Source organism: Vicia villosa, linkage group LG6 (assembly GCF_029867415.1).
Source record: "Vicia villosa cultivar HV-30 ecotype Madison, WI linkage group LG6, Vvil1.0, whole genome shotgun sequence".
Lineage (NCBI taxonomy): Eukaryota > Viridiplantae > Streptophyta > Magnoliopsida > Fabales > Fabaceae > Vicia > Vicia villosa.
The window spans coordinates 121,218,484-121,290,572 of NC_081185.1; the positions used below are offsets into that span (position 1 = coordinate 121,218,484).

General features: G+C 34.0%; 2 protein-coding genes across 3 annotated transcripts; both read right to left on the reverse strand.

Moving 5' to 3' along the window:
- Nucleotides 1-8,555: 8,555 nt before the first annotated feature.
- LOC131614548 (uncharacterized) lies at nucleotides 8,556-9,215 on the reverse strand. The gene has a single exon (XM_058886120.1). The coding sequence runs from the start codon at nucleotides 9,213-9,215 to the stop codon at nucleotides 8,556-8,558; it is 660 nt and encodes a 219-aa protein (XP_058742103.1).
- Nucleotides 9,216-29,340: 20,125 nt separating this feature from the next.
- On the reverse strand, nucleotides 29,341-34,832 carry LOC131609795 (protein IQ-DOMAIN 5-like). 2 transcript variants are annotated; one of them, XM_058881589.1, is made up of 7 exons: nucleotides 34,676-34,832; nucleotides 33,917-34,045; nucleotides 32,444-32,689; nucleotides 32,077-32,304; nucleotides 31,818-31,931; nucleotides 30,126-30,615; nucleotides 29,341-29,901 (listed from the first exon to the last, which is right to left on the reverse strand). In XM_058881589.1, the coding sequence occupies exons 2-7, from the start codon at nucleotides 33,998-34,000 to the stop codon at nucleotides 29,747-29,749; spliced, it is 1,317 nt and encodes a 438-aa protein (XP_058737572.1). In that variant the 5' UTR covers nucleotides 34,001-34,045; nucleotides 34,676-34,832; the 3' UTR covers nucleotides 29,341-29,746. The 2 variants fall into 2 exon arrangements, with proteins under 2 accessions (XP_058737572.1, XP_058737571.1); XM_058881588.1 differs by having other exon boundaries at nucleotides 29,341-29,904.
- Nucleotides 34,833-72,089: the final 37,257 nt, after the last annotated feature.

A 72,089-nucleotide genomic window follows, 5' to 3' on the forward strand; every position in this document is an offset into this window, starting at 1 on the left:
GACACGATAAATTCCAGGATAAATACTTCCAAAACTTTTGTTGCTTTCCGCTTTACTGCTCCAACAGTGCAATGCAAGAAAATAAATAGATATTAAAAGTGAAGATAAAAGCAACAGGTTCGAATGTAATTCACGTATATCAGACAACCTTCTAGTTACACATGGATAGAATTACTTATGGGGAAATATTTTCTACTTATAGAAAGGAATAATTTAACGGTAACTTGTCGCTTTCGCGTACTAATAACCGAGTTTAATCTTTAAGTCTACCCACTCATTTGTCACATATGAACAGTGTGCATTGCGTTAAAGTAATCAACCCATTTTTAAGAAATCAATTACTTGTCTTAGTAGAAAAGTGGTTTTAACTTGGAAATTTTAACTTAAAGAGATTCTTGGCTTTTGGCAAAGAATCAGACTTCAAACCCATAAACGCGTCCGAAAATAGTTTCAAAATTGTTTTTTCTAAAAATATGTCAAAGATTCCTAATTAACCAAACAAACGCTTTCGCCCATTTTGTTTAGTTAAAAACTAATCAAGTTTAATTTTAAGTATGGACGGCTTTCGATCTTACCCATAGAAATTTAAACATAGAAAACTTGAATTAAAGGTTAAAACATCCCCCAATAGTATTTCTATTAATATAACATTTGGAACATGATCGTGACAACGATCCTTACATTCTAACCTTTATAAAATTAGCTAGACATGGAAATAATTGTGAGCCTATAAAACGTGTAGGCTATGATAAGAGCGAGAAATAAATAAAATAAAAGCGATTAAAGAAGAAACCTGCTCCAACGGGAGTCTTTGGTTATGGTACAAGGAAAGTAAATGCGGAAATGAAAATGCGGTATGATGAACCTCAACCAAAGTGCTCCAAACCCCGATTACAAACTTAATCTACACCGCAACAACTCTTCGATGTGAAGGGACTGTCACTTTACAGATGTTGATGGTATATTGCTTAAGTAATAACTAAGCTTGGATGAAAAACGAAAAATGAAATGAAGTTCCTGAAGTTGTGTAAAGATGAACATGCCCCTCAACTCCTTCTGAGCGGGAAACATTTTGTGAAGGTCTCGCCCGCGGAGGGGAGTTCTGCGGCCGCGGAGCTGGCCGATGTGGATGGGAATGTGGCAATTACCCCTCTGGTGGAAACTGGTCATGTTACCGCGCTCCCTTCAGCAGATGCTGAGTTGGACGCCATGTGTACAAAATGACTGAAAATCTCTATTTCTTTGTTATCAGTCGATGTATCCCAGAAAGTGAAATTCAAGTTATAATTTCTCACTGTCATGATGCCCCTTATGGTGGACATGCGAGCACATCAAAGACATGCGCTAAAATTTTACAAGCTGGCCTCTTTTGGCCTAATTTATGGAAAGACGTTCACATCGCTGTTAAAAATTGCGACTGGTGCCAACGCATTGGAAACATATCCAAACGCGATGAGATGCCTCAAAAGGGCATTTTAGAAGAGGAGATCTTTGATGTGTGGAGAATTGATTTTATGGGACCCTTCCCATCTTCTTTTGGAAACAATTACATACTCGTCGCTGTCGATTACGTATCTACATGGATCAAGGTTGTAGCTTCTCTAACAAACGATGCACAAGTAGTAATTAAGTTATTCAAGAACATCATTTTTTCGAGATTCGGTGTACCCAGACTAGTCATTAGTGACGACGGCTCTCACTTCATTTCCAAAATCTTCGAAAAACCTCTAGTGAAGTATGGATTCTGACACCGTGTAGCAACACCCGCAAACAAGTGGGCAAGTAGAAGTCTCAAATTGAAATATTATGCAAATACTCGAGAAAACTGTTGTGTAAAGCAATTTTTTATGTCCGTGTCTACCTAAGAATTTTTTAAATCATCATTATATAAAAGCGGTTAAGATCCTCTTATCCCCTAAATTAAATATAGTCTTAATTTTCTTAATTTTTCATTTAAAAAATATTATAATAATTAATTTTGGAGTATTAGAGCGCTGCATTCAAACTTTTTCATATGATAGTCTTTTTTTTGTTAAACGTTGATATTTAAATTCTAAACATCAGAAAAATCACAAATTAACCTTAGAAAAATCTTACAGATGAGCAAAAATGATTTCCTAAATTTTTAAACATCATGAGGGATGATATCATCAGCATAGTAAGTTTAAATGCTTTTCTAATGAACGTTTGATTCTTCTAAAAGTGTTAAAATGCTTAAAATGTTCGAACTTGACTAATAACATTTTGATCAAGTTTGAACATAACCAAAAGTTTTATGCATGCTAAAAGATATGAATCATGTGTGAGCAATCTATAAGGGAACTTAAAAACTATAAAATTCTAAAGTGATAAGTCAAGCAATCAAAACATAACCGTATTGAGATTTTTCCCCGTAATAAGATGAAGATGTGCAACAAAAACCCACTAGGGATATGCAGCTAAAAAAGTACTTAGGTTTTTGTGAAAGTTCTAAATTTAATTTGGTTTTTGTTTTGATTTTTTCTCTTCATGATAAATATTTGTTAGGTTTTTTTATATTTTAGGATAAAATTTCTAATAGAAGTTTTAATAGTATTTATGAGTTTTATTATATACTCTTCCTTTGAGATATCTTTATTAGACTTATATTGAGAGTTTCAGTGATACTTATTTAGTAGGAGTGTATCATAGCAAATGTGTGATACATTGTCACATAAACCCTCAATATCATCTCCAACCTTTGTTAAAATGGATGTCTATCTCACTTTATTTTTTTCTCTTTTTAATTTAGACTTATTTTCAAATGTAGGGATGATATTCATTGCAATGATATTAAGAAATAAAGTAACAATCTATCACATACTTGAAAATATCATGTTCTACAAGTGTGCCTTGAATGAAATAACGGTCTAAAAAAATGAGGGTTCTTTACCATAGAGATTGCACATAATTTCATGTTGTTACACCAATTGATTTTGGATCAGATATATGAGATATCAATATTGGTTTATCGTTGTAAAACAATCTCAACCATCAATAGACTAAGTCTGTTAAAGTATCCTTCCGTTAAAGAAGGAATTCATATTCAAGGTCTAAACTGACACCAAAAGTCGTGGTCTCTTCAACTATTTTAAGCATTATTTTTGTCATTATGTGGGAAAAGTAAAAAAAAAAAAAAGTAGTGGTCTATTGAAATAGATAATGGCCAAGTACTCTGTGTCTTGAAACCCGTTTCTTAAAGATTTAGGCAAAAAAAAATTAAATTGCACGCCAATATTTTCCATTTTTACTTCAAATAATTTTAGTTATATTGCATTTATGTACATTTGTTATTTTATTTTAAATTTTATTATGAGACAGTGTTATTGATCAAAATACCATAATAGAACTTTTGATTGTATATTATATTAACGTTAACGTTGTATATTAACTTATCACTAGTTCAAAAATGTTAATTTACACCCGTTTTTTATTAAATTTACACCCATTATTTTTAATAAAAATCGGGTGTATATCCACAGGGTGAGAAATGTCTAACGCATTTACACCCGTTTAAAAATCGGGTGTAATTACGTTTTAAATTACACCCTGTTTTAATAAAAATCGGGTGTAATTGGACGTAATTACGTTTTTAATTACACCCTGTTTTAATAAAAATTGGGTGTAATTGGACGTAATTACGTTTTTAATTACACCCTGTTTTAATAAAAATTGGGTGTAATTGGACGTAATTACGTTTTAATTACACCCTGTTTTAATAAAAATCGGGTGTAATTGGACGTAATTACGTTTTAATTACACCCTATTTTAATAAAAATCGGGTGTAATTGGGCGTAATTACGTTTTAATTACACCCTGTTTTAATTGGGCGTAATTGGGCGTAATTTAGTTATATTGCATTTATGTACATTTGTTATTTTATTTTAAATTTTATTATGAGACAGTGTTATTGATCAAAATACCATAATAGAACTTTTGATTGTATATTATATTAACGTTAACGTTGTATATTAACTTATGCATGATAAATATATGGTGTTACATAAAGAACATGCAATATTGTACGAGAAAAATAAGTGATGATAAAACTTACAATTAAGCTTCCTAAAATAAGACAATTGTTTACTAAAGATCATAATTTCCTTGGAATAATTGAAATGAAAAATTATATACAAAATAATAATTATACTCTTGTATATACAGTTCTCGTAGAATCATTTAAAAGTAAAGAATACAAGCAATGAGGTGGCTCGGTAAAAATTCCTAAACAATCCATACTATTTGCTCCTAACTTTGCCATAAAGTCAGCACATTGGTTACCTTCTCTATAAGTATGATAAAATGAAAGAGTCCAGTCTTTTGAAATATACTCTTTTATAGTGTTTACAATATAAGCATATTTCTGAGGTAGAGGTATTGAGTCTTGAATCAAATATAATGCTTTCATGCAGTCTGTTCTACAACTCACGTCTCTGTAACCTGAGTTCCAAGCTACCATCAACCCATTCAGTATGGCTAATAGTTCGGCTTCTAGGCTGTCAGCAAAATCAATATGTCCACTAAATCCTAACAACCACGATCCAGTGTGATCTCTTATTAGACCTCCATAACCGGCCCTACCAGGATTTCCGTAAGAACTTCCATCAACATCTAAGGCAACTTGATGTCCAGAAGGTGGACCCCAAACAACCAACTGCATCACATCAAAATAATAACAATTAATTAAATAAAAAAACATAAATTTTCAATGAGATTAATTTATCCTAAGAGCTAATTTTTACTTGAGTTACCAATCATGCATACCATATATGTTAAAAACTTGGACATGTATACCGGTTCTTATTATAATCATACATTGAATTGAATTTCTTTAATAAAATATCAAAATTTTAAGAGTTTATGACAATTTTCAAATGTGAGAATAAAAATATTTGTTCCATATTTAGTAATAAAGATGCATAAGATAAACTAATTTTACATCCGTCATATGAGAAGGATTTATATTAACATGCAGAACAAAATAAAATTTTGTACTATTATTAACAAAAAAAAATATAAATTCATTTTCATAAACTCAAATAGAATTCTCAAAAGAAAAAAAGAAATGAGAACAGTTTTATAATAAACTAACCATTGTGAATTGTGATAGTGTAAGAAGAAGAAGAAGAAATGAGGTTGAAAGTAGTTCAATGTAGTCTAAAGTCAGTGAGAAATGAATGTATAGTGGATAGAGAGTTATAATAATGTAAGTTATTTATATTGCATAATTGTTGAACGGATATTATGAAATCTTTTGAATATTTTATAAATATTGTATAGAATCTTTATTATTACTAATTAAATATATATTATTAGGTTGACTAGCGAAAGGATCGGAAGCAGTCAACAAATGTGTACTTACTCTGCCTATAATATAGGGACTGCAACAATCATCCCTATTTCATAGAAACATTCCCTCATTATTATCTATCAGCATAAGTGCAACAATGATCCACTTTTCTGTAACTTATCTCAAATATACTTCAATTATGGAACCACTTACCACAATCACTCATTAAATCTCTTTGATTAATGATTCCCACATTTTTCGAGTCAAACAACAATCTTCTCTCAAACAATGTTTGTCATGCATTTACAAAGTCATAATTAATTTTGTTTTAATTAAATCTACAATCTATAATCTTTTATCTTTTTTTTGTGTAACTTTTTTTGAATATTAAATTTTAAAAAATCAGTAAATTTTGAAATTATTTCATATAATTTGTTTATAAATTTATTTTAACGGTATTTTTTTTAATATATTAACTTTTTTAATAATTTATATTTATATAATTTGATGTAAAAATTATTCTTTTAATTTATAAAAATAATTCAAATAACATTTTTTTAAAGTTAAAACTTAAAAAAAAAAGAAAAAACTACAAAATCTTCAATATGTTAGATGAAAGACTATCATCATTAACAAAAAAATTAAACAAAAATATATATAAATTCGAATACATTTTCCATAACTGAAGTTCTTTTGTTTAGACAATTTGGAATATTTGGAATACATTTTCCATAACTGAAGTTCTTTTGTTCTTCGAAAGTTCTTTTGTTTAGACAATTTGGAATATTTGGTTCTCCAACACCTTTAATCTTCAGAAGTATATTGGTAGTTTCTTGGACTGCAAGCATACTATCCTGTTAGATTGGTCCCCTCAAGCCAAGATGGTCATCATAGCGTGTATGATCAACATTTTCCATCAGGTTTGGACTGCCAGAAATCTTTCCAGATTTGAAGGCATGAATGCTCATTGGAACTATTGTATCAACAACGTCTCTTCCAAGTCAAGATTGCAGGGAACCTTAACTCTAATTTGTCTAATTCCTCTATTTCCAATTTCACTATCCTAAAGAAATTTGACATTCAAAATCATCCTAGAAAGCCTTTGAGGACCAAAGAAATTTTATGGCATCCTCTTCCTTAAGGATGGCTTAAATGCAATATTGATGGTATTGCTAGAAGGACTCCTATTTTATGTGCTTGCGGCGGTATACTCAGGAATGATAAGGGTCCTCATGTTGGCAACTTTTGTGGCTCTTTAGGCTTTGGGAATGCTTCGATGGCAGAGCTTTCTGCTGCAATTATTTCTTTGGAGAAAGCTATGGACAGAAAATAATTATTAGAATCTAATAGGTGTTTATGATATAAGCGGTTAATTAAAGTCTTACACCAAACAGAGCCTTAGTTATTAACAATTTCAAATAATTGGTTTGGTTTCGTTTGAGATTATGAATGGAAGGCTCAAACAAGCAACATATGTGTTATGGAGAAGAATATCATAATGTTGTGCACAGATTAGTCCTCTTCTATTGAAAGGAAAACAAGAAAAGATAAAGAAAAAATCACATGAAATGAGTAGAGGGTAATAATTAATTAGTATAAAATTTGTATTGTAATGTTTTACAATTGAAATATATGTATCTATACAAATTTTGATGAAACAAGTATTTTTAATTATCCGCAGATCCTTAAAATTTGGATACTTTTTATTGTAATGTTCAAAAGCTATGAATCACGAACTCCGACACGGACACGGGACACGACACGGACACTCAAACACCGATAATCTAAAATATATAAGACACTGACACGGCTACATATATGATATTATTTGACCTTTATTTATCCATTTATTACTAAAAGAGTTGTAAATATTTTAATCAAAATTAATGTTATCAATTCTTCAAGGATAATATTGCTTCAATACATGGCTTATGTGTACAGGATTTGTTTAAAAATACATAAGGTGTGTGTTGAAGCAAAGAAAATTAATAACATTTTTTTAAAACACCTGTGTGAATTGCCCGATAAATTCTGAATGAGTGTCATATGGATGTCGAACAAAGAAAATAACAATTTTTTTGGTGACACTTGTCAGGCTTTTCCGACACTTGTTTGACTTTTCCGACACGTGTCGTACGGGTGTCATACAAGTGTCAGACAATGACACGTGTCGGACACCGCGACACGCCAGCTCCAAGAGGTGTCCGTGCTTCATAATCAAAAGAGAAACCATTTTCCACCCTTTCAACTACATTCTCCAAAGTCTGCATCTTGGCAACATCAGAAATGATATTTGTCAATATCATTGCTTCATCTTTTTTATCATCATATTCTTTAGAATCTTCAAAACTTTGGAAATACTAAACAACCGATGAGTATTGCGGAACATTTTTGGTTTATCTGCCAAAAACAAGAAGTTAATCTGTACAACAGTTTTGTGTCGTATGTTTGCAGGAGCGTATTCATTATTATGAGAAATGGTTTCTTTGGTTATGATGAATACAAATCAAACAGGTTATATAATCTTGCATTAAGAGAATATCATTTTCAACACATTTTATTCAAAGATGGTGTGAATAATGCCATCAGACTCATATCTAACAAACCTTCAAAATTGTGCCTTCTTTGTATGAATAACTCTAGATAGAGCCTCCACCTCAAACACATTTCTCCTCCATCTTCTGTAATAGTAACCAATAACTTATCTAACTGTAAAACAAAACTCAAATGTTGTCAAATTGTGGCATTGTTACACTATGGCACACGCGAGTAACAGAATTTGAACAAATTCTTATTTCAATTGACAAAACTCTATTCACATAAAGTGTTGTGATCTATCAATGTAGCCTAACAAAATTTGAACGAATTTATTTTCGTGGTCCGTGGTGGACAGCACTGGAATGAACCATTATAGAGTAAAGTAAATTTAATGTAAATAGAGTGCTTGGCTCAAGAAAATCACTAGAGTGAACCATTATAAGTTACCTGCAGCATTGTTTACCATAAAAATTTAATAAACGTGCAGTCAAAATAAACACTAAACATTCAATTCAATTCATTAATAACTAAACAAGACAAGTAATAACATAAAAGAATGCACTCTTTGAAAGTAAACTCACCAGAAGATAGAAATTCTTCCACCAATTTCATACTAATTCAATGTAAATAACCTGTTTATACTTTCACACAAACAAAATTACAATATTAACATACATTCAAACCCTGAAAACATATAAAGTAATATCATTCATGGTAAATGATTAGTTGGGAGCTCATTCAAATCCAAGTCACGAACAACTCTTGGCCCTAATTCTCTTTCAACATCATTCGTCGGAAGCTCATTCAAATCAAGGGTTCGAAAACCTCTTGGACCTAATACTGTTTCACCTTCCTTTAGGTTCTTCTCCTCCTTCGCCACTGTTTCATCAACGCCAGTATTATTAGCGACTCCATGATGAATAAGATATCTCCTGCTCCTTTTCTTTGTAGCATGCGATCTTGGTGGCAGCAAACTCAATAAGTCAACAGCTGGTAATTCTTGTTGGCTAGGTTTGAAGGTTGATGCAGTAGGAGGAAGATGAACGGTAGTCTTGAAAACCCTAGTCCATGAATGTCTCTTCTGTTTGGCATCAACATTATTATTATGATAACTTGGAGAAGAAGATAAAGAGAAAGTGACTTTCATAGTTTTATAAACCTTATTAACATGATGATGATCATCTACTTGTTGTTTGTTGGAGCGATGACAGGTCTTGTGGCCACCGAGTGCTTGGCCTGTGGAGAATACTTTGTGACAATACTCACATTTGTGAACATATCCTTTCTCATCATATTCAGAAGACCATTGTTGTTGGTTGTTGTTGCTGTTTCTGAGTTTATGAAAGGAAGGTGAAGAAGATTTCACCATGATGAAGCAATAGCAGAGTTTATGAGAAACAAGAAAGAAAGTATGTGTAAGCGGTGGAGAGAGTGAGTCAACTAGTGAAGACTAGTTATAGGGTTTTCATAAACAGAAATATAGGGTTTTCAAAAAATCAAATATTTTTCTCTTAAGAATAAAAACAAAAGATTTGATTGAAGTTACATTAAATTAACTGGATCTTATTAAGATTGCTTAAATATATTTTTGTTAAAAATTCCGTTAAACTATTTTGAATGTATTTTTTTAGAAAATTGAGTTTTTTAAGAAATAACATTTTTTTTTATAAATTAAATCATTTTTAACACATCGAATTATTTTTTTAATTCATTTTGAAAATATCAATTTAGAAAAATATATTATTGATTTAATTTTATGTGTACAAATGAGTCATTTTAAAAAGTTAGTAATAAATTTTAAATGGGAGATCTCCTTATTATCTAATGTGTGCTTATGTTCTATTTGGTTTACTTATGTACCTCTAATTTTTAATTCACAATTTTTTTTATAAGCAACTCTTGTATTAAAGGAAAAGGAATATTAGAGGTACTCCAACCTTTATAAGAAAAAAACAATACTGAGCAAGACTTTTGAACCACTCGTAGAAGTTGCACTAAATTATGTCCTTAGAGTCTATGGCTAACCACCACCATGAATACAATAAAATGTTAAAAAACAGTTCATCAATATCGGATTCAGCTCCATTAAAAACTATGTCATTTCTCTGCTTCCATATACTCCAACAAATCGTCAATCACACAACTCCCGCCCTGTTATCTGGCAATTTCCCTTTCAACAAGAACCTGCAACAGTCCGGTTGTACAGGGAGAGTGACATCCAACCATATTTCAATCTTATGCCAAAGTGGTTTCAACTTTGGGAAATGCAATTAAGTGTTCTAAATCTTCCATATTTTGCTTACAAAAATCACATTGATCAGCTTCATCAATTTATGCTATAATGCCTCATTTGAGCAATTGCTTCCTTGAAGGGAGCCTATCCAACAGCAGACGCCATCCGAATATCTTGATTTTTGATGGAACAGAATCCCAAAAGACCTTTAACCCCTCTTTTATTCTTCTCTCAAACCATCCCCATCTCGCTCCTGCATAAGCATTTCCTAACAAGAACACACATAAAACTTACAGATTTTTTCAAATGGCCAAATGACCACATCCCTTTGATTCCTCTTAGGCTAGAACCTGAATAGAACCGCTTCCAACTCATCCATCTCCCTCGAAGCCTCCAAACCCAACACCTATGCACATGGGAAGATCTTCCAACACCATTCACCACTGTGCCAAAATCCCATATCACTAACAACCACTCCTTTTTTTAACATTCCTGGTATATGATCGGAAACTGAACAACTAATGTTCCATATCCCAACTAACTTGCTTCCCAAAACGGCACAATTATCCCATCCCCTAACTTTATGGTGAACTTCTTCAAGAATCCATTAGGCCCATCACATAATTTAATGATATCTCTCCACCAAATAGATTCTTTCGATTGCAAGCACCCTTATTTATTTAGCCACAACTTGTTTCGTAAAACTCTATATCTCTCCTTCATAATACCTTCTCAAATATTACCCTTCTCGTTCAAAAACCTCCAAATCCCTTTAGAAATAAGAGCTTGATTGAATTTTCCAATATCTTTCACCCCCAAATCTCTTTCCTCTCTACTATTACAAATTGTTTCCCAACTCATCCAAAGAATACCTCTCTTGTCCTCCAATCCTTGCCACAGAAAATTTCTTTGAATAGATATGAGTTCCTGAATAATTTTGGCAGGTAATTTAAAAAACGACAATTGTTATATTTGTAAGTTTGATAGAACCGCATTCGGCAAAGTAACTCTTCCTCCAATGGATAACATATTACCCTTCCATGATGATACTTTTGATTTCAGGGAGTTAATTACCGGTCTCCAAAAACTCAGGCTCCTTTGATTACCCCCAACTGTTATTCCCAAAAACTTAAACGAGAACTTGTCCACTTTACTTTCCAGAAAATGGGAAGCAACTTCCATAAATTCCTTATCAATCCCAATCCCATAAATCTTGCTTTTACTCGTGTTTATTTTCAAACCAGATGCCAACTCAAAACCTTTTAGAATCACTTTTATCGCCAAAAGACTTTTCAAAGTAATGGAATCACTTTTCAATTGGCCAAATGGTTTTTCTGTTGTATAATTACTTCGTAACATATTTGACAAGTAATGGAATTCTTCAAGTTAAACACTACTCTGGAAAAGCCATTTTACAACGTTTGGAAAACGGATACCACAACGTCTGACCAACTGTTGTAAGGTAAGGGGTAATTGTATGTATGATGTCTTCCACCACAGTCTACAACCATGATTATAAATCAAGTAGCATGCTACCTATCACAACGGTTATTTCAAACAACCGTTATGATATACACTGAGTTTATTCCAGATGTTGTGGCTTATGTTGATGAAACTCTATTTCACTTATTTTCTTGGGTTATACTTCATTTGTTACTGAATGAGAAAATATCAAACTTCAGTTATTGTTTGAATCCCTAATTTTTACCAATCTTTAAATCTGAATTGTCATCTGTTTTGCTAAAAGTTTAGTTCGCTAAAAGAGTTTGAGTTCTCTCTGTTCTAATTTGGAATTACAACTGAAAAAGAAAAAAATAAATCTTAAGGTTTAACTGAGTCTTAAAATTTTTTTTCTCAAATATGAATATGGCCATGTTTGGTAAAAAAAAAATATTGCTATCTATTTGGTATAGGAAGTACTTGCTTTGATAAATCGAAGGTATATCTTTTGATGACTATTTTAGAGGAAATGGGAAGAATGAATATATTTTCTTTAAAAATAACTTGATTTTTTTTGGAGATTTCAATTTAGAGTTCAAACTTATAAACTTTTCAACAATTTGAAACCTTTCCATCTTTAGAGTTGATTAAATTGGTTCTAATTTTGGTTTCGTTATTTCTACTCTGGTGTAAATTTTGGGACAGCCACTATGCCATTATATTTTACCTGTTGCTAGCCAAGGGACACCTAATACAGGAGAACTACATCTCGATCCATTGTCTTAATATTTAAAGCTTGAGTACCTTTACCTCTATATCTTCCATCATGACGAGATTCGTGAATTCCAATAGAGTCTGCTTCTGACAAATAATTTATGCAAAACTCAATAGCTTCTTTTGTGATGTACCGTTAAACAATCAAAGAATCCACACGGTGATGATTCTTCGTATACCTTTTAAAGATCTTCGTGTATCGCTCTACCGGATACATCCACCTTAAATAAACTAGACCATAAAATCTAATCTCCCTTACAAGATGAACAATTAAGTGAACTATAATGTCAAAAAATAATGTATGGAAATACATTTCTAATTGACACAAGTTAGTTGCAGCCTCATGTTCCAACTCATCAAAATTTCCAGGATCATTGAAGAATAACCACAATCTGGTTATAGTTACCCTTACAATCTTTGGTAAAATACCATAGAGAGCCACTAATTTGACATCTTTCATTGACACAAGTTTCTTCATATTTGATTATTACCTTTGGAGAACTTTGATACCCTGCAAACAATTCCAAAAACTTTTTTTCTTTTTTAGACAGAGTGTGACATGCTGGGGGAAAATATATTTTATCTCCTATTTCTTTTGGGGCTAACTCTTGTCGTATACTCATCACCACTATATCTGAAATTCTGGTACACATATACCAGATGTCGAACCAAATGTCACGACACTGATATCAGACCAGTGACAAAAACAATAACAGTTATGCATGTAGGGTAAATTTCTGAAAGTAAATAACACAGATAATTGTTAACCCAATTCGGTGTAACATCACCTACTCTGAGGACATCCAAGCCAAGGAGGAAATCCACTAAAATATTATTAGTTTGAAGCCTAAGTAAACAACCTCTAGTTTACAATCTTCTCACCAAATCACTATCCGTGCTATTTCTATCTAAGACACTCATAGATATGAGAGTCATCTCACTTTCCTTTAATCACACAACAGTGGTAACAACAATGACACTCAAAAATAGAAAACACACTTCCAAGACACACAATCCACTCTTGCTTGAAAACTTATGAGTAATTGACAAATTACAACTCAAACTCAGTCCAACTCTAATATCAAGGTGATAATGGAGTGACTCACTATGAACAATATAGTTAATAGTTCAACGTCTAGATTGTCAGCAAAATCAATATGTCCACTAAATACTAACAACCACAATCTTGTGTGATCTCATTTTACACCTCCATACCTCCCTCTACCAAGATTTCCGTAAGAACTTCCGTCAACATCGAGAGGAACGATCCCAAGCAACTAAATGCACCATGTCAAATTAATCGTAATTAATTAAAGAGAAAACATAAATTTAGAGAAACCAACTTATTCTAAAAAAAGAAATTATTCAATTACCTTAATGATGATGCATACAAAATATCATAAAAAATAAATATATATAATTATAGGATTTTAAAATCAATAGAGAAAATTTGTAATAAATTATTTAAAATAAGAGTTTTTTTTTAAAGACAAGTCAGTTAGAATAATGCAGCAGAGCATGAATTAAGAAACATTCTTAACACAGTATCTTATTTATCATATCTACTTAACTCAATATATCTATGATTAAATATTAAAAAAAAAGTTATTATTAACCTAAATACTTGAGTTTAATATAGAGATGCATTAAGATAAAATAATTTTACACACATCATCTCAAAAACATATCTTTCGGTCAGTTTTTAAAATAATTACTAGATATTGTGTTTAATTCTTTATTAAAATTGATTAATAATATATAATTAGGTTAATGAGCGATTAGTTAGTAAATATAAACCATCAAATAATGAGAAAGCGAGAGCCTCGGAAGCAGTTGGATGTTACATTTAAGGCAAAATACCATTTTTCGTCTTTTAATTTTATCTGGGGTCCATTTTGATCTCTTAATTTTAAAAACGACCTATTTGATCCTTTAGCTTTTTAAACAAGACCACGTTAGTTCTTTCCGTTAGGTCCATTAGTCAAAGTAAATTTCAAAGCCCAGCTGGCATACACATGGCGCTGACTTGGCAACATGTTCCATATTTTAGAAAACCCAGCAAGATTCATCCATATAAATCGCTTTTCTTTCATGTTATTCTTCTTCTCTGCATCTATTTTGTCTACTTAATTTCCATTTTTCATAAATCTTCGTCTTCAACCTAAAACTAGATCCGCCCCAACTCAAGGTTTGCTACGTTTATGATGATTTGTCAGTTACAGAAACCAGATCTTTGTTTCATTGTGCTTTGGGTACAGGTGCAAATTGTGAGAATACTGGATTCTATCATGGAGAGATTTTATTCTAAATTTCATCATGGAGAGATTTTATAGTACCCATTCCAACAAATAGAAGTGGGATTGTACATTTATGTACACAGGAGATTGGGGCTGCAAAGTATGACAAATTATTTATTCTGTGTGATTCTGTAAAATATGACAAATTATGCTTCTTGGACATAACTTTGTTAAGAATTTGGCTATATTTATTGACCATGCCCTTCAGTTAATTAATTGGTTGATTGATATGTTAACTTGAAAATAAAACATACAAAGGGAGTATGGTTATTACTTTGTGCTTCTAGTTAAGCCTCCATGTGTTTGATAAAATGTTTCACAGACTTTATGGATCTGATTTTTATCCTTGCATTTTATATATGGTTTAAGTGTTAATGTAAAAAAGACCGAATAAATAGAAGCTCATTTTAGTAAACAAAAGTCTTCCCAACCATAACTTTTTGTTTTAGTTTTCATGAAAGTTACATACCAGTTTTTGTTGTTGAATGATAACTCTAAATGTAAGCAGTAGTTTTTACAATGGCTAACTTGCATGATAGTAATTTCTTAATACCATTTTGGCATGTTGTATACAGCAAATTAGGGATTGTGAATGCTCCTACACAAGCAAGCACACATCAGTGTTATAACAGTGTTGTTGTATAACTGCAAAATTTGTTTGTGTCTATGTCTTGTGTAAACTCATTCTTGCAACTATTTTTAGTTGGTCTGTTATTTATATGTGTTTTTCATATATAGGAGCATTTTGTAAAGTTTCACACACAGTTTCTGAGTATAGTTTTTTTTGCATTAAATTTAGAAAATTTCTTCACCCACCTCCTAACCTTCTTGGCCACCTCTGATGAATTTACCACAATACCCCTATTTTCGGAAGTTCATTTCCGAAAACGTACTTTTTTTGAAAAAAAAGGTGTTTTCGGAAATGTATCTCCGAAAAAGTGTTTTTTTTAATATAAAATATTGATTTCGGAGATGCATCTCCGAAATAAAGTTATTTTTCAGAAAATGTGGTGTTTTCAGAAGTTCATCTCCGAATTCACCCCCTTGGAGGAATTCGGATATACACTTCCGAAATATTCCAAGACCAAATTGGTCTTGGAATGTTTCGGATATACACTTCCGAAAGAATTCAATAATTATTAAAAAATTAAAATCAAGGTGAATCAATACAATTAATAGGTATAAAATCAAGGTGAATCAATAAAATGAAGGTGAATCAATACAATCAAGGTGAATCAAAATTTCCTAAACAATTTTAAAATTAAAAATTATTTTACTAACTTATATAAATCAAAAACATCTTAATTTCATAAGTAAATTTTGAATTATTTAAAATTAAATATAATATAATATATAAATATAATATATATATTATAAATTAAAACACTCATTGTTTTAATTTTTATAATTATTATATAAATGTATAAATATATTTATAATTAATATATAATAATTATTATATAAATATATAATAATTTTTATAAATATATAATAATTATTATAATTATTATATAAATATATAAATATATAAATTAAAACACTCATTTTTACAAATATATAAATATATAATAATTATTATAAATATATAAATATATAAATAAAAAATTATAACTCATTTTGTAAGTGAAATTATTTTAATTTTTTAATGAAAATTATTTTAAATTTTAAAATATGAATCAAAATAGAAATATATAATAATTATTATTCATAACTCATAAATTATATCAAAATATATAATTATTATTCATTACTCATAAATTATATCAAATTTATGATATGTCAATTAATTAATATCCTAAAATTAATTTTTGGGATTTTTTTAGATTTTTTTTTTGTTGTTTCGGAGATGCATCTCCGAATTAGTCAAAATCTCAATTTTTGGGGTTTTTTCGGAAATGCACTTCCGAAGTCTGGAAAAATTTAGAAAAAAAAATATTTCGGAAATGCATTTCCGAAGCGGGGTAAAATGGGGTTTTCGCTGGGGGTGACCCCCATAGGGAGGTGGGTAAAGAAAAAATTTAAATTTATCCTTTTAATGATAGTAACATTTTCTGATAATTAATATAATAATAAGTAACATAAAAATGGAAAAATTATGTCACAAACTTTAGAGTGCACTTTACTTACTAAGCATTATATTTCTTATTAATTTGATTTGTTATTAAAATGTAGGTGAAGCAATTTTATAATTATCCGTTAATTAATATATATCATTTGAAACTATAACACAATTGACTAGTAGCTCATTTGGTTAGCTCATTTGGCCCTTTTCCCTTACATGTGTGTTTGAATCCTATGAGTGACAAAATTTTGGTTTATGATATTTTTTAATTTTAATAATTGTTTAGTGGACACGCGTGCAAAAATAGACGTGAGAATTAGACGGAAAGGATTTAAATAACGCTGTTTAAAAAATTAAAGGATCAAATTGACTTTTTTTTTAAATTAAAGGACCAAAATAGAATCCCGAGTTAAAGTTAAAGGAAAAAAAAATATTTTGTCTACAATTAATAACTAATTATGGAATCGGAAATGTCTATTTTGAAAAGCATGAAAATCTTAATATATATAAATCCAAGTTTGTTATGATGGCAACCCTAGCCACATGTCACCTTGGTAGTATCTCTAAATAAAATTTGGCCACATGTCACTTTCATAATAAATCTACACAAAAATCTTAATTTTCACTTTTACTAATTTAACCCTATATTAAAAATAAATGAATATACTAATCATAATAATAATATAATATAATATTCAGCCACGAATATTAATAATAATTATATAAATATGTTTTATATAATATTTATAAGTTTATATTTTATTAATTTGTTAAAAAAATTCAAACTATTGTTATAAATAATTAATAATATTTTATTTAAATTAAAAAATAAAATAAAAGTAATCTGTAACAAAAAATTAAAAGTCCTTATTATTTAGTTTATTTTAGATTTAAAAATAAAAATAAATTTAACATAAGTTTATATTTTATTAATTTAAAAAAATTCAAACTATTGTTATAAATGATTAATAATATTTTATTTAAATTAAAAATAAAATGTAAGTAATTTGTAAAAAAATTAAAATTCCTTATTATTTAATATATTTTAAAGCATTTGTTTTATTAATTTTAAAATTTCTATTATTAATAATAATATATTATCACCCTTTCAATTAGTCATCTATCTTTTTATACTGATTTTAAAATTTTCATTTTTGCTATTTTTTTTATTCTCATATATTTCCTCTTTCATTTTCTAAAATTTATATCATTTGTTTAATATTTCATGATTTTGGAGTTCATATAATTTTTCTTAATTTTATATTTAATTCATAAAATTATTTAAATAATTATAAAAACAAAGATCAAATCTAACAAGACCCCTATTTTTTAAACATATATTTTTTAATTTTTATTATTTTTTATATAAATCTATTAATTTTCACTTTAATATATTTTTTTAAAAAAATTCATTTCTATAAGGTTCTCTATTTAATAAAAATGTAACTATTAAAACGTTTTTCTCTTAATTTTAATAATTCTTTACAATAACAATTAATACATTATCATTATTATGAAACCGTAAAAACCCATCAAAAATTCTATTTAATGTATTTTAAAGTATTTATTTTATTAATTTTATAACTTCCATTCTTATTAATATATTAAGACTAATTTGACCCTATATTAATATTAATAATAATATAATATAAAAAAAGAAAATACTAATACTAATACTAATACTAATAATATAATATCCAACTATCACTATTATAAATAATAATAGTAATAATAATATAATATTTAATTAAAATTAATATATGGGGAAATAAATTAATACAAAAAATTTAAAAATGAGATGTATTTGCGCTCTTCAAAATTAATTTTTTTTATGTAAATTAATTTTTTAATTTTATATTTAAACAAAAAATTGAATAATTATTTATACAAAAATAAGCAAATGTCTCATTTATCTTATTACTCTAATTCTCACATTTTTATATAAAAAGTCTTTGATTCTCAATTTAATAGCTAATAATAATAATAATAATAATAATAATAATAATAATAATAATAATAATAATTATGATTATAATAATAGTAATGATAATTATTATTATAATAATGTAACTTTAAAATATTTTTTTATTAGCTTTTATATTTTATATAATAAATATTATTAATCAATGCATTATTATTATGAAACCATAAAAAATCCTCAAAATTTAAATTTAATATATTTTAAAGCATTTGTTTTATTAATTTTATAACTTCTATTATTATTAATATATTATCAAGCTTTCAATTAGTTATCTATTTTTTTTAACTATACATCTTCAATCGCACAACTATTTTTATACTGATTTTAAATTTTTTACTTTTGCAATTTTTTTTATACTCATATGTTTCCTCTTTCATTTTCTAAAATTTGTATCATTTTTTTAATATTTCATTATTTAGGAGTTCCTATAATTTTTCATAATTTTATACTTAATTCATAAAATTATGTAAGTAATTATAAAAACAAAGATCAAATCTAACAAAATCCCTATTTTTTAACATGTTTTTAAATTTTTATCCATTTTTTATATATAAATCCATTAATTTTCTCTTTGATATCTTTTTTAAAAACTTTTCATTTCTATAAGGTTCTCTATTTAATAACAATGTAACTATTAAAACGTTTTTCTCTTAATTTTAATAATTCTTTATAATAACAATTAATATATAATTTATGAAACTATAAAAACCCATTATAAATTCTATTTAATTTATTTTAAATTATTTATTTTATTAATTTTATAACTTCCACTCTTATTAATATACTATCACCCTTTCAATTATTTTCTATTTTCTTAACTATACATCTTCACTAACATGACTCTTTATATACAGATTTTTCATTTTTCATTTTTGCCATTTCTTTTTCATTCTCATATGTTTCTTCTTTCATTTTCTAATGTGTATCATTTTTTAAAAAATTTTATGTGCAGATTTAGGAGTTCATATGTTTTCTCTTTTATTTTTCAAAATGTGTATTATTTGTTTAAAACTTCATGTGCAGGTTTTGAAGATATATATGAGAACTTTGTTGAAAGATCATTTCTCTTACAAAAAGGTAGACACTATAACTTTTTAATTCTGTTTCTTTTATTTTTCTTTAACATTACACCACTAAATATATATTAAATTATACTAACCACTCTTCTTTCTATTCATTGTCCTTTTTATGTAAGTTTTAAGTTATTACGGTGTATTGTAAAACTTTCATCATAAGCTATATACTTTTTATGTATTTTTAACCTTGAGTGTTAATATTATGAATTGCAGTTGAAATATAGATTATAATATGAAGATCTTTTTTCATTGCATATCAACAACAATGTATAGGGTGAAGATTATTTAACAAGGAGTGTACATTTTCTCACCTTTCTATTAATTTTGGTAACTTTCAATTAGTATTACTATTCATTTTTGTATCATCAATTACTATTACAAGAGTTATGTATACGTTTTTTTTTAATTTTTTGTAATGTAATTTAATTTATATTTTTTATTCCTTACATAAATTCAATATTCTCATATCTATGTGTTAGGATAAAGACTCAACTTACTATATTGTATTAATTAATGAATATTTTAGAAAACTCTTTTATAATAATTTGCTTGAATATCAATATAATTTTTATTTACATGTATAATTATTATTTCATTTTGATATGTATTGCATTCAATATTTGACTCTATTACATAAAAGTGGATTGAATTTTTAATTATTTTACTTACGATTATCAATGTATTTCTTTTTTATTAAAATATATTACAAATCAAAGTTGGAATCTATATATAGTGTTATATGCATATCAAATATCTTGAAGTGTATTTTGTGGATTAAATAATAAAATCAAAGTTAGAATTTACATATGGTGTTATATCCATATCAAATATCTTAAAGTGTACTTTCTGGATTTAATAATATAATCAAATAAAAATAGAAATTTACATTTACATATACAGGCAAAAAGAATCTACATATATTATGATATGACGACTTAGACAACCAAATTTAAGAAACAACTGGAAAATATATTTTATCTTTTTAGCAAATGTTTTTTTTTTTAATTATTTAGTAGTCATTCTTTATTATATCTCATTATTTTTTATTTTACTTTGGTTTTAAAAACTTTTCATTATCTTTACTTTATACAAATTTGCATAGTAAGAGAATTATAATACTATTAACTACATTCATGTTACATAATAAATGAGTTATAAACCTATATATTATGATTATTAATTTTATTAAAAAAATCAATTTGTGGTACACATATATTTATTAAAATATTTTCAAATTTATAATTTATAGAAGAAAACCACGTATGTATATCTTTTAAATAATTATTTTTTATTACAATCTATTAGAATATTAGAACAATAATTATAAACTCAATTTGATATCTAAATTAAAACTCAGAAAATAATTTTTTTTTAATTTAGTTGATACATGAAAAAGTTTTCTTTAATATATGTTAATAAATATTAATAATATAAATAAAATAAAATAAATAGTAGTTAATTTATTCAACAACTATAATTAATTATTTAATTGATTCAAAGAAAATATATTGTTGTATTGAATTGTTTCTTCACAAAATAAAATTTTAATCTAATTTTTTACATTCCTAATAAATTATTATATAGAACTATTATTTGGTCACAATTTTATTAATTCATAATTTTTATTACTTTCAACTAATATTATTGATAATTTTCATAACGGCCCACTAATATTGTTAATAATTTTTTAATTTTATTTACTATTAAATTCATATTAAAAAGTGATATATGAAAGTGTTTTTTGTTGTAACTATAAAAATGAATGATAATGTATATTATTACTTTTATTTATTAAAATTTAACTGATACATGATTTCTAAAATTATAAGCATAAAAATAGTTAATACATAAATTCTTAATTATGCAAACAACCGCGCATCGCGCGGGTCACAGTCTAGTAGAAATAAATATTAGAATGTGATAGGAGGTGTTTATGATATAAGCGGTTAATTAAAGTGTTTAACCAAACAGGGACTAAGTTATTAACAGTTTCAAATTATTGAGATTATGAATGGAAGGCTCAAGCAAGCAACATTTGTTTTGCTTAATTTCTACATAGAACCTCCAGCTCAAACACTTTCTCCTCCATGTCGTATAAAATAAAACTGAAATGCTGTCATTATAGACATATTTCCCTTCCTAACTATGAAATTAGGCATATATAATAAATTCCCTTAAACCACTTAAATCTCTTTGAATAATCATCACAGGCAATAGTTTCCCACAATCTGTCAAACAATGCAAAATAGCACAAAGTTGGAGACACAAGTAGTAGCAACAGCATATGTAAAATTCACCACTGAAACTTCCAAACAGAACTAGTTATTACAATTCAATTACATAGTAACTAAATAGGATAAGTAATAACATGAAAAAGAAAAAAAAAAGCATTCTTTGACAGTAAACTAACCAGTAGATAGACATTCTTCCACCAATTTCATACTCTCATCTCTATCACATTTTCATACTAATTTAGTGCAAATTACCTGTCTATGGTTTCACACAAACAAAATCACAATATTAACACAAAGGAAAAACCTCAAAAATTGTAACCATCATCAAGCTTAAAACTTATATACATCTTGTCATCAAATTACATGACAATAAAATATAATTCACTCTCTTTCAACATAAACATCTAAAAATAAAAAGCAGAATATAATTCATTCTGTTTCAACTTAAACATAAGAAAACAAGAAGCATAATATCATTCAAGGTGAGTGCTTAATTTCATCACCAACATCATTAGTTGGGAGTTCATTCAAATCAAAATTACCAACAACTTTTAGCCCCAATTCTGTTTCAACATCATTTGTCGGGAGCTCGTTCAAATCAAAGTTTCGAACTACTCTTGACACCGCCGTTTCACCTACGCTCAGATTCTTCTCCTCCTTCAACACTGTTTCATCAATACCATCACTTATTGGAAGCACATGTTGTTTGTGCATCATCTCAGAGTCATTCCCAGAGCTTGAAAGTCTCATTCTCTTATACTCATAATGATTCAAATCAAGATTCGCAACCGGTTCACTAGACATATCCAATAACAGTATTGGAACAGTGTTATTAGCGGCTCTCATTCTCTTATACTCATAATGATTCAAATCAAGATATCTCCTGCTCCTTTTCTTAGTATTATACAATCTTGGTGGCAGAAAACTTAACAAGTCAACAGCTGTTGATTCTTGTTGACTAGATTCCAAGGTTGAAACAGTAGGTGGATGAACGGTACCCTTCAAAGCCATATCAAAGTCGCCAACAACTCTTGGCCCCAATTCATGATGTGATTCTGTCGACTTCACCATTCTTTCATCAATACCATCACTTGTTAGAAACACACGTTGTTTCTGCATCATCTCATTATCATTCCCATTGCTTGAAAGTTTTATCCTCTTATACTCACGATGATTCAAATCAAGAATCGCAACCGATTCGCGAGACATATCCAAGGAGGGTATTTGAGCAGTATTATTAGCGAATCCATCATCAACAAGATATCTCCTGCTCCTTTTCTTGGTATTATACGATCTTGGTGGCAGCAAACTTAACAAGTCAACAGCTGGTAAGTCTTCTTGTTTGCTAGGTTTGAAGGTTGATGCAGTAGATGGATGATGAACGGTAGTCTTGAAAACCCTAGTCCATGAATGTCTTTTCTGTTTGGCATCAACATCATTATTATGATTACTTGGAGAACAAGATAAAGAGAAAGTGACCTTCATGGTTTTATAACCCTTATTAACATGATCATGATCATCACGTATCTGTTTGTTGGAGCGATGAGAGGTCTTGTGGCCACCGAGTGCTTGGCCTGTGGTGAACACTTTGTGACAAAACTCACACATAAAGAGTTTGTGTTTCAGGCATTGATCATGATGATGATCATCATTGGGGTTACGATGGTGAGAATGAGATGAAGAATTGTTGTTGTTCTTCATCATGATAATGTGATGAACTGGTCGAGTAGAGTAGGTTTTGAAGGAAGAAAGAAAAAAGAGTCGGTTGGGTAGAAGTGTGAAGAGTGAGTGAGGGAGAGTTAATAATGACAACTTATTTATAGTACAGATACGGACAAAACCTAATCTAGATTGTGTTTCTCTCTCTAGTAATAATCTAACAATCTTTGCTATGTTTATGCACTTATAATCTTTTAGTAGAGTTTAACATCTGAAATGTTAATCATTTCTATTATGACCTTTGAGGCGGTTTTAGTTTCTTTTAAATAATTTTTATATTAATAAAAAATTAATAAATATTTTTTAAAAAAACATTAAATAAAAAATTATTTAAATAAATTTTTCATGTTCTTCTAGATATTTTATCATTTTTTGTGTAACTTTTTTTGCATATTAAATTTTAGAAAATCACTAAATTTTAAAGTTATTTCAAATAATTTTTTTATAAATTTATTTTAAATATATATATATATATATATATATATATATATATATATATATATATATATATATATATATATATATATATATATATATATATATATATATATATATTTGAATTTTTTGTTATATTAAATTTTTAATAATTTATATTTATGTTATTAGATGTAAAAATTAATCTTTTAATTTATAAAAATTAATTAAAATAATTTTTTTTAAAGTTAAAACATTTAAAAAACAATTATACTTCAAAATCTTCATTGTGTTGCATGCGAAAGAATATATTTGTCTTCAATGTTACACTCTAGTGATTTGTCTTTGAAGACGTTTTATGTGATAACCAAAACTTTTAGTTACCACATTTCTCCACCAAACTACTATAATTATTGAGAAGTGTTTGTTAATAGGAAAAAAATAGATTTAATACAAATATTGTATTAAGGATAATAAATATTTTAAAATAATTTTTAATTAAGATTGATTTATTCTTATCTAGATAATCATTTTAAGATTTTCAATTTTTTTAAAGTAGTTATATTCTTTAAATTAGTCTATCATGTTATTAGGAAGTGTTATTTGTGTTTCGGTTCCTAACATTCGGTGTCACAGTCTCACCATAAGGCCTGAATAAAGTCGAATCGACAGCTTTTTAAGTGTGAAAAGCTATGGTATTAGAGAGTTCCTTTGTGTAACCATAATAGCTGAAGTTTGATGAACACTATGATCACTAGGAGATGCTCATGGAGGACTTTTTACATTCAAAGGAGTATTAGGTCGAGTAAAAAATAGGGTTCCTGCAAGGAGTAATTCTTACCGATGCGCAAAGAAATGACGTTGATGATCTGAAATTAAAAAGACTTCAAAATATGAAACTATCTATTTCAAGCATTAAATCGTTTAGTTGTAAAAATTTATTCTTAACATTAACCAAGATACGATAAAGAACATATAGGATTCCTTGAAGCAAAAGTACGAAGGTTCAACACGGATCAAGCACGCAGAGCTGCAAGCTTTAAAAAAAGAGTTTGAAACTCTCCATATAAAGGAAGGAAAATTTGTGAATAATTATTTTTGCTCGAAAACTAACCATAGCCAACAAGATAAAAGTTAATGGTGTAAACTGTGAAATTCATAAAATAATTAAAACGGTTTCAGTATAATTATTTAGAGTTCAATCACAATAAAAAATTTGATGTGTGAGAACAAATAACAATGACAGGCAAAATAAATGGTCTTCATCAAATATTAACTTTGTGCAGCAAGATACCAATTTAACTTGGCAAAAGAAGATAAGGTAAAGATAATTAATACAATAACTTGTTTATCCGACTCGATTAAACGATCTACTCTGGTGAAGATAGCAACTCTTTGACATTATACTTTCAATAGATGTTACAAAATATTACGAATGAGTTACAAAAAATAGTCATCCAAGTTCCAAAGAACAAACCCTAGTGTCTATCTAAGTGTTTTTCAATCTCTCCAACTCTCTTTATATATGTGTTCCTTTATGAAACCAAAATTGATAAGAGATTGGAGGTTGTAAGGTGCAACAGTAAACTTGAGCTTCCGATACGGTGGGAGGAGGGACTGATCTGCAAGGATAACAGTCAAACGCTCAAGTCATAATGTGAGTACAGTGATCAAACGAAGTTTGAATTTGAACTGTGTACCTGACACATAACATGATTCCTCTTTATATAATGGAGCAGTTATAACAACATGTTATTCTTCACATGTGGGATGCATGGAGCTATTGGATGGATCATAGATCTAGATCTCTTGTGCTCTAACCAAAGGTTAACATTCATGTCCATTTGGTGACATAGCGGGTTATTATCTTCTTTGGGCCCCGAAGGCTGGTTTTCGTGGCCAGCTCAAAATAGTTGCCCCCCAAGCCTGGACTATGCTTTCTAGCGTGAGGATTTTGTCATATTTTTCTTTTCATATCGGCCACTTCCTGATTTTAACGGAAAGCCAAGACGTGACGTTAATGTATATGGGAATTTATGCCTTAAATGCACCTCGTAATACAAATGTCTTTTCGCAGGTACTATCATATAATCTTTGGAAACTAAAATACTTGATAGTTTTCGTGATGCAATCTGAAGTGTTGATAATTTACTTTTGGTAAGTCATCACACGATCTCTAAAGAGTTTGTTCTGCAATTTATTAAGATGTTGCCTTTACTTCTTTTTCATCTATTTTTTTTAACATACTATTTTGTACAAATAAAGGAAGTAATGTCTATCATGAGTCAAGAATCAAAATTATATGGTTTTGCTTTTTGGGTTAATCCTGACATTTCAATTTTCAACCACTGCCTCTACCTTTCCTCAAGAAGGTAGTCTTGATAAGACCTCTCTAGATGTAGGTCCTTCTTCGGATTGGGGTGTATTGACCCCTAAGGAAGAAAAAAGGATTTTCAATGAGTATGGAAGATGCGACATGGATCTCCGCTTACCCTTCAACAGCTTTAAGATAAAGATTTTAAACCACTTGAAGATCGTTCATTTGCATATGAACCTTGTGAATTGGGCATATATTAAATTCTTACATTATTGAGGTGAATATCAGGGGGGGCTCTCTTCTTCCATGTTTTCATAGTACAGTGTAGTTCAGCAAGCCAAATGCAAGGTCAAAGCATGATTACTCTAGTATAGCTTACTTGTTATTTCAGAGTGTTTTCGAAGAGCTTGAATAATTTCAAAAATCGGTTCTTCTTGGTTGCTCCTCTCTAAAAAGAGGCCCATGCGTCATAATGTACCATAGGAATCAGGATGAAAGACAAGTGTATTAGTGTGTTTCATAAGTATTAATGGAACAAAAGTCATTTCTTGACGGGGAATGGATCATACGTCTACAAGGAGAGTGATATGTCCCAATAAGAGCTTTATTTGATGAAATGGATAGTCAACATCATCAAAAAGTTGGGCTATGTCGAGAGCATCACTCCCCAAGATGAAACCTCAAAGAAACATTTGAAATGGCTTGTTGAAACCCGTCTACTAATGTACACTCGTACCAAGGAGGAGAGGAATGTCGTTTTTGGTGAGCTTCCTGTATTCCCTCCCCTACAACTAGTTTGGTTATGTGTAGTGCTTTTAACTTATGATAATCATTGTTTGCAAATTCGATGAAGAATGAGGAATTAATCCCCCAACTAAGACGGGGAATCTGATTCACCCTCGCTGTTTATGGTCCTTCAAACACTTCAATGTCAGTCAATGTCCCTTCTTCGTATGGGATTCAAGGATTTTATCTCAGCCTTCTCAATTGGATTCTTGAGGGGAAACCTCCTCAAGGACTTCTAGAGGTGTTGGTATCCTTAATGATACTTGGCGAGCATCATGTATGTTAGGTCCTATGACTCATGTCTTCTTGGCTAGGTCGCGAACCCGTACTTTGAAAAAGGATTTCTCTTACCTTGTCAACCTGATCTACAAGGCTCTCGAAGAGCAGTTGTCGAGTCTGGCGTATTATACCTGACGTGTTTCTGTCGTTCTAATAATTGGTAGAATCAATCGTTGGGATACTTTCTTGTATGTTCATATTTGTAAAAAATAGCAACTATTAGAGGAGAGTATTTGTAATTTGACGCTTCAGCGGAATATGTACCTACAATAAGTATAAAAGGATTATGTTTATCATATCAAGATATGTGATCCATGATTTGTGAAATAAATTTTAAAATTATTTACTTTAATGAGAGCTTGTGGAAGGTGTATTAGTGCATTTCATGGCATGTTCATCTTTTTCCTGTGTGGTGGATGTTGTACTTGAGACTTCACATCCAAGAGGGAGTGAATTGTGTGGTTTGAAAATTTTGATTTTGAAAACTTTTGAGAAGTAAAATCAGAGTTTGAAAACATTTTCAAAAACTAAGCAGCAAAAAAAATGCAAAAAATAAATTGTTGAAATAAAAATTAAGAGAAAAGAAAAACAAATCATCATCATACACAGTATCCGATAAAACTTGGCTAGAGACTGTCTTCTAATAAACTCAACACTAGCGTTATTATAATAAATAGAGAACAAATCTCTACAATGTCTAATGATGTTACCAAATTATGTATTTTTTTTTTGAAAGAAGAGAAACTATACACCTCACTTTTATAATCTAATTCAAAATCAGTTAGTCCCACTATTCAAAATCAATTGGTCCCATATTGAACTCATGTATCCAACGAAGAACCAAAAGTAAGTTATAAATATAAATAGTAGAAGAAAAAAAAAGCATCCACATTACATAGGGTCTGTTTGGTTTGGCGGTGGAAACATCAAACACACGTTTGAAACCCCTTCCCACCGTGAAAATGAGAAGCAACAAAACATAGCTTCTCCTTTACAGTGGAAATGTACCGTGCTTTTGGGCATCCTGCCGTGTACCCAAACATGCTAATATAACTCTTCATCAAACTATACATCTTTCATTATATTTAATGTTATAACATGGTCCCAATTAAAAAATTTTCATTATATTTAATGTAATAACATGGTCCCAATTAAAAAAAAAAAAAACTTAATTGTAGTTTTGGTCCCTCTATTATCCATTTTTTTGTGTTTTGGTCTCTCTATTTTAAAATCCAGAATTTCAGTCCCTATATTTTAGTTTTTTGAGGATTTTGGTCCCCCTGCAAATTCAAAGCAATTTTAAATGAAATGACGCTCTTATTGATGATGAGTCCGTGCTAGTTTAATAGTAATTTTTTCAAAAAAACTATTTTTATTTAAGATTTATGTTGAACATGTCATCAATGTGAGTTTCATTTTATTAAAAATTGCATTCGAATTTGCAGAGGGATCAAAATCCTCTAAAAACTAAAATAAAGGGACTAAAATTCCAGATTTTAAAATAGAGGGATCAAAATCCAAAAAAATGAATAATAGGGGACCAAAATTGCAATTAAGCCAAAAAAAAAAAGTTATAACATGGTCAACTATACATCTTATACATCTTACCTTATAAAGTACTATATTCACCTTTAAAAGTGTCCTTGAGACACTCTTTAAATGATTAAAATAATAAAAAAATTTAAGAATGCGGATATTTAATGCATTGAAAACTAAAATAATAACTTTTATAAAGAATATTTTCTTTATTTAGTATACTTAAAAAGTGCATTGAAGGCACTCCTTAGCAAGACCCAAAAAAAATTAAGCTGATCTTATATTCTTATCATCACATTTTAGCATATATTTATGTAACTGTCATCGAACATATTTCCATTATGAATTGCAAGAAGACATTCATGTATTATTTTTCAAACAAAATATCCTTACTTCTGTCTACAAACAAGACAATAATAAAAAAATACTACCTTTCAACTTTGCAATAGCAACGAAATGGAAGGCAATGGCACTCTGAAAGTTGTAGATTTGAACATAAATATTATACAGCATTCATTATCACAGAGCTCACAACAACAAATACGCATATAATTACAATAGATATCTGTATCCACCTAACAAAACCATGAAACCCAAGCCAATCCCATCAATCAAACCACACCAGAAAATCTTCGTAGAAGAGAAGAGAGGAACATGTACATTGTGGTTGCAACCCCTCAACGCTTTGCGCCACACATTACATTTGACACAGACAAACGTCATACCAAGATGTCAAAGGGAGAATGGAGTTGTTACACACCAGTTTGTTGTGGAACGGATTTAGTAAGATTCCTATTCCCTTCTTCATTGAGCTTAGGTTTATTCTTTATAGGCTTTTGTGTGCTACGTGTCCCTTTCACATTAGTTCTGGTAGGATATCTGGTCGTTTGAGCCCCTGAACCAACCCCTGCTAAAATACATGACAAATTAAACTTAGAAATAGCATCTTTCATTACTCTAACATGCCGTTCAATGGGATTTGGCAATATAGTGCTTCTTATCCAGCTTCCTTATTAGAAAATATTTGTGATCATGTTTTATGTTAAGCAAATTCAATGATGTTTTGCACTAGCATAGGTGATAATCTAATTACCTTAAGACAATGCAGAGAAAGAGAACAAACAAACTCACCATTGTTAGGAAGAGATAACCGCTTTTTCGTCTGTTTATCTACCTGTGAGTTTCTCTCCTTTGGATTACTGTGAGATCTTGGAAAACCAGATTTTGCGTTGTTTTCTTCAACGGGAATTTTAACATTTGCGTTAGACTTTGGTTTAACAGATTGTGTGTTCGATGTCTCGAGCAAACCTGCTGACTTGCTAGTGGAAGAAGACTCACAGCCATCAGAGACAGAAGGGCCGGTTTTGTGACTGACAACGCTCAGATGGATGTTTGGCAGATTGGATTTCGCATCAGTAGGCCTGAACTGAGGTCTGATTCCATTGCTGCCATCCATAACATCATTTTCGTCTACCTTTACTCCATCTTTCGTATTAATGTCAAGAAAGCGATTCTCCCAAGGACGTACAGCCATCCATCTTTCCAACCAATTCCAACCCCAACTACTTTTATCAGGTTCAAACCCTGAAGAAGTAGGAAGCTGCCTTGATCCTGCCTGCCACTGCGAAGAGGAAGAAAAATATCTCATGACCTAGCTCGTAGTATGAAAGATGAATCAAAGGAAAAAAATGTGTTAAAAGATAATAATGGAATAACAACTGACGTTGATAACAATATTAAAATACAGTTTGAAAAAATGGTATATTCAGTTTTCTTTGTAATCACCCTTCGTAGTTATAACTGCAAAGAAAATAATTTTGGAAAAACTTTTGTTGTCTAATCAATGTAATAATACAATCATACATTGTAAAATTAGACTATGTCGCCAATTTAGTCGAAGAAATTTCAGGCATTGGACAATTGGTCTCTAAAGTTAACGAAATTAAAAAAATGATCCCTAAAGGTCGGTCAACTTAGTCAATAAAAATGTCACAAAGACCAAGGATTTTTTTACTTCAGAGATGATTTTAGAACTTCAATAATATTGGGGACCAAATTACATGACTCCTAAAATTTTAGGGACTAAATTGGTGCCATATCTCTACACCGTATGTTCCACAAATCCCATGCTTTTACTAATAAACATGATAGGATATTTTTGGATCATTCTTGATTATAAAACAGACACATTGATAATTACTCCATGTGAAGAATGCATCTGAAGTTCATTTTTAAATTTATTGACATGTATTTGCACAAAGAGCCAATATAATTGCATTGCGGTTTTAGTTACATGGCAGTGAATGATTAGGATTATTATGATTCTGAAATGAGAGCTCAATAACATCTTGTTTCTATCTTATATGACTCATAGTCAATGTACAGAAGCTTCCTATGATAGTGCTCTCGTAACTTGCACTTCATCTTTTTACATAATAGGAGAATAACTAATAAGTTCTTGCTTACAATATTGATTTTGAAATAGATCCCATATAATTATTAAAAATTAGATTTGAGGAAAAAGAAAATTATAAAAATTGATTTTACGAATACAAAATATAACATCAAAGAATAAGAAAATTGTAGGACAAAATTTCTCTGTTATACTTCTAAGACTTTCTTGATAATATCAAGTAACTTTATAATTTAACCCTATCATGATAACTAATTACAAGCAATAAAAAACCTAAATTGCTTTGATCATGTTCAATTTTCTTTTCCCTTTTTATATTTGTATCACACAAATTTGGACTATATTTACCATTAGTGTTCCCTTTCACGTTTTGCTGCAAATAGGTCAATAAGATGCAATTGTAAATTTACCTGATGAGCTAGAGCATATGCCATGGCTCTCTCACGTTTAGCTGCAGCCTCCTGTCTCTTCAATATTTTGGTTTGAATTTGTTCAACAGATCCCACACTGTCACACCAACCTTCCTGTGACAAACAAATACGAGAAATACACGATCTAAGTTGCTGGTCACTATTATTAATATTATGTTAATAATGAAAAATAATGACGAAAAAACAAATATATTCCATATTAATAAAACAAATTAGCTTTTGGAATAGTACTGCTTACTTCAATTTCTCGAACACGGGCTTCGTTTACAAGCTGTTGCTGAAGTTTCTGTTGATCTGTTTGACTTTCCAATGCCAAGCGAACACGCCTTGCCCTAACACGAGCCTGAACTCTCACCAAAGCTTGCATACAACGGAGAGTTATTGCAGCTTGTTTTCTTACAGCATGGCCTCTTACAAGGGCCTGAAGCCTTACCAATCCTTTCAAAGCTCGTAGTGCTCTTCTGGCCTAATACATAGAATAGCAACAGGTTCTGTTATAATATAAAGAAGGAGAAAAAACAGTGCATGTAATGTAACCAAAGCAATACAGCAAGAAATCCTCAAAATGTAATGATAAATTAAACCAAAATGAAGTGATCAATTACCAGAAATCCTCGAAATGCTGTTTGAATGCATATTGCAGCCCATTCTTCACTTGTGATTTGATGATTATGTGCAACATCCGGTGTTTGTTGTGAAGTAGAAGGAGAATAATGAGCATCAAAGTTTGATTGGGGATTTGCCTGATCTACATCTCCAATAGGTGTAGCACCATCATCGCCAAACTCATTTTGAAGTTTGCTACTGTCAATTTCGATGGAATGCTTTCTTCGATGGCGAAACTTGCTAGCCTTTTGATTATTCAAAATATCAAATATTATTTTATTTTCGAAAATAAAAACATGTTTTTTATGATATGTATCACGAAATTATACAACAGCCAGAAAGAAAGTTGGCAAGCAATGCATTTTACAGTGCTAGGCAAAGAGTCTGAAATGAAAGTGGAAGTATAAAACTCTCCCATCATTCACAATCACTTAGATGAAAAAGAAAAAAGTTCTGCTACTAACTACGAAAATATATGGAAAATATCTCATGATATTTGGGTTGTATTGTATCGTGGAGTAGTTCTTAATATCTTAGATGAACTCTTAGGCCTGGTTTCCACGTTTGTTTACATTTCATAGTCTGGTTCTTATATTTAATTCGGAGAAAGTCCTATAATTATTGTGATGAATTTTCTTATTTAATCGATATCTGTATAAATAAGGGTTAGTGCCTGACCATTTGTATAATAGAAGTATGATCAGGCCTCACAAGTTTGTACTCCTTCTATTTCCTATTTCCTTAATCTAAAACCTCATAACTTTCAACAGCAGGTATGCAAGTGTATAGAGTGCTGGTTGGTCTTTGCATTTCACAGATATGCAAATGTAGTTCGCTGTCACCAGAAATGAAGAGTAGTCTTGCTATTTTTAGCCCTTGAAGTTGTAGAAATGCAGAGTAGAACATACCGTCTCTTCGTTTTTGTCGTTAAAGAGAGGGAAGAGAGGTAGGGAAACATACTTAAACATAAACCCTAACCAACATACGGCCGCTATAGGGCTACTTTGCCGCTTCTGCAAAACGTGGATAGCCAGTGATTTGCAGTTCTAATGTTCGATTACGGCTTTGTAGTGTGAATTTCAAATGGATAGATCGAAGTTTCAGGTCTGTAACTGATATATAGTATACAATCTTTCCATACTCTCTCATTTAGTCTTAATAAGCAAATTTGAATGATAAAATGAATTCACTTAAATTAAACAAACATACTTTCTTCAGATTTTAGGAACAGAAACCATGAAAAGGGTGACATAATAGATCACAAAAAACCTATCCTCTCAAGGGGAACCGTAACAAGCAAAATTATATGCTTATGAGTTTAGTTTTTAGCAACAAGGGAGGAAGAAAAAAAATATAAAGAACGAAGTGATTTTACATATTAAGCCAAGACTACAAATGCAAGAACTACTGCGAGTAAGCAATAGCACATAGGAAATAGAAGAGATAAGATAAACAGAGAAAGCTACACTCACATTTCCATCCTTCTCTGAGGACTCGCGCTTTTCTGATTTCTTTAGACCAACCAATGCTCTAATCCACTTCCCCGGGACACCCATCTCGTCGTTCACTCTATCTCAATCTAGCACAAACCTTGCAATTTTCTGCCCAAGCCAATGCAAACCAGTCAATTATATAAACACAGTCTTAATCAGCCAAAATGTGAACTGAATTGACATATAAGATTCGGGAACAACGCGGTGCAGGGTTCACAAATTCAACAAATTATGCAAAGAAACTGTAACAAACTAACTACTAACAAGATACTCCACAAATTCAACAAATTATGCAAAGAAACTGTCTCCACAGAACATGGAAAAAAATGATTTTTCAAATAATGTAGAGTTAATTACATACCATATAAGAATCATTGCTCATAACATCAAAAATAAAATGAACCTTCCTAAAAAAACAATAGATCTCGCCATAATTGAGATAATTGTAAATAAATGAAAAATTACTTGAACCCTTTTGTTCTAAGTCAACTCATAGTTAACAAACTCAGTTCCAGAAGAGCAATAAACCTCAGAAAATCCCTAATTTCAAAAAAAAAAAAAAATTGAATTGTGCAAAGCGGAAAAAAAAAGTCCGAAACTTTCGGAAAGAAAAAGGAACCCTATTGCATGAAAAAGAAATGCAGATCCAGTGATGAGAAAGCAAAAGGTGAATTCACCTCAAACACTGAAACTTATGCAATTGATTTAGAGAGGGAAATCAAAAGCAGGAGAATATACCCTTTTGCTTTTAGCAGATGATTCATGACTCACTGAGTCAAATACCGAGTTCCTTCATCCAAAATTATGCAGCTTTGAGTTGAAACAGTGTTTGTTCTCTCTCAAACACTATTTTAATAGGATTCTGAGCTCTTACTATTTTGTTGTTTAGTTTTTTTTTTTTTACTATTTTGTTGTTTAGTTTTAATAATAGAATTTATTTCATTCATTCTTCTCTCATTCCAAATTCCAAATAAGTTATTTTGTTGTTTTTCACAAATTATATAAAGAGTTAAAAGATAATCCACCTCGCATGCAAAAGTAAAAGTGAAAGGATTAAAACAAGAGATTGAGTAATAATTTTATAATTATATGAATAAAATATTTATTAATATTTTATTAAAATAAATAAAGAGATTAATTCGAATAGACTGTCAGTGTTTGACACATAAGAGGAGAGAATTATGGAAGTAGTTATTAAAATAATTTAATTATAATTTATTTATTTTTATTCTTTATTCTATATTTATGTGTCAAAATCACTGATTCTAATTGGATGACGGTGTAGAGTTGTTTTACACCGACAGTGTATTCCAATTAATCTCTAAAATAAATTCTTATTTTAAATATATTTTAGGAGTTAAAAAGTAGTGCAGTAAAATAGTTTTACAATGTCATTCAATAGAAAGTTATCAATTAACCATTTTATTAAATTATTTTTTAAATAAAAGTGGTTTAATTGGATACATGGTGGTTTTACAATGTCATTCAATAGAAAGTTATCAATTAACCATTTTATTAAATTATTTTTTAAATAAAAGTGGTTTAATTGAATACATAGTGGTGATTGGTTGACAGTGTAAAAATATTTTTGTCAGTGCATCACCCATTTTCTCATATTTTTAATTAAAAGGTTTAAAAAATTTTATAAAACAAATATGACATCAAAATCAACATATTTTTTATAAATTGAATATATTTTGTGTGCAATACTAATTCGTCGAGGTTTATAGAATCATAATAGATGGTAAATTTTTCTTAAAAATTTAATATTTAATACTTATGTGTGTCAAACCTTGAATTCAAACTTAAAATCTAAGTTAAGTCGAAAAAACCTTCACCATTTCATCCAGTGTTGGATCAAAATGAACTTATTCTTTTGTCACTCTTATTACCAATTGATTAATTACTCCATTGGATAGAAGCCGAAGTACAAAACAAAAAAGCGGTAGGAAAAGGGAGAGGTCCGGTATCGTCTAATGTGCGCCGGGGGTAATAGGGAGAATAGAAAACGATGTCGTACAAGAATCGGCGAGGCCACAAAGGAATTGTCCTTGTCACCCCCACACTCGTGAGGAACATGGGGCAGGCTGATTGAGAGTCAATCACGGGGACCTCTTTTGTTTTGAACTTAAACCTAACCACATCTTCATTTTATTCGATTAGTTAATTCATTCTTTTTTGGTTCATATGGAAAACATATACTAGCATAAGCATATGCCGTTAGGATAGGTGTTTTGTAAATATGTATGTTTCAAGTATATTTTTGTTGTGTTTTTGGTTAATTTTGTGAGCTTGATGCATTATTAGTGAAATGATTGTCTAATGAAAATGGAATATAGGTATGGTTGAGTTTTTTCTTCTTAACTTTTTTAATTTTAGGTGATCAATTCCACCGTCCATTTGCAGGGGGTCTGTTTAAAGTCAGAGCAAAGCTCTATATGAACAGGCCCAACACATGAATTGTTTGCACCCAATAAAATTCATTCTTAACTTGTTAATATGGAAAAGAGACCTTTTGCATTGCGAACTTGGTCATTTTTGAAACAGGACTTTAAAATTGGTTTAAAATAGTTTCTTTTAAGCTATTGAAAAAATTATGTGATAAGTCGTGAACTAAGTCGTTTTTTTAGTATTATTCCAAAAATTGTAAAAACAAATTATCAACTACAACGTCCAATTACAACTGGATCGGATTCATAGTGCATTATAAGATTCGTTTTAGAAATACATAGTTTATATCGTTCAAGATTATTTTAACTTCCAAAGGAACGTTTAAAGGAACTATGGTACTTTGATCATTCTTAATTATCAAATGGATTAAAATTTCTTCAAAATCAATGTTTCTCCAAAGGGATAAATTTTCAAAGGGAAGAAAAGGAGATAAGAAAAGAATTTTTCGATAATTCAATAGCGGCGAGGGGATGAGAGAGACATAGAGAGGGGTTTCATAACTCAGAATATTTTGGAAAGAAACATGAGCATTCCTTATATAATATTAGAAACTAACAAAGGTGCGTAAACTAAACGACGTGAAACTTATAATTGTTTTTTAATTCACTCACAAACACACATAGTGTTCCAACGATCCACCACTTGAATTTAAAAAATGACTCATAGGTTTCTTTTTAGATTATGCATAAGCAAAGGTATCTTGCAACTTGAACATTTGCATATTATATAAACTTTGGATTTTACTAGAAGAACGCGTAGTCTTAAACTCTATCTATGACATCAAAACACACACACAACATTTTCTTAGGTGTATTTTCAAAAAAGTTGGCGCGTAAAAGAGCATGTGATTCTATGTGTTTTGCAGGTTTTGATTATGACAACTAAACAATAAAGAATAAATCAAAACCATCATCAGTCAAGAATCAAGCACAAGAAAAAATGTTTAAGTTTCAGTTGAAAAAGTTAAATTAAGTAATCGAAAGGAACTAAAATTGTGAAGTTGTGAAATCCCTCCTGATTATAGGCTCAATGTTTTTATCTTATCGTTTGATCGGTTAAATGTAAATCAAGCAAGAATAGGTCTTAAAGTGCTTAAGGGATATACATACGCACACACCAGAAGTATTTCAAACTCTTCATATTTTCCTAAACCTTCTTAAAAATTGATTCTGGCATGTAATGTAACACCCCATAAAATTCTTTATTTAATTTAATTAATTTTTGGATTAAATATTAGAATTATTTGAGTTAACTGAGAAAAATGGAATAATGAAGCTAATGGGCCAGTGTCGCTTTTAGTAGAAGGGGGGTGTCAGTTGTGAAGCCCATTACTAATGATAAGCTTATTTTCATAAAATAGAAAAAAATAGAAGGAATTGTGGAATAGAGAGGGTTACAGCATTTTGGGAAAAGAAGTCTGAACGTGAAAAGAGGAGAAGAGCGAGGAAGTGCGACACGAGGAAGAGCGAAGAATCAACCTTCAGGTAAGGGGGGACTCTTCCGTTTATCTTCTATTATGGGATTGTAGGTAATATGATAGAATTTGATCGTGTTATTCGTATCAATTGGGTTGTGCTTAGGTTGTAGAAATGTTAGGTTTTGGGAGAATTGATGCATAATGTTTGTATTGACCATGTATGGTGTTAATTGGATGGTTGAATGTATTATAAATGTGTTATAATATGTGGTTGTTTCACTGTATGCAAATCTGGTTGGAATGGGATTGGTTTGGTGATGAATTGGTGAAGGAATGGCAAAATCGCAGGTTGTTTTCTGCGATTCGGAGTTCTGGAAATCGCCAGTTCGCGCCGCGTCCAGGAGTTGGCGCCGCGAACTGCTTGGCAGAAAACCAGGAAGTTGTGTTGTGTTCAGTACGCGCCGCGAACCTTTGGTTGCGCCGCGAAGGCGTAGTTCCTATTCGTTCCGCGCCGCGAACCCTTGTTTGCGCCGCGAAGGCGTAGTCCCTATTCGTTCCGCGCCGCGAACTGCGTGTGGCGCCGCGTGCTGTTGGCGATAGGCCGTGTTGAAAAGTTTAAAAATATGTAACTTTTAAACCGTAAACCAGATTTTGGTGCCGATTCGAGTGCAGTGGAGCTAATCAAATAAATTATATACTCAAATAGTGTTTGAGTTGTGGCTTAATTTATTTTATTTGTTGGTGGTGGGTTGTGCTTACAGGTACACTAATGAATGTTTTACCTTATAATGTTGTGGTTATAACTGGTGTTTATTATACATGTATTGTTGGCGTAAAATATGTATTTTATTGATGATTATGACATTGATCGATTATGCGGGTGATGAGCATGTTATGGTTGATGCATGCATTCATAATCATTATGTGGCTGGTCCTTGACGATGGTGGATCAGTGGTAGCTAATTCCCATTGTGTGGAATTAGTGAGTGGGTGTTACCGTATCCTTGACGATGGTGGGTCGGTGAGTTGGGTTATCCCAGATTTTGGTACCACATGCATGTAGTTGCATTGCATTAGGCTGTTTTGCTATTATAACATGAATGGAAGATTGTCCAATGTTATAATATGTGTTAATTTGGTTGTTTGCTTACTGATTGTATGGTTTGGATCTGATCATAACTGTGATTGGGTGAATGGCATGTGAAACGATATTTTATTATCTATATCTTATAACATTAGTTAAATGTGAATGAGACTCACCCTTACTGTTGTTATTTTTCAGATTGAGGAGTAGCTCTCGTACTTGGTGAGGATTAGCTCGTCGAGTAGTCCGTTAGAGTCAGTTGGGTCCGTGTCATGCTCTGGTCGTGTAACACTGGGGACGTTGTTTAGAGTTACTTGTTAAACTCTTTTTATTTTGGGTGGATTTCTTATGTTGGTGTTTTAAGTCTATGATTTGGCTGTTGTTATTCAGATGTTAAAGATAATTCCGCTGTGTTAAACATGATGATCTGAATAACCTTTGGTTGACGTTCTCTTTTATGGCATGACATGAGTATTATTGTTTAATTATTTGGAAGTTGTAATGCCCTTTTTCATGTTTACTCTGATTATTGTTTATTATTTATGCGGGGAATTAGAAGGGTGTTACAATAGTGGTATCAGAGCATAGTCGGTCGTTTGAGTCAGAGTCTTAGTGTCGGTTGACCCCTCGTATGCGATTAGTGTAAGATTGACACTGTCGATACTTCTTGTTCTAATAAATATTGTTTGATATTTAGCAGAACAATGGCCGGAAGAGGAGGAAGGAACGACGACGCGATTGCTGAGGCTCTCGGTATGATTGCTGGTGTGTTGGGAGGGAATGCCAATGGAGCTGGAATTGGTGCTGACAGGCAGCTGAACAATTTTCAGAGGAACAACCCTTTGTTATTCAAAGGCACTCACGATCCCGAAGGCGCCCAGAAGTGGCTAAAGGAAATTGAAAGGATCTTCCGGGTGATTGATTGTGAAGAAAATCTGAAGGTGAGATATGGTACTCACATGCTGTCTGAGGAAGCTGATGATTGGTGGATGGCTAGTAGGGACGAACTGCAAGCTGCAGGTGTTGCAATCACTTGGGCTGTGTTCAAGAGAGAATTCTTGCGGAGGTACTTTCCTGAGGATGTTAGAGGCAGGAAAGAGATTGAATTTTTGGAACTGACACAAGGTAACATGACCGTGCCGGAGTATGCGTCCAAGTTTGTTGAGCTGGCAAAGTATTATGTCCACTACAATAATGATGAGGCTAGTGAATTCTCGAAGTGTGTTAAGTTTGAAAATGGTCTCCGTGATGAGATTAAACAGGGTATCAGATACCAGAGGATTCGCAGGTTTGTCGATTTGGTTGACTGCAGCCGAATCTTTGAAGAGGACAATATTAAACTGAAGTCGTCACACTCTCGCGAGTTAGTCGACAGGAAAGGGAAAAAGCATATGGGTCGTGGTAAGCCATATGGTAAGGGTAACCAGAAAGCTGGAGGGTGGAAGAAGCCTAGTGGGGGAGACTCTAGTGCCCCTATTAAGTGCTTCAAGTGTGGAGAACCTGGACATCGCATTCACGAGTGCAAAAGTGAGGAAAAGAAGTGCTATAGATGTGGAAAGGCAGGTCACATTGCTATTGAGTGCAAAGGGAACACTGTAACTTATTTCAACTGCGGGGAAGAAGGTCATATTAGTCCTAAGTGTCCTAAGCCGAGGAAGAATCAAGCTGGTGGTAAGGTGTTCGCCTTATCTGGTTCAGAGACTACTCCAGAGGATCGGTTGATTAAAGGTACGTGTTTTATCCATGGCACTCCTTTAATTGCAATAATAGATACTGGAGCAACTCACTCGTTTATTTCATTGGATTGTGCTAAACGCCTGAATTTGGAAATATCTGATATTAATGGAAGTATGATCATTGACACTCCTGCGTCGGGTTCAGTGACTACTTCGTTTTCTTGTTTGAACTGTCCAATTGATATTTTTGGTAGAGAATTCGGAATGGACTTAGTGTGCATTCCGTTGGAACAACTGGATGTTATCCTGGGTATGAATTGGTTGCAATTTAACCGGGTTCATATCAACTGTTTCACGAAGACGGTTATTTTTCCTGAAGATGTCATTGTTGAGGACTTAGAGTTGACGGCTAGACAAGTGGATAAAGCAATGAAGGACGGGGCTGCCGTGTTTATGTTGATTGCATCCATGGAGGTGAAAAAGAAAGCGGTGAGTAATGACTTACCGGTAGTTTGTGAATTTCCGGAAGTTTTCCCAGAAGATGTGAGAGAATTACCGCCAGAGAGGGAGGTAGAATTTGCTATTGAATTAATTCCTGGAACTAGTCCTGTGTCGATGGCACCTTATCGTATGTCGGCATCGGAATTGGCTGAGTTGAAGAGTCAATTGGAATAGTTACTTGAGAAGAAATTTATTCGTCCTAGTGTCTCACCGTGGGGTGCACCGGTGTTACTAGTGAAGAAGAAAGAAGGTTCAATGAGGTTGTGTGTGGATTACAGACAACTGAACAAGGTTACTATCAAGAATCGGTATCCCTTTCCAAGGATTGATGATTTGATGGATCAACTGGTTGGAGCTTGTGTGTTCAGCAAAATTGACTTGCGGTCGGGATATCATCAGATTCGTGTGAAGACGGACGATATTCAGAAGACGGCATTTAGAACAAGGTATGGTCATTACGAATATACAGTGATGCCATTTGGAGTAACCAATGCGCCGGGGGATTTCATGGAGTATATGAATAGGATCTTCCATCCTTATCTGGATCAGTTCGTGGTGGTGTTTATAGATGATATTTTAATATATTCTAATAATGAAGAAGAGCATGCAGATCATCTTAGAGTGGTATTGGAACTATTGAAGGAAAAGAAACTTTATGCAAAACTGTCAAAGTGTGAGTTCTGGTTAAATGAAGTGAGCTTTCTTGGGCATGTAATTTCCAAGGATGGTATTGCCGTTGACCCAACGAAAGTAGAAGCAGTGTCTCAGTGGGAAGCTCCGAAGTCAGTTTCCGAAATCCGTAGTTTCCTTGGCCTTGCGGGTTACTATAGAAAGTTCATTGAAGGTTTTTCAAAGTTAGCGTTGCCGTTAACTAAGTTGACTAGGAAGGGTCAAGCTTTCGTCTGGGATTCGAAATGTGAGGAAGGATTCCAAGATTTGAAGAAGAGGTTGACTAGTGCGCCGATCTTGATTTTGCCGAATCCGGCGGAATCTTTTGTTGTTTATTGTGATGCTTCGTTGTCGGGATTAGGAGGTGTACTAATGCAGAATCAACAGGTAGTCGCTTATGCGTCGAGACAACTCAAAGTGCATGAGAGAAACTATCCGACTCATGACTTAGAGTTGGCGGCAGTGGTATTTGTGTTGAAATTGTGGAGGCATTACCTATATGGTTCAAGGTTTGAAGTATTTAGTGATCACAAGAGTTTGAAGTATCTCTTTGACCAAAAAGAGCTGAATATGAGACAAAGAAGATGGTTAGAATTTCTCAAGGATTATGATTTTGAACTGAATTATCATCCGGGTAAAGCAAATGTTGTTGCAGATGCATTGAGTGGGAAGTCCCTGCATATGTCTATGCTTATGGTTAGAGAATTGGATTTAATCGAGCAATTCCGAGATTTGAGTTTAGTATGTGAAGACACTCCTACCAGTGTTAAATTGGGTATGCTGAAGCTGACTAGTAGTATTCTTGAGGAAATCCGAGAAGGTCAGAAGACTGATGTAGAGTTGGTTGATAAGTTGACTCTGATTAACCAAGATAAAGGAGGTGAATTCAGAATCGACGAGAATGGTATAATAAGGTTTGGCAGTCGTGTTTGTGTTCCTAACATTGCCGAATTGAGGAAGAGTATTCTTGAAGAAGGACATCGTAGCGGATTGAGTATTCATCCTGATGCTACCAAGATGTATCATGACTTAAAGAAGCTGTTTTGGTGGCCTGGAATGAAAAAGGAAATAGCTGAATTTGTCTATGCTTGTTTGACTTGCCAGAAGTCGAAAATTGAGCATCAGAAACCGTATGGAGCTATGCAACCGTTATTTATTCCGGAATGGAAGTGGGATAGTATATCTATGGATTTTGTTTCAGGTTTGCCGAGGACGGTGAAGAATTGTGAAGCTATTTGGGTTATTGTGGACAGGTTGACAAAGTCTGCTCACTTTATACCAATGAGAATGGATTACCCGATGGAGAAGCTGGCTCAATTATATATTGAGAAGGTAGTAAGTTTACATGGTATTCCTTCGAGTATCGTGTCAGATAGAGATCCAAGGTTTACATCCAGATTCTGGGAAGGTTTGCAGAAGGCTTTGGGTACTAAGCTGAGATTGAGTTCTGCTTATCATCCACAGACGGATGGACAGACAGAAAGAACTATTCAATCACTAGAAGATTTGTTGCGTGCTTGTGTGTTGGAAAAGGGCGGTGCTTGGGATAGTTATCTACCCTTGATCGAATTTACTTACAATAATAGTTTTCACTCGAATATTGGTATGGCTCCGTTTGAAGCTTTGTATGGTCGGAGGTGTAGAACGCCTTTATGTTGGTACGAATCGGGCGAAAGTGCTGTGATTGGGCCGAAAATTGTTCAGGAGACAACGAAAAAGATTAAGATGATTCAGGAGAAGATGAAGACTTCTCAGAGTCGTCAGAAGAGTTATCATGATAAAAGAAGAAGGACACTTTAATTTCAAGAAGGAGATCATGTGTTCTTGAGGGTGACTCCTACAACTGGTGTTGGTAGAGCACTGAAGTCAAGGAAGTTGACTCCGCATTTTATTGGCCCGTTTCAGATTACAGAGAGGGTTGGAGAAGTGGCGTATCGTATTGCGTTGCCACCGACACTTGCGAATCTGCATGATGTATTCCATGTATCGCAGTTGAGGAAATACATTGCTGATCCATCTCATGTGATCCAAGTCGATGATGTACAGGTAAAGGACAATCTGACAGTTGAAGCTTTGCCTATGAGGATTGAAGATCGGAAGGTGAAACAATTGCGTGTTAAGGAGATAGCGTTGGTCAGAGTAGCTTGGGGAGGACCAGCCGGTGGGAATGTTACGTGGGAATTGGAGAGCCAGATGAAGGACTCCTACCCAGAACTCTTTGCCTAAGGTATGTTTTCGAGGACGAAAACTTTTCTAGTGGGGGAGAGTTGTAACACCCCATAAAATTCTTTATTTAATTTAATTAATTTTTGGATTAAATATTAGAATTATTTGAGTTAGCTGAGAAAAATGGAATAATGAAGCTAATGGGCCAGTGTCGGTTTTAGTAGAAGGGGGGGTGTTAGTTGTGAAGCCCATTACTAATGATAAGCTTATTTTCATAAAATAGAAAAAGTAGAAGGAATTGTGGAATAGAGAGGGTTACAGCATTTTGGGAAAAGAAGTCTGAACGTGAAAAGAGGAGAAGAGCGAGGAAGTGCGACACGAGGAAGAGCGAAGAATCAACCTTCAGGTAAGGGGGGACTCTTTCGTTTATCTTCTATTATGGGATTGTAGGTAGTATGATAGAATTTGATCGTGTTATTCGTATCAATTGGGTTGTGCTTAGGTTGTAGAAATGTTAGGTTTTGGGAGAATTGATGCATAATGTTTGTATTGACCATGTATGGTGTTAATTGGATGGTTGAATGTATTATAAATGTGTTATAATATGTGGTTGTTTCACTGTATGCAAATCTGGTTGGAATGGGATTGGTTTGGTGATGAATTGGTGAAGGAAGGGCAAAATCGCAGGCTGTTTTCTGCGATTCGGAGTTCTGGAAATCGCCAGTTGGCGCCGCGAACTGCTTGGCAGAAAACCAGGAAGTTGTGTTGTGTTCAGTACGCGCCGCGAACCCTTGTTTGCGCCGCGAAGGCGTAGTCCCTATTCGTTCCGCGCCGCGAACTGCGTGTGGCGCCGCGTGCTGTTGGCGATAGGCCGTGTTGAAAAGTTTAAAAATATGTAACTTTTAAACCGTAAACCAGATTTTGGTGCTGATTCGAGTGCAGTGGAGCTAATCAAATAAATTATATACTCAAATAGTGTTTGAGTTGTGGCTTAATTTATTTTATTTGTTGGTGGTGGGTTGTGCTTACAGGTACACTAATGAATGTTTTACCTTATAATGTTGTGGTTATAACTGGTGTTTATTATACATGTATTGTTGGCGTAAAATATGTATTTTATTGATGATTATGACATTGATCGATTATGCGGGTGATGAGCATGTTATGGTTGATGCATGCATTCATAATCATTATGTGGCTGGTCCTTGACGATGGTGGATCAGTGGTAGCTAATTCCCATTGTGTGGAATTAGTGAGTGGGTGTTACCGTATCCTTGACGATGGTGGGTCGGTGAGTTGGGTTATCCCAGATTTTGGTACCACATGCATGTAGTTGCATTGCATTAGGCTGTTTTGCTATTATAACATGAATGGAAGATTGTCCAATGTTATAATATGTGTTAATTTGGTTGTTTGTTTACTGATTGTATGGTTTGGATCTGATCATAACTGTGATTGGGTGAATGGCATGTGAAACAATATTTTATTATCTATATCTTATAACATTAGTTAAATGTGAATGAGACTCACCCTTACTGTTGTTATTTTTCAGATTGAGGAGTAGCTCTCGTACTTGGTGAGGATTAGCTCGTCGAGTAGTCCGTTAGAGTCAGTTGGGTCCGTGTCATGCTCTGGTCGTGTAACACTGGGGACGTTGTTTAGAGTTACTTGTTAAACTCTTTTTATTTTGGGTGGATTTCTTATGTTAGTGTTTTAAGTCTATGATTTGGCTGTTGTTATTCAGATGTTAAAGATAATTCCGCTGTGTTAAACATGATGATTTGAATAACCTTTGGTTGACGTTCTCTTTTATGGCATGACATGAGTATTATTGTTTAATTATTTGGAAGTTGTAATGCCCTTTTTCATGTTTACTCTGATTATTGTTTATTATTTATGCGGGGAATTAGAAGGGTGTTACATGTACTTAAGCTATTAAGAAGCTTTCTAATCAATTAGGAAAACAAAACTCAATTATTTAATCGATTAGGCCCTTCAATAATTGATTAGAGCAAAAGTAATGCCTCGTAATCAATCATGTAGCTTTGTAAATAGATTAAGTGACGTCAAAAATTAGGGTTTCTTTTTTAGATTAACCTAATTGATTAGGTTAATGTTTTAATCGATTAGGAGATTATCAGTACCATGGGTTGTTGCCTTTTTTAGCCGAAATATTTTCTATATAAAGGAGTGTTTGCCTCACTTCTAAACAAACTAAATTTTTGGATATTCATCTTTCTATTTATCCTTGAATTTGGTAAATAAGCGCTAGTCTTCCAAAACAAAGGTATTTTGGTTACTTACATGATCAACTAGATATATCCTAGGACATGTATTTAGTTTTGGTGATCTAAGTGTTTTCGAATATTCATCTTCTTGATTGTTATGGTTAATTTATAAGGAATTGTAATGCGATAAGAAGTAAATACAGGAAAGTAAAAAGACTTTGACTTAAAGATAAAAGGAATAAAAACTATTCTGATAAAAGTAAATTGACAAATTAATAAAATCTTGTGAATCATTTCTCATAAACTCTTTTCTCGGTTAACTTTGGTACTCCGAGTGATATTGAGTGTTTGTACTGAATTGAACACACTAAAACCTAACACTAAGATTCTAATTTATATTAATTCGACCATAACGGTATTTTTCTAATTGAATGTCACATTCATTGTTTGCATGTTCTTTGAATTCTCAGGCTTCCATGCGTCCTTTTGAATAAGATCAATTATTTGAATTTGAATTTTCTTTCTTTCGAAGCGCCAAATTAGTCAACACGACCGTCGAAGCATTTTCCTTTGAAGCTTCCAAAATATGCTAAGTTCCATCTGTTTCACAAGAATAAAACCTTTTGTCTATACTTAGCAAAGTAAACCCATCCGTGAATTTTGGTAGTTGAACAGTCTTCACAAGATTATCTTGAATTTCTTTTCGAAATAACTTTATTTCAATAATCTTTATTTTAACTTTGCACTTCCCAATCGTCGAAATTCTCAGCTAACAAATTTCTCTCAATAAATGTTTATTTCGAAACCTTTGGAGAAATGGACATTTTTTGTGAACTTTCAATTTCGACGCATTAATCACTTCAGCGCAACTCTTCACTTTCGTAACGTCAAGGTCATAATGATCATGTCTTTCAAATGTCTCGTCGAGACATGCGTAGCCACCCTTGATGATTAATCCTATTAAATAGGAGTAGTGTTGTAACTTGCACAACCACTTATGCATCCTATTGTAAACTTCCATGTGCCCCACTCACCTTAACACTTTAACTTCAAAGAAGTACAAACGATTGTTTTTACTTCTATAAATAATGTGATTTCTCCCACTTTCATACTTTCTCTACTTCTGCGTTTTCTCAACTATACCAATACCTCATTCTTCATCCTTACAATCTCAAGCTTCCAAACTCCAAAACACTTCAACAATGGCACCAAAGGAAACCAAGGAACGAAAGCAACAACAAGAAGCTTATTCTCAGTCTATCATCAAAATTACTCGACCAACAGTGGTGGGGAATCAAGAATATGTTTCAGAGCCTTCTCTTCTTGAGGAAAAAACTATAATTTATGCTTCTCAGGTACTCTGTAACGCCCGTTTATTTAATTAAATATTTTCGAACGTGGCTAGAAGAAGTAAAAAAAAGAGAACAGGGGACGCCCGCCCCCTATGTAGAAGAAGGAAGGGGTGCTCACCCCCCTTGAGAATAGTAAGGGAGCGTGTGCTCCCTGGGAAATTAAGGATGGGGGAGGTCACCCCTTTGTGGTGGTGGGGACCACCATTTGTTAATAGTATTTTATTTAGCCATTAAGTTATGTGCCTATGATTAATTATGCTTGGTAGGTAGTATTTTATGATTAAATGGTAGTAATAGGCAACATTGTAGGCTTATGGACAATGTTGATGTTGTTGTTATGTTGTCGTTTAACCTTGTTGTTGCGTTGTTGTTGTTGATAATTGTTGTTATAGTTGTTATACTGAAGTCGTTGATAATTGTTGCTATAGTTGTTATGTTGAAGTTGTTGGTAATTGTTGTTGTTGTTGTTTTGCCTATATTAATTGGTAAAGAAATCAAGTGTAGGCTTATGCCAACGGTGAACTATTTTTGTTGTGGTTGTATGTAGGCTTATGCCAATGTTGATTTGTTGTCGTTGTTGTTGTTGCATTCATAATTTTGTCGCATTCATAGCATAAAAGTTGGGAGCTTATGCTTTGTAAGTTGGTCTGGATTAGCAAAAGTTAAAGTTGAAGGCTTATGCCTTGTTTTAAAGTTGAAGGCATATGCCTTGTTTTAAATTTGAAGGCTTATTCCTTGTTGATGCCTCTTGTTGCACCCTCAAATTTGTCCTCACAATATTCAAGATAAGTTGGCTCAAGCAGCCTCATCAAGCTCATTGGATCTCCAATTGCTCAAGACCATGCGAAGGTTGGACACACCTGCATCTCTCATAAACAAAGGACCTCCAACTAGGATTTTGATTTCCCTCAAGAATATGGAACTTCCAAGGCCTCAAGTGGACTTCATAATGTCTCATATGTCTCAAGGTATCTCCATGCCAAGTTTCAAGCCTTACAATGCAAGATTGCTTAGTCGACTGTATTAGGTCAAAAGTCAATTATGGTCAATATACAGTCAAACTTCAAGATTTTTGGTCAACATCAAAGGATTTGAGGTCATATTCATCATTTGATCAAGGGTTGATCATGATTCATCAAGAAGACTCAAGATTCTTCAAAAGTCAAAAGTTGCTGAATTAGGTTTTTTTTAAGGAAAGTCAACTGAACTTTGACTAGGCATAACTTTCACATACTTTATCAGGTCATGGCCAAGGGCATGGACAAAAATGCTTCATTTGAAAGATATAGGCCAAAACATTACAGGTCCTTTTGAAAGTCAACAAAAAATCTTTTTTCTCAAAGAAAGCTATAAATACAAGAAAGACCTTACAAATTAGGGTAAGTAGCTCCTGCCTGATTGCTTGCTCACAACAATTCAAATAAACAAATACTTCTCATATTTTTAAAACATCGTTTAAGTGAATGCTTTGTATATATTCGTACAAGAATCATTACAAAGCCAAAGCTTTCTTCAAACATCATTTTCAAATATTTTCAAGATAAACACTTTGTATACATTCATATGAGAATCATTACAAAGTTAACTCTTTTACAAAATATTTTTAAAGCACATGCACACAAGTCAAATAAAGTGAGCTAAGCAATTAAGAGTCCATGGATAACCATGGATACAAAAGGTGCTAATAGCTTCCCTTTGTATAACCTACCCCCCGAACCCAAAATCTTTTAAAGGTCTTTCTTATTCTTTTATGCTTTTCCTAATAAAATTGGATAAAATAAAAGTCGGTGGCGACTCTTGCTAACCGCAACATGTTTTGTGAAAAACAAAACAAAAAGTCAGTTCTCCCATCGTATTACAGAACTGGCGACTCTACTGGGGATTAAGCTTTAAAAGAGGGGTTACCTTAGAGTTTATATCACTTTATTTGTTTATTTGATTGAATTGTTTGATTTACTTTTAAGGGTTTTGCTTGGGAGTTACTTATGTGAAAGATCATACACCCGTATCTAGTGATACCTTAGGTAAGTGACAATAAACCAAGGAGATTGTATGGCGTACACCGCTATGGTCGATATGGTGGCCACGATTAGTGCGATACTTTGGTTTATATTGATGTTCCTTAAGGCTTGTATCGAGGATAACATCAGGCTGCCGCATGATGTCATTAGCACCAACTGGCTTTTAGAACCCTAGTTAACTAATCTTTGGCCATTAGAAAGTAGTGAGATAGTCGGCTTTGGTTTAGACCGAAGTTAGTTAATATTCGATGCTACAGTCATTGAGATCAGACATTCGGGATGTTTTGGTTGGCGATACAATTGTAGAGCTAAAATAAAGCCTGCGAGAAAGATCCGTGATATTGAGACTGTAACACCCTATTTTTATTAGATTTTAATTAATTAGGATTATTTGATAATTGGTATTGTTGTGTGTTTATTTAATTATTGTTTGAGTAATAATTATTGGATTTTGTGGTAATCTGTTATTTAGCTAATTAATGAATGTTAGAATTATATTAGATTAGCTATTGGGCTTAGTAGGAATTAGAATGAGAATAGTGGATGGGTTAAGCCAAATGAGATAATGAGAGTTAGAAGGGAATTTTATGAGTTAACCTAAAATTAGATAGAAAGATAGAAAGAAGAGTAGAGAAGAGAAGAAGAACATAGAAGAGAAGAAGAAGGAATTTGTAGATTTCTTGAAGAGGGTGGATTTAAGAGTAGAGGTAAGGGTTAGAATCCAAGTTCTTATAGACTATATGATTGGGTAATGTGTATTGTTGTGATTATCTCTTCATCTTTAAAATTTCATGGAAACATAGAAAAGTTAGGGTTTATGAACAAATGCATGAATTTATGATTTGAAATGTGTTTTAATTAATGTTTGATAATGTTATGATGTTAGAAGATCCATAATATGTGTTATATTTGTGGTTATAACATGTATTCTATTGTTGTTCGTGATGGTTGATGTTTTCAGCTTGATTGGTTGAGTTTAGGGGATTTGGGATGGAATTCGTATGCTGTTTTCTATGATTTGGGATTTTCTGAAATCGCCAGTTTGCGCCGCGAACTTTGTTCGAGCCGCGAACTGCTTGGCAGAAACTCAGGAAGATTTGATTCACTCAGTTCGCGCCGCGAACTTTGTTGGCACCGCGAACCCTGTTTTACATAACTTTTTTCAAACTTTGAAATGTCATAACTTTTGATCCGTAACTCCATTTTAGGTGCCATTTGAAGCATAATGAAGCTTAAATAATTGTCTATATGATAGAATAGAATGGATTGGAACTTGTTTAATTAATTATGATGATAATTGGGAATAACATTACCTATGTGTGTATGTTATGGATGAATCTTGTATGATCATTGTTCATGAATGCCTTATGAGATGTTAATGTCGCGAATTATGTGATTGATTACTAAATGCTAATTGATGTTTGGTATTGGATTGAATGTCATGTTGTGTAATGTTGTGCAAAGTTGTAAAGATGTGATTGTGTAGTTTAAGAGATAGAGAGGTCGTCTTAAATGCATGAGTCTTGTTTTGTTGCACACGTACACAAGCATGAGTCTTTGAAAATGGCAATGTTGGGTAATCTCGCGAAGGTTATTTACTTGTCCCAAATCTAACGCCGAATGAGATTTGAAAGCTTAACGCGGAATGAGGCTTTTGAGGTGGTTATCTAGTCTATAGAGGAAAGACAATCGGCATGACCGGAAATGATAACGGATGGGATCCACATGCATATTGCATAGAGTCACAATTGAGTCGCACGTGTCGGTGTGAATAATGTTTTGTGTGATTTTGCAATATGATTGACTTGGATTGATTATGTGATGAGTGATGCATAATGTGGATTTTATGTGATAGTTGTATACTATATGGCATTTCCTTAGTGGAATATAATTGTTGAATTAGTAATTAGATATAATTACTTGAATGATGGAACTTGGTGATTTAATGATGAAACATGTTAACTTTGTTGTATGGTTATAAAAGCATGTTTTTATGAAGAGTGGTGAATTGTGAAATGTAAACTTGTTTATGTTGCATTTCCCATTATATGTTTTCTATAAGAAGTTGAATTCTCACCCTTCTGTTTGAATGTTATCCTTCGTTGATAACGTGTGTAACACCCGTATATTTTAATTTTTAATTTAAATGGAAATTTAATTTAATAATTAGAATTATTGGTGATTTGTAGAATTTAATTGGAAAATGATGGTTTATGGTGTTGGGCCATGTGTGACGTTAAGGAATGAGGGGGTGTTATATTAGTAAAGGTCTTATTCCAATTAAAGGTTATTTTATAAAATAATAAGGAATTGAGAATAAGAAAAGGAACGTGAAAAGCAGAGCAAAGGAGATGAGGGATTGGGAAGCTGGTACGTGAAGAGGAGCAATGGAGGGAGAGACCAATCAAGAATCTTTGGCTAAGGTAAGGGGGGACTCTCCGGTTATCATCTATTATCGTGTTCTTAGATAATAATATTGATTAGGGATGTTGTTGAGTCAATTGGATTATATGATAGATTTAGGGATTTAGTCGAATTGTATGATGTTTGATCCCTATGTTTGAATCCATGATACCTATGTTGTTTTGGTCCCAATTGATGCGTGATTGATGTATTATGAGGTGTTTTTCGTGTTGTTTGTGCATTCGATTTCCCTAGGTTCGTACTGGTATGAATTGGGTGAGTTTGGAATGTGTAGAATGCTGTTTTCTGCAGGTTGGGGTTTCTGAAATCGCCGGTTCGCGCCGCGTGCACAGGGTTGGCGCCGCGAACAGGTGGGCAGAATGACAGGAAATTGTGATACGCACAGGTCGCGCCGCGTACCTGTGTTGGCGCCGCGAAGGCGTACATGTTTGCTCGTATCGCGCCGCGTGCATAGGTTGGCGCCGCGAACTTGTTTGTGTGCTTCAGGTCGCGCCGCGAAGTCTTGGTTGCGCCGCGTGCTGTAGCGTTAGTTGTTTTCTTGAAAAGTTAAATGATGAGTAACTTTCGAACCGTAGGCCTGTTTTTAGTGCCGTTTCGAGCACGATGAATCTTATGAGATAGCCTATGTTTTAAATGATGGAATGAGGCGTGAATCCAATTATTTTTAAATATGATTTTATTTCTTGGTGATTGATGTATTGTACATATATGTGATGAGGTATGTTAAATACATGCTATGTTGAAAACATTACGATGTGATGATTGTTGAGAACTATATGATGATGATTGATGAATTGTGAATATTAATATGCTGTTAATATTAATATGTTGATTGTGGTGAATGCATGTGAATGATTGAATGATGCTTGGACATGTACATACTTGTTTGTGATGATATTGGTGGGATGAAAGGAGACGATGTTAAGCATCGGATCGGTGATGATATCAGTATGTGATATGTGTGCATTCATTCATAAATCATTTACATTGGATCCCGTTGATGAGTGGATCGTTGGTGACTAATTCCCATTGTGCGGAGATTAGTAAGCAGTCATCGTGTGCCCATGGGGGTGTGAGCGATGAGGTTAGTCGTGTGCCCATGTGGGGTGGGAGCGACTTGAAGGGCAGTATCGCAGAGAGAAGTCCTGTGAATATGATTCACGAATTTTGGTACCACATGCATAGTGTCAGTTCATACATATGCATACGTTTATAACATGATTGGAAGTATTCCAGTGTTATAAATATTGATGATGTGTTGGTTGTGTGTTTTTGTTGAAATGATGTTGAGTATGCTTATCTGTTTGAAAGATGTGTTTTGTTGACGTTTGTGTAAATGATGGATGTTCCTGATAATCTGAATATGATGAATTGGGTGAATAATATAACTATGATGTGTTGTTATTTAAGATGCAATAATATTTGTTAACTGTGATGAGACTCACCCTTACTGTTGACATTTTCAGATTGAGGATAGCTGCTTTCGACTTGGTGAGGATTAGCTCATAAGTCGGTGTATTAGTGTAGTGTCAGGTGTCATGCTCTGATATTGTAACACTGGGGGAACGTTAGATTAGAGTTTTATAATGATACTCTATCGTGTTGTTATTGTATTAGATTATGTGGGATATTGCATAGATGATGTTATGCTTATCCGTATGATGAATTTTCCGCTGTGTAAACATGAGATGTGTATGTATTATGACATATGGTTCCTTAGTGAAAGCATGACAATGAATTTATGATAATTTGTTTTAAATTGAATTGTGGCACCCTTGTTTTCATGTTTTACTCTGAAAATTATTTTATAAATTTCCGTGGGGTTTAGAAGGGTGTTACAATAGTGGTATCAGAGCAGGTCGGTCTGTCCGGCCAATTGTTGAGTCAGTTGAGTTGCGCGACAGTTGTATATTGTCGGCATTTTATTCCTTGGTACGCGACATGTGAGTGAATCACTGTCGGTACTTGGTTGTTTGTTGCAGGTGTGGAATTGAAACAAGTGGGGGAGAAGCTTCGCTTCTCGGTTATGTTTCAGTTGAAGAAGATTAATTCAGTAGGCTGTTGTTGGAAACAGTGCGAGCGTTGTCGGAGTTTGTTGTTTCCCGAGTTGAAGGTGACTTGGAATTAAGACTTCACTGGGAATTGAGTTGGAACATCTTGAAGGAAGGTGATTAGAGGTAATTGACAGTTATTGTAAGAGAAGGAGATTGGAGAGTTGCGATGTGTCAGCTCTGCTGGTGTGCTGCGAAGATGTCAGTTGAGTAGCTTTAGTTCTCGGAAGAGATTCAGCTGCAAGTTTGCAAAGAGGATTGCTGTCGTAATGTTCCAGAAATCGCTTTTCGGTGATGAGATATGTTGCTCAAATTATAAGAATGTTTGGAAGTGAAGAGATATGATAAGGAGCTGTTTGGAATGTGATCGAGTTGAAGAGAATGAGTTTTGGAGTGAGATTTCGTAAGCGAAACGCAGGAAAATTGCTGAATAGCCGCAGAACTTCGAAAATTCATAGCTGGAGTTCTGGACACCCGAATTGAGTTCCGTTTGAAGCGTCGGAAAGCTAATGAGATGAACTTTGTTATAAAAATGGTTGCAACAGCTGTAAGATAATTAATTGTGACAGGATGACGTTGGTAAGAGGCGAAGTTACGGTTACTCTTGTTCTTATAACTAGACTTGTTTATTGGTACTGCACGGGATGTCAGTGTCAGTGTCGAATGGATCGAAGGAATAATTAGAAGGTTTGTTGAGGAGTAATTTTAAGAAATTGAATTTACCAATTGAGGAGTTTTGGATATATCGTATAGAGTGTCGCTGCATGATGTCAGTGTTGCATTTTTTCGGGCAATGATTGGAAAATTCATATCTTAAGTTCCGAGTGTCGGATTGATGTGCCGTTTGAACCTACGAAGAGGAGGGATTGTGTTCTAATTTATGGGAGAGTTATAAATACAGTAGAGTGACCCTATGAGGAAAGATTCTGAAGTCGGTTATGGAAGTGTGAAACTGGTTGAATAGGAATGCCTACTACCGTGATTGTTTGAAACGACGTGGAGTAGAACATGTTGTTGATGAATAAGTCGACGAGATGTTTGGTCACAAAGATGATTTGAATACCGATGGATTTTAGTGGATGAGTAAATTAGTAGTAAAGGTGAAGTAAACTTTAGAACCCTTGGAATCGTATTTGTGATGGCAAAGTAACGATAAGTATAAAAGAATAATTGTAGGGAATTTCTAACATTTGTTGACGTGAGGAAGACTTTGTTGAGATTCCGAGTGGGATGATATTTGGACGTGAAGGATGTAATAGAATTTGGATTAAAACCACGAGTTATGAATGTTGTGCTATTGTGTTGCGTAAGAAGTCTTTAAAATGTCGGTGCTAATGATGAATGAGTTGGATTTAATTGGACAATTTAGAGACTTGAGTTAGTAGGTGAAGGCACTCCTAATAGTGTTAGATTGAGTATGCTAGAAGATGACTAGTGGTATTCTTAAAGAGATTAGAGAAGGTCAGAAAGATGATGTTGAGTTGATTGATAGGTTGACTATGAATTACCAAGGTAAAGGCGGTGAATTCAGAATCGACGAAAATGATGTAATGAGGTTGAGTGATTGGATTTGTGTAACTGATGTTTTGAGCCTTAGAAGGATATTCTATAAGGACACCGTAGTGAATTATTGGACTATGAAGATGTTAATGAGTTTGGGTGCAAACTCGGAAAATGGACACTATTATGTAGTAACGACGGTTTATGCTTAAATATGATTTTCAACTAATATTGACAAATTTAGGACTTGATCACCCTAAATCTCTTGTTGGTAGTAGATGTAATCATATAGAAGAGATAAGCTTGTTTTGTTACCTTAATGGTTTAAGATGTGATGAATACTAAGCCGTGAGAATAATCACTCACTATGTTGTGTGAACTTATGAAGAAGTGAATATGAAAGAGTGCAACATGGTGGATGATGACTTAAGACGGGTAATCAGAGTCGCGCAGCGAAAGTGTGATGTGGAGTAGTGTTATGAGTACTACTCGCGGGCAGTAAAGGAATTAATATGTCGGAAGCCTACATAGAACATATGTGTTGATCTATATGTTGGATTTGGAATCCAGTGGATGTAAGGATGTCGTGTCGAAAATTATAACTCTTTTGAATAATTGCCGAGATGATGAATATGTTATTACGGTTGTACGTAGTTAACGAGTATGTACCCGGCGAAATTAAAACGAAGAGTTGATGCTATATGACGTTGTAATAATTTTGTGTTGTTGTTAAGGGGTTATTGTAGATTCCATATATAATGAGGAATTATACTCTATGAAGGGAGAAATTGATTTAATTCTTAGAAAAGAGCGAAACTCAAATTGAGTTGTTTTGTAAGAAATGTCGTATTGAGACTGATGAGCGTGATTATAATTACTTGTGTGCACTCGTTCCGATGGCCGGGATGTTTAATAGATGTAAAAACTCAAGAATTTGTTTTTGAGTGCGAGTAAGTATTATTGAGTGGTAAATTGGTACCATGAATGATGAAGAATGATTCTTGAAACGAATGAGTAAAGAGAGTCGGAATCGGGTAAAACTCATAAATCTATTTGGTATAGATGATGGTGATGAGTAATCAGAGTAGTGCGGAAAAAAAAAAAAAGAGCGGAATGTAACGTGTTGGATAATTGCTTGAGTAACTTAGGAGGAGTCAGATAATTGGAATTCAATGGTATGAGAATATGAGTATTGAGTTCTTGAAGGAAGCAGTTGGTGAAAAGTGTAAGTATTATTTTATCGCTCAGATGGAAGAGTATGTCTAAGGTTGGTATGTTGGTAGATGGTATGCAATTACTGCAGTGTTGATCAGTGTGATCATACTATAGATTGTGTAATTGTATTACTCAGTGGATGAGCGTATTGTGTAGGTTGTACCTCAATGTTCTGTTGTTGTTGACCTTTTTGGAGCTATAGCGAGTGGTATACTTTTGGATAGTCAAGTGCGACGTAAGAACTGGAATTTGAACGTATGAAACATGTTTCCTGTTGGTTATGCCAGATGGATTTTTGAGGATTGACCGATGGTAATGTTAATTGGGAGCTGGAGAGTCAGGTGGAGGACTCTTATACGAGCTGGTTACTTGAGGTATGTTTTCGAGGACGAAAACTCTTTTAGTGGGGGAGAGTTGTAACACCCGTATATTTTAATTTTTAATTTAAATGGAAATTTAATTTAATAATTAGAATTATTGGTGATTTGTAGAATTTAATTGGAAAATGATGGTTTATGGTGTTGGGCCATGTGTGACGTTAAGGAATGAGGGGGTGTTATGTTAGTAAAGGTCTTATTCCAATTAAAGGTTATTTTATAAAATAATAAGGAATTGAGAATAAGAAAAGGAACGTGAAAAGCAGAGCAAAGGAGATGAGGGATTGGGAAGCTGGTACGTGAAGAGGAGCAATGGAGGGAGAGACCAATCAAGAATCTTTGGCTAAGGTAAGGGGGGACTCTCCGGTTATCATCTATTATCGTGTTCTTAGATAATAATATTGATTAGGGATGTTGTTGAGTCAATTGGATTATATGATAGATTTAGGGATTTAGTCGAATTGTATGATGTTTGATCCCTATGTTTGAATCCATGATACCTATGTTGTTTTGGTCCCAATTGATGTGTGATTGATGTATTATGAGGTGTTTTTCGTGTTGTTTGTGCATTCGATTTCCCTAGGTTCGTACTGGTATGAATTGGGTGAGTTTGGAATGTGTAGAATGCTGTTTTCTGCAGGTTGGGGTTTCTGAAATCGCCGGTTCGCGCCGCGTGCACAGGGTTGGCGCCGCGAACAGGTGGGCAGAATGACAGGAAATTGTGATACGCACAGGTCGCGCCGCGTACCTGTGTTGGCGCCGCGAAGGCGTACATGTTTGCTCGTATCGCGCCGCGTGCATAGGTTGGCGCCGCGAACTTGTTTGTGTGCTTCAGGTCGCGCCGCGAAGTCTTGGTTGCGCCGCGTGCTGTAGCGTTAGTTGTTTTCTTGAAAAGTTAAATGATGAGTAACTTTCGAACCGTAGGCCTGTTTTTAGTGCCGTTTCGAGCACGATGAATCTTATGAGATAGCCTATGTTTTAAATGATGGAATGAGGCGTGAATCCAATTATTTTTAAATATGATTTTATTTCTTGGTGATTGATGTATTGTACATATATGTGATGAGGTATGTTAAATACATGCTATGTTGAAAACATTACGATGTGATGATTGTTGAGAACTATATGATGATGATTGATGAATTGTGAATATTAATATGCTGTTAATATTAATATGTTGATTGTGGTGAATGCATGTGAATGATTGAATGATGCTTGGACATGTACATACTTGTTTGTGATGATATTGGTGGGATGAAAGGAGACGATGTTAAGCATCGGATCGGTGATGATATCAGTATGTGATATGTGTGCATTCATTCATAAATCATTTACATTGGATCCCGTTGATGAGTGGATCGTTGGTGACTAATTCCCATTGTGCGGAGATTAGTAAGCAGTCATCGTGTGCCCATGGGGGTGTGAGCGATGAGGTTAGTCGTGTGCCCATGTGGGGTGGGAGCGACTTGAAGGGCAGTATCGCAGAGAGAAGTCCTGTGAATATGATTCACGAATTTTGGTACCACATGCATAGTGTCAGTTCATACATATGCATACGTTTATAACATGATTGGAAGTATTCCAGTGTTATAAATATTGATGATGTGTTGGTTGTGTGTTTTTGTTGAAATGATGTTGAGTATGCTTATCTGTTTGAAAGATGTGTTTTGTTGACGTTTGTGTAAATGATGGATGTTCCTGATAATCTGAATATGATGAATTGGGTGAATAATATAACTATGATGTGTTGTTATTTAAGATGCAATAATATTTGTTAACTGTGATGAGACTCACCCTTACTGTTGACATTTTCAGATTGAGGATAGCTGCTTTCGACTTGGTGAGGATTAGCTCATAAGTCGGTGTATTAGTGTAGTGTCAGGTGTCATGCTCTGATATTGTAACACTGGGGGAACGTTAGATTAGAGTTTTATGATGATACTCTATCGTGTTGTTATTGTATTAGATTATGTGGGATATTGCATAGATGATGTTATGCTTATCCGTATGATGAATTTTCCGCTGTGTAAACATGAGATGTGTATGTATTATGACATATGGTTCCTTAGTGAAAGCATGACAATGAATTTATGATAATTTGTTTTAAATTGAATTGTGGCACCCTTGTTTTCATGTTTTACTCTGAAAATTATTTTATAAATTTCCGTGGGGTTTAGAAGGGTGTTACAACGTGCAGGTTCCGACGAGTAGTAGTTTGTCCGAGGATCTAGCCGAGGAGTTCCTGAGTTTGTTATTAGATTAGGTAGCAAGTCATATGCTCTGATCATGTAACACTTGGGGGGTTTCTTTATACTTATGCTCATGTTTGGATAATCCTATTTCCTATGTTTTGTTGGATATTCGGATGTATTTGTTTGAGATCTCAGATATGTTGTTTAAGGCTATGTGGCCAAGATTGTGGATTTCAATTTAGTATGTGGATTTAAATGTTAATTGGAATTTGCTAGATGAATATAGTATGGGATATATTCATTGAATCTTTTAATAGCAATTCAATTGTTTTTCCGCAAGCGTTTATGCATAATGTATGGAAGCATGAGATTTACATTGTGTTACAATATGATCTTTGCATATTAGGAATATTGAATATTTTGTTTTAGATTTTCATTGTGATGAAAATAACATGTGATGCCCTTTTTCCTTTATGCATGCTTACTCTGTGTGATTGAATGATATATTTTGGGGTTAGAAAATGGGTGTTACATTAGTGGTATCAGAGCATGGTCGACCAGTTGGTCAATAGTCGTTAATGTCTTTATTCCCATTGTATTAGATTTGTGTATCTGACACGATCGATACTGTTTTGTTTGCTTTGGTTGTTGGTTGTCGTAGGACAATGGTTGCTGGGAGGAATGATGATGCCATTACTGATGCATTGAGGATGTTGGCTGGATCTCTTGGTCAAATTCCTCAAGCTAATGCTGGAAATCGGAATGGTGATGAAGATGAGTATCGTGCTTTGGGGAAGTTCCAGAGGAACAATCCTCCTACCTTTGAGGGAGAGCATGAGCCAGATAAAGCTCGAGCTTGGTTGAAGGCGATTGAGAAAATCTTTCGAGTCATGAATTGCATCGATGCTCAGAGAGTGCAGTTTGGTACTCACATGCTGGAAAAGGAAGCTGAAGATTGGTGGGGCAATATGGCTCAGAGATTTGATGAGGAGGGTACTCAAGTTACTTGGGATCTTTTCCGCGATGCGTTCTTGGAAAACTATTTTCCAGAAGATTGCCGTGGAAAGAAAGAGGTAGAATTCCTTTATTTGAAGCAAGGGAATGGTACTGTTGTTGTATATGCTGCTAGATTTCAAGAGCTTATCAAGTATTGTCCTCACTACAATACTATGAATGCGGAAAGATCTAAGTGTTTGAAGTTTGTGAATGGTTTGAGGCATGATGTCAAGAAGGCGATTGGATATCAACAGATTACTCGTTTTACGGAGTTGGTTAATAAGAGTCGGATTTATGATGAGGATAGTAGGGAGAGTGCTTCTTACTACAAGGCTATGAATGAGAAGAAAGGTCAATTCCGTGGGAAACCGTATGATGGTAAAGGAAACCAGAAAACTGGTAATGGCAAGAAACTGAGTGGGGGAGGATCTCACACTCCTGTCAAGTGCTATAGGTGTGGTGTAGAGGGACATCGTATTTCGGAATGTCCTCATTCTGATGCGACATGTTTCTGTCATACCCCAATTTTTGACCCTAAGATCACACATCATTTGCATACCAATCATCAATCAAGAAATTTAAACCTAGATCTCTGCTTGCAATGTTGTGCTCAATTCATCTGCAAAGGAATCATCGAGCACCCATGTTTTAGTTTGTGTATATTGTTTTACTAACCAAAATACCAAAAATATTGCCTTGTGCTCTTGTATGTTTGTGTTTTGTAGGTACCAAGTCAAAATACCCATCAAAGGAGCATTTTTTCAACATTTTCACTGTGCAAATCGATTTGCATAAGGTGTAAATCGATTTACACAACTGTTTCTGCACCAGATTTGCTTCTGCCATCAGTGCAAATCGATTTGCATAAGACAGCAATCGATTTGCATAACTGTTTTTGCCCCAGATTTTGCCTTTTTTCAGCCATGTAAATAGATTTGCATAATGTGCAAATCGATTGCACCAGCACGAATTTGGAAAAATGAAGGCAAATTTCAGCTTTTTGAAGTGTTGACATCATTTGCAAGCATGGGAAGCATGACTTGGTTCTTACATTTGATTTCCTACATCATCTAATCATGTACCCTCATGTGATTGCATCAAGACCATTGGATTTCATTTTTGGCTCCAAATCACTTTTCCAAGCCTAATTCTATTTTCCAATCCTAACTCCAAGCCACAAAATTTCCCAAGCCTAAGTGCTATAAATTGAGGCACTCCCCTCTTCATTTTTCAAGCTTTGATAGCCAAGAAACTTATTGCAAATTCTCTCCTCACCTCTTCCAAACCCATCACTCAAAGCTCTTTTTCTTCCACACAAATTAGTGAGTCACATCTTGAACCTCACTAATTTAGAGCTAAACCTCAACATAAACACTACTTTTCTTCATCAATTGTGATAGATCAAGGCTTGTGGTTGTGTGTTCTTGAAGAAGATTCAAAGTTTGTGAAAGATTTGGTAAAATTCTAGATCCAATCCATAATTCAAGATGTGATCCATTGTTGTTTATGCTTGATGCACCTTTGGTGCTACATTGATGAGATTTGCTTGCTTAATTGATACATTTTCGTGCACAAATTGATCCAAGATCACAAGGTGTTTGGTTTTATGTTTAAACAAGTTTTCTTCTCTTTATTTGCTGTTTTTTTGAAAACTGTGTTGTGCAAATCGATTTACATCTTGTGCAAATCGATTTACATAACTGAAAACTGCGCAGATTTTGAAAACAGAGTTATGCAAATCGATTTACACTCTGTGCAAATCGATTTACATCTGGGCAGAATGCTTATTTTCGTGGTTTTTGACTTGTTTTTGGTTCTAACTCATCTTCTACTCCATTCTTTTGATATTTTCTTTGAATCACAAGTTAGAGGCCTAATTTCTCTCTAATTTCAATGGACTTAGGGCGTTGATAGGATGAGAATCCAAATCCGCAATATTAAGTGATTGAAATTATGGATGAAAGGAGCTTTTAATGTGGTTCCATCTTTTACTTCTTTTTATTTTGGTCGATGAAAGTCTTAATGCCTTGAGAATTCTTATGGATTCTTGGTAAAGACTAGATCACTCACCTATTTTCTTTTCGTGCGGTATTGCTTTCGGAAAACGATCTACATATCGTTCTTCTCGCATGCATTAGCACATAAAGTTTTGACCGGCCTCGTTGTAGGGTGATTTCTATATAAATCACTTGGCGATCTGCTTAACATAGCGCAATATTTCGTGTCCCGAATAAAAAAAGATCAAATATGGAAGAGAATTGTATGCGGTTGATTTAAGACTTGTGGAGGTTTTTATCGTGTAGTCGCTATGATTTTATCAAGCTTCTGATAAGCCCCATTGACTTTAAATCCGAGTACATCATTCACTCACCATTGATCTCCTACTAACTTTGATAACATACTTGACAAGCTTCAAGATGGTTATCTTTAACATTTAACAACTAACTTTAATTTCCGCACCTTTACTATATCGTTCTTTATATTACCGCTCTTTATATTACCGCTCTTTATATTTTTCGCTTTATCGCTTTACTTTATCATTTCATCATATTTACTTTCTGTCATTTTCTCTTTGTCCACTTGGACCATACTTTATTTTTTCGCTAAAACACTAATAAATAACCAAAATCTAAAAAATACATAAGGTTCTCTTTGGACTATCAGTTACTATCCCTAGCAATTTGGAGATTCGGACTTATGGACCTAGTACCTTTGGACTCATTCTATTACTATCCTGTGATTGTTCTGTCTGTCTGGCATTGTTCTGTTGTATGTTTATGTGTGCAGGTATTTCCTTGAAAGCCCTTGATGGTTAATTCCAAGGCATTGAGATAAGGATTTTACCCAAAAACAGCCGTTACTCTGCCCAATTTTTGTCAGAATCTTAATGTGCTTAATGAAAAAATGGTGCTAAGATAATAAGTTCATCTGGATCCCCAAGTGTTAATGTGTTGGTATTGATAAATCCAAAGGATGGGAAAATTACCTTGGCTCTTAATGTCAAGTGTTGGCTTCTTATTCGGTTAGACCGTTTCTTTCCTTAGCTTTTATTTTATGCATTAGGTTAGCCTCTTCATCTCCTCCCATTCTTAAATTTTCAAAATCTTCTCCCTTTTTCCAAAATATTCTTATGTTTGCAAATCTTTTCAAAACCTTTTTCTTAAAAATATCTTTCGCCCTTAGTGGCTTTTCTTCAAAAGTTTAGACACCGTTAACTGTCGAAACGAGTGGTTATACCCCACGATTTTGAAATTGATTGATAATAACGAGATCTTTTCCGCGTGAGAGAGCTAGTGGCATACTCGTTGATTTTATCCGAGTTGGAGCCCTTCTTTCATTTGCGATGCAAAGAACTTGTTTGTTCTCATGCTCAAAATCAATGGCTGAGTATTTCTCTCTAACGACACCAAAGTGTTTATTCGTTTTTAAAACGTTTTTCCCAAAAGCGGAACTACATTAGCTCTGACTTCTCCATTGCACCGAGGAGGTATGTAGGCCCAAAGCTTAACGCTTTGCCGAGCTTATTTTAAAAATAAAACAAACCGTTTTTTTTAGCACACACACAACACAGATTTTCAAAAAGGTTCCTGTGGAGTACCACAGATATGAGGGGTGCTTTAAACCTTCCCCTCATATAATCAACACCCGTACCTGAGATCTCTTTCTTGTTTTAAAAACAAAACTTTGGGTTTTTCGTTCTTTTCCCTTTTCCTTTGAAAAAAATAAAGCGCGGTGGCGATTTCAAACGGAATATTGATTCGAGTCAATCCCATGGCTTCGATATCAGATTTTCCCCGCTACAGAAAAATGGCGACTTCACTGGGGATCCAGTTTTAAGTGTGTTAAGCCTATTTTTGTTTATCTGTGTGTTTTGTATTTGTATATATTATTGTGTGCTTTGTTTGTTTATTTTCTTTTTTTTCTTTCTTTTTGGTGCTCGATGGTTCCTCTGTGATGAGATAAAGTTCTAAACCGGACTTTGGTGAGTAACTTGAGATAGGAGGTGGTAAGACCAATAGTCGCATGTCAGGAGCAATCCTTACCATGAGCGTCATATGGTGGAACCCCAATCAGTGGAGGCCTCATGGAAGGTAGTAGAGGTTGTTACGAACCATCGTGATAACGCTATTACTTTCAATAGTGAGTGTCCGTAGAAGCTGAATGGCCTAGAACCCTTTTTAACCAATCTAAGCCTTTTTAGGATGTAGTGCAGAAACAAGATCAAGTACCAATTTGAGCTTGTTGTCATGCGATACTACGCTCAGACGAGGTCTTTTTAGGCATATTATTGGCGCCCATGAGCAATTGTGCGTGCCGGTAATATCCGATAGAAGATTGAAAACTCTGGGAACCTTTGTAGAACCCGATTGGCAGGTACAAACTTCCCTAGATCACTCCTTGTGGGATGGGTAGACCCATGGCTCCATGCTCGTGACGTCGAACCTTTGAACCTGGACTGTATGATTTTGTGTGATTTGATGTGATCTTGTGTGCTCTTGATTGTGATTGGTGCATAAACCATGCATTCATGCATTCATAAAAAATAACATTCACAAATGGTTTTCAAGGAACTTAGAGACATTTTTTGTAAACATAACAGGTACCATGGATCAAAAGAGAAGCATCAAGAAGTACACTTTCAGAAATTCAAGTGCAAAGGAATTGAAAGAGCTAGCAACTTTGGTTCCTAATCTTGACAACTTCAAAAGTCGTTATGGGAAATTGATTTCTATTTTGAAGACTAAAGTGGAAAAAGGGATTCTTGAGACTCTTGTGCAGTTTTATGACCCGGTTTATCATTGTTTCACCTTTCCTGATTATCAGCTTATGCCCACTTTGGAGGAGTATTCTTATTGGATTGGTTTACCGGTTACGGATGACATACCGTTTAGTGGTTTGGAGAAAGAGCCTCAGGTTGATGAGATAGCAGAACTCCTTCATTTAAAAATATCAGATGTAAAAGCAAACATGACCAAAAAAGGAGGAATTTGGGGGTTGACTTCTAAGTTCTTGATTGGAAAGGCTTCTATGTTGGCTAGTAAAGGAAGTATGATTGCTTTTGAGACATTTCTGGCCTTGCTCATCTATGGTTTGATACTCTTTCCCAACATTGACCATTTTGTCGATGTTAATGCTATTCGGATTTTCATGATTGGGAATCCTGTGCCTACTTTGCTTGGGGATACTTATCATTCCATTCACCATAGGAATGATAAGAAAGGTGGACTTATCAATTGTTGCACTCCTTTGCTCTATAAGTGGTTTATTTCTCACTTACCTCAAGCTAAGAGTTTCCTGAACAATCCTGATGGTCTCTCATGGTCTCAGAAAATCATGCCTCTTACTAATGGGAATATCCATTGGTACAATCCTGCTTATGACATTGGTGAGATTATTGATAGTTGTGGAGAATTCCCTAATGTACCTCTTCTTGGTATACAAGGAGGAATTACCTACAACCCCATTCTTGCAAGGCGTCAATTTTGTTACCCCATGAAGGAGCGACCTGCTAGCATCCTTGTGTCAGGAATCTTCTATCTTAATCAAGATGGAAATTCGGATATGAGAAATCGGTTTGTGCGTGCTTGGCACCATGTTGATAGGAAGAGACATTTGGGAACGAAACAATGTGTTGCTCTCAAAGACTACACTGATTGGGTTCAAGCTAGAGCTCATACTTTTCAGATGCCTTATTTACTCGAAGAGCCTTCTCTACCCATTGCTCCACCATTGTCTCTCACTACTCCTGTTGAAAGTAGTGAAGAACATCTAGAGCTCGTGGCTAAGTTGAGAGCGGAAAGAGATGCTTTGGAGTTTGAGAACAAAGAGTTGAAGATACACTTGAAAGAAAAAGATGAAATGCTTGATATCCAAGATGGTTGGTTGATGGAAAAGGAAGATCAGATTCGTCATCAAGAAGAGTTGCTTCAACAACATGGTGAAAAGCGAAAGAGACCACAAGAAGATTCAGTTGCATGGAAAGAAGTTGCTGATAAGCTGCTGGTCGAGAATGCTCATTTGAAAGCCTTTTATGAAGATGAATTGGAGAAGCTCCGTAGGAAGCTGCAGAGAGGAGTTGGATCTTCGTCAGAAGTGTTCCCTTCTAGTTTTTAGCTTTTTCCTTTGTTTTGTAATTTTGGATCTCTGAATCCTTTTGTATGCTTTTCCATGATTAATGAAAGAATATTGTTATGTTTTATGATGTTTTTTACTAATGTTTACAATTAATGTCTTAAAAGTTCCTGGAAAACCAAAATAAAGATCATTTGCATTGCATTTCATGCATCATTCTGCATTTTGGTCCTGCTTCCGAAAGTATTCCCGAGGTCTTATTCAGTGTTCTTCATACAGAATCAAGCTGTCTCACCGGTATAATACTCGAGCTAACTGCAAGAAGAAGATGGAAGGTCTTGAACAAGAGAATCGTGAGCTACGTGAAGAGGTTGTTACTTTGAGATCTGGTGTGGATCGTCTCACTGCTCTGGTTGAGACATTGATGGCTGCTCAGAATCAAACTCAGAATCAGAATCAGGTTCTTCCTCCCAATGCCCAAGCTCAGGGTCAGACCACTGTGATTTCTGACATTGCTGCTACAACCATTCCTGCTATTCCTGTTGGTGCTACTCAGCAACGAATGCCTAATGGATATCCCTGGGGCATGCCTGAAGGTTATTTGTCTGTTCCTGAGATGACTCGCCCGTTGACTCCTGTTATGGTCAACACCTCTCCTATTGTTCATACTGGTCCTTTTGTCCCAGAGCCCATTTATGATGCTGCTCCAAGTGAAATTCATGATAGAATGGATGGTTTCCAAGATCAGTTTGAAGAACTGCAAAAAGAGATGAAAGCCTTGCGTGGGAAAGAACTGTTTGGAAAGAATGTGCATGATCTCTGCCTTGTTCCTAATGTGAAAGTACCTGCTAAGTTCAAACTGCCTGAATTTGAGAAGTACAAAGGAAACTCCTGTCCTCAGGCGCACCTGGTGATGTATATAAGGAAGATGTCCACTCATACTGATGATCAACGTCTGTTGATCCATTATTTCCAAGACAGTTTGACTGGAGCTGCTTCTAAGTGGTATATGGGCCTTGATAGCACCCATATTCGCACTTTCAATGACTTGGCTGAAGCGTTTGTGAAGCAATACAAATATAATGTGGACATGGCTCCTGATAGGGATCAATTGCGAGCTATGATGCAGAAAGAGAAGGAATCCTTCAAGGAATATGCTCAGAGATGGCGTGAGGTTGCCGCCCAAGTGATTCCTCCGATGGAAGAAAAAGAGATGACTAAGATTTTTCTGAAGACTCTTGGTCCGTTTTATTATGAGAAGATGATTGCTAGTGCTCCTGTAGACTTCACCGAAATGGTGGGTATGGGTGTCAGATTAGAAGAAGCTGTGCGAGAAGGTCGTTTGGTTCGAAATGAAAATTCATCTGGTGGTGCGAAGAAGTACGGTTCTTCATTCCAAAAGAAGAAAGAGTCAGATGCCAATGCTGTTTCTCATGGGAGGAATAGTCGAGTCAGGAATCAATCTCAACAAGTGGCGTCAGTAACTCCTGTTGTGAATTCAGTGCCTGTAGCTCCTGTTAATCAACAACCAGCAAGGCGGAATCCGTATCCTCGAGTTAATGTTGATCCTATTCCTATGACATACACTGAACTGTATCCTGCTCTAATTCATAAGAAGCTGGTTCAACCAAGGTCACCACCTCCTGTTCCAGAGAAACTCCCTTGGTGGTACAAGGCTGATGCCACTTGTGCTTTTCATCAGAATGCTCCTGGGCATGATTTGGAAAACTGTTGGCCCCTGAAGAATGAAGTTCAGAGATTGGTCCGTTCTGGAATGCTTTCTTTCCGTGATATTGGTCCAAATGTGAAGAACAATCCGTTGCCAACTCATGAAGCGTCTGCTGTGAATATGGTATATGGATGCCCTGGGAAGTATAAGATTTATCGTGTGGAACACATCAGAGGATCATTGGTAGAGATGCATGCCACTCTGTGTGAATACAGTCATTATGAGCATAATCATGCTGCTTGTAGGATTTGCTCAGTTAATCCTCGAGGATGTTACGTTGTGAGAAGAGACTTGCAAGAGATGATAGATCAAAGGCTCATTGAGATTTTGAGGGATAGAGATGAAGATGATGTCAATGTGATTGAACCATGCTTTGAAATCCCGGAATGTGTAGAGATTGGTTATTATGGCAAAGCTGCTGTGGAACCTCTTGTGATATGTTTGCCTGGATCTGTACCTTATAGTTCTGATAAAGCTGTACCGTACAGATATAATGCCACCATGCTGGAAGCTGGAAAAGAAGTCGAGATTAAGTCTCTGTCTTCTGTTGAGAATATAGCAGATGTTAGTAGAGTGACTAGAAGCGGACGAGTTTTTACTCAGCCCCAAACAGTTGTGGATGTCCAGAGGAATTCTACTCAAGTGCCTGTGAACAACAATGATGCGACAAAAGTGAATGCTGGGTCATCTTCAGAAAAGGAGATGGATGAGATTTTAAAGCTTATCAAGATGAGTGATTATAAGATCGTGGATCAGCTGCATCGCACTCCGTACAAGATTTCTATAATGGAGCTGCTGGCGAATTCTCCTGCTCATAGGGATTCTCTGATGAAAATACTTGATCAAGCCTTTGTGGATCATGATGTGACGCTGGATCAGTTTAATGGGGTTGTGAGCAATATCACTGCATGTAACAATTTGAGCTTCAGTGATGAAGATTTGCCTGAGGAAGGAAGAAATCATAATTTGGCTTTGCACATCTCTGTCAGTTGCAAAGAGGATTCAATGTCCAATGTGTTGATCGATACTGGATCATCTCTGAATGTCATGCCAAAATCCACTCTTGCCAAGCTGTCTTATGGTGGCACACCAATGAGATTTAGCAATGTGATCGTCAAGGCTTTTGATGGATCGAAGAAATCAGTGGTTGGAGAGGTTGATCTGCCTATTGGTATTGGACCATTTGTCTTCAAGATTACTTTTCAAGTGATGGATATTTTCCCTGCATACAGTTGCCTATTGGGACGCCCGTGGATCCATGAGGCTGGGGCAGTCACTTCAACTCTTCACCAAAAGTTGAAATTTGTGAAAGATGGAAAGATGGTCGTTGTGAATGGAGAACAAGCTTTGCTGATTAGTCATCTCTCTTCGTTCCGTACCATAGAAGCTGATGAAGTGGTCATTGGGACTGCATTCCAAGCCCTGTCTGTTAATGATGAATTCAAAAAGGATGAAGCTTCCATTGCCTCCTTCAAAGATGCTCAACTGGTGGTTCAGAATGGACATTCAGGAGTCTGGGGACAAGTGGTGAGTCTTCAAGAGAACAGGAATAGAGCTGGTCTGGGATTTTCTGCCTCAGACAAATCTGTGATGAAGTCTGAATCTGCTTTTCGTCCTTATCAAGAGATGTTTCATAGTGCTGGGTTTCTACATCCGACTCTTCCAGAGGTGAACGCTATTGTTGAAGATGAACCAGAGCCAGAAGTGCCAAGCTTTGTGACCCATGGAAAGATGATTAAGAACTGGATCACCATTGACATTCCTGAGTGTACTCATGTCTCAAAGTAATTTGCTTTTATGTTTTTCAAAATCCTTTCATTCTGCCCAAGATGAAAGTGAAGTTGTTGGGGCTGTTTTCTGTTTGTTTTAAACATTAAAATCATCAATAAAAGTCATTTTGTTTCTGCATATAAATGCTTTTTATCTTTTTGCTTTTTCTGGAAAGTGGTAACACAAAAAACCTTAAAAAATGTTTTCATAATCTGCACGATTACATGTTGCATATATCTTTCCTTTTCCTGAAATAATAATCATTTGTGCAGATTAATCAATAAAACCGTTGAAAGTAATGACCCTGCGCCCTCTCCTAACTTCGAGTGTCCTGTGTATGAGGCGGAAGAAGAGAGTGATGAATGTATTCCTGATGAGATTTCCCGACTGCTTGAGCACGAGGAAGACACCATTCAGCCGTATAAAGAGCCATTGGAAGTCATCAACTTGGGTTCTGAAAAGGATAAAAAGGAAGTCAAGATTGGGGCGCTGCTTGGTCAAGATGTTAAGAAGAGGATGGTAGAGCTTCTTAAAGAGTATGTTGACATTTTTGCGTGGTCCTACCAAGATATGCCTGGGTTGGACACCGATATTGTGGAGCATCGTTTGCCGTTGAAACCAGAATGTCCTCCTGTCAAGCAAAAGTTAAGAAGGAGTCATCCTGATATGGCAGAAAAGATTAAGAATGAGGTCTTGAAACAGATAGATGCAGGTTTCCTTGTCACTTCTGTATATCCTCAATGGATTGCCAATATTGTGCCTGTTCCGAAGAAAGACGGAAAAGTTCGCATGTGTGTGGATTACAGAGATTTAAATAAAGCCAGTCCGAAAGATGATTTTCCTCTACCTCACATTGATATGTTGGTAGATAGCACTGCAAAGTTTGAAGTTTTCTCCTTTATGGATGGTTTTTCAGGATATAACCAGATTAAGATGGCACCTGAAGACATGGAAAAAACAACTTTTATCACGCCATGGGGGACATTCTGTTACAAAGTGATGCCTTTTGGGTTGAAGAATGCTGGTGCGACATATCAGAGGGCCATGACTACTCTTTTTCATGATATGATGCACAAAGAAATTGAGGTTTATGTGGATGACATGATTGCCAAGTCCCAATCAGAGGAGGGGCACATGGAGGATCTTTTAAAGTTGTTTCAGCGTTTGAGAAAGTATCGTCTCCGCTTAAATCCAAACAAATGCACTTTTGGTGTCCGTTCTGGAAAGTTATTGGGTTTTGTTGTCAGTCAGAGAGGAATTGAAGTAGATCCTGATAAAGTCAAAGCAATTCAGGAAATGCCAGCACCAAAGACTGAAAAACAAGTGAGAGGTTTCCTCGGACGTCTGAATTATATCTCCAGGTTCATTTCCAATATGACTGCTACCTGTGAGCCGATCTTCAAGCTTTTAAAGAAAAATCAGGGATGTGTGTGGAATGAAGATTGTCAGAAAGCTTTTGACAACATCAAAGAATATCTGCTTGAACCTCCCATTTTGCTCCCTCCAGTTGAGGGAAGACCTCTAATTATGTACCTCACAGTGCTTGAAAACTCAATGGGATGTGTGTTGGGTCAGCATGACGAGTCTGGTCGAAAAGAGTATGCAATATACTACCTTAGCAAAAAGTTTACCGAGTGCGAAACAAGATACTCGCTGCTTGAGAAAACTTGCTGTGCTTTGGTGTGGGCTGCTCGCCGACTAAGACAGTATATGTTGAACCACACCACCCTATTGATCTCCAAAATGGATCCAATTAAGTATGTATTTGAGAAACCTGCATTAACTGGAAGGATTGCTCGCTGGCAAATGTTGCTATCAGAATATGATATTGAATATCGAGCTCAGAAAGCTGTGAAAGGAAGTGTGTTGGCAGAGTACCTCGCTCACCAACCAATTGATGAGCATCAGTCTATCAAGATGGACTTCCCAGATGAAGATATAATGTATTTGAGATCTCAAGATTGGGATGAACCATTGCCAGAAGAAGGGCCGGATCCTGAATCCAAATGGGGTTTGATTTTTGATGGAGCTTCTAATATTCATGGCCATGGAATTGGCGCCATTATCATCACTCCACATGGATCACATGTTCCTTTTACTGCAAGGATATGTTTTGACTGTACAAACAATATTGCTGAGTATGAAGCTTGCATCATGGGACTTGAAGAGGCCATTAATCTGAGAATTAAGATTCTTGATGTTTATGGAGACTCTGCGCTTGTGATTAATCAGATTAAAGGAGAATGGGAAACTCGTCATCC

Coding starts and splice junctions, on each gene's coding strand:
- LOC131614548 (XM_058886120.1), bottom strand. CDS start 9,215: ATGGTGAAATCTTCTTCACCTTCCTTTCATAAACTCAGAAACAGCAAC.
- LOC131609795 (XM_058881588.1), bottom strand. CDS start 34,000: ATGGGTGTCCCGGGGAAGTGGATTAGAGCATTGGTTGGTCTAAAGAAA. Junction 31,932..32,076: donor CCCGTGTTCGAGAAATTGAA/GTAAGCAGTACT, acceptor TGTTTGTCACAG/GAAGGTTGGTGTGACAGTGT. Junction 29,905..30,125: donor GTTATCTCTTCCTAACAATG/GTGAGTTTGTTT, acceptor CATGTATTTTAG/CAGGGGTTGGTTCAGGGGCT.